At 41.3% G+C, this 72,089-nt stretch overlaps 1 protein-coding gene and 2 pseudogenes across 1 annotated transcript; 2 read left to right on the plus strand and 1 right to left on the minus strand.

Annotated features, from left to right (window-relative positions):
• Positions 1-30,286: 30,286 nt before the first annotated feature.
• On the plus strand, positions 30,287-34,127 carry LOC136510713 (uncharacterized). The gene is made up of 10 exons (XM_066505071.1): positions 30,287-30,436; positions 30,525-30,587; positions 30,663-30,716; positions 31,782-32,426; positions 32,557-32,730; positions 32,766-33,230; positions 33,307-33,381; positions 33,471-33,516; positions 33,815-34,044; positions 34,110-34,127. Exons 1-10 carry the CDS (start codon positions 30,287-30,289, stop codon positions 34,125-34,127), a joined length of 1,920 nt encoding a protein of 639 aa, XP_066361168.1.
• Positions 34,128-34,286: 159 nt separating this feature from the next.
• On the plus strand, positions 34,287-36,157 carry LOC136512670 (uncharacterized; annotated as a pseudogene).
• Positions 36,158-36,442: 285 nt separating this feature from the next.
• LOC136510714 (protein FAR1-RELATED SEQUENCE 5-like) lies at positions 36,443-38,290 on the minus strand (annotated as a pseudogene).
• Between the last annotated feature and the right edge of the window lie 33,799 nt (positions 38,291-72,089).

Raw genomic sequence — 72,089 nt, forward strand, 5'->3', positions numbered from 1 at the left:
TTTCAAGAAAACCCTGATTTTCAGCATTTAAATCCTACCCTAAAAACTCATTTCAAAATTTAAGCATATTTTGGGGTTGAGCCTAAAAGCAAAAGTGTAGAGCTTGACAAGTTATACAAAGTTTGTTTTTGGTGTTTTCAAAGTTGTTATGAAAAAATTAAAGTAATTTGAAAAGGCGTAATTCGTTAAATGTCCCCTATTTGAATTCAAAAGTTCATTTCAAAATGTAGACCGAATTTGGGTGTGGTTATGAAGGCAAAGTTGTAGAACTTTGAATTTTGAGCAACTTTTATTTTTGGAGATTTTTGAGTTGTTATACAAATTTGGGAGTAATTTGGAAATTTAAATGGATGGCAATTATGTAAATATGGTGAACAGTGTCACGACCACCACCCCACCGCCGACGACCTTCTGCTTGGTTCCAGACGTGCCTGTGGCTGCCCTTGGCTTCGCGCTGGCGTGGAGAAGGCCACCGCGTGTCGCCTCCTTGCTCTCTCAGTCGCTCTATAAAGCTCAGACGCCGTCGCCGACTTTCCTTTCGTTGCTCTGCTTTTCTCGTCGCCCTTGCTCAACTCTGGCGAGCCCTCACCGTCGAACCAGTGCTTGTGCCATCGCAGAAAAGCACCCAATAGCTTTGCCTACTCCTTGCGTGCCTAGACAACCAACTGTGGTTGCTTGATTCCACCGAGACCCGCCGCTAGCAACCCTTCTTCCTCGTGGTCGGTAACTTCTCCGTCGTGGCTGCGCCGTCGTGGCCAGCGCCCTCTGGTGAGCCGTTGCCCTTGCTTTATGTACTTATAGCTCCGTCTCGATGCCATGGTGCTTACTCCCTTGTTGCTTGGTTGTTTTGCCCACTGCAGTCACCGGAACACCACCACCGACGAGCTTTGCTTCGCCGTGATCACCATGGACGTCGACCCACGTCACCGTTGCTTCTTCGGTCTCGCTCTTTGCTTCAACACGTTCGGGGTGAGCTACTGATGCTTCCTAGACCCTTTGTTTGACTGCTACCGGTCTCCTATTGCCGGTGTAGCACCGCCATGCTGTCGCATCCGCCATGGCCGGCGTCAGCCTTGAATCATGTTGTAATCGCTTAAGCTAGTGCCTTCAATCGATACGCCTAGTCATGGTGATTGTGTTGGTGTCTTCGCTGTCGCTGTTGGTCTCACCGTCGACGAGGAAGCATCGGTCAGCGCCGTCACCGTCGTGGTCAAAGCTAGAGGTTGAAGATGATAAGTAGGACCCGATGTCAGTGACTCAGCAATTTGAAAATGATTTTTCTTTTTTTAGAATTGAATGAATAGTGTCTATTTTTGTTATTTTTGTGTAGCTTTATTTAAAGCTCCAAAAATTATGAAAATTTTTGTGTGACCTCTCTGTGATGAATATTATTTAGGAAAAATATGAAATATTGATTTACAGTAATTTTTAAATGTGATAAAATTTTCTCAATTAATTAATAAATGGGTTTCCATGATTTTTCTAGGCTTAATTAATTATCCAAAAATTATGAAAATTGTTTTGCCACTTAGTTATCATGTGATGAACATTTACAAAAATTTTGAGCTCAATTATAATAAGTTGATTTATTTCATAATTTTGAATTAAATAATTAATTCATAAAAGCAAATAGTAACCTTTAATGATTTAGGTTTTGTTTGAAATTTTGGATTGAGTGATGACCTTGGGTCCTTAGTTTATAATGATCCTTGGCAATTGATGTATGTGTTACAAAAAAGATCTAGTTCGTTTGACTTGCAACTGTACCGCGAAGGAAAGTTGTATTCGATTTGTCAATTTTACATCCATCATCAAGCATCATGTTTCATATTCCGCATCATGTTAAACATGGCATTGTTACTACATGTAGTGAATGAAGGTGAGGACGTGGTAGTTAATCAAGTTGTGGAGGAGGTTAATCCGTCTGTTGAGGTCGGATCGGATACTTATGGAACGTCGTAGGAACCTAACTTTTCCATCAACGAAGGCAAGCCCCGGATGCATTTAACCCTACCTTGTGTTTTACAAATTTTATCGCTTTTGCTTTTCTATACTGCATTAAGTGATTAGGAGTCAAGTGAAAACCAAATTGATGCATCACCAACCTTGTTTTTCCATATCTACCTTGATGACCTATTTTATTCGTAAATGTCCAGATATGCTTAGTCATGCTTAGTCGGGTGATTACCTGTCACCTGCGAGTTTTAAATGGATCCTTGGTTACTTATGTGATCATGAAATATGAGCATGTGGAGTAATAAATCTAGACTGGGCGGACTCGGTGTGTGAGAGCCACAAGACATGGAGGTCTTGCGAGCGGCTTCTTTCCGCCTGTGTTGATTAAGGTCCATCCGTTGTTGAATTGCATGAGATGAGACTTTGTAGTACTAACCACATACTCCAGTAAGCCTTAACTTGGCTATTCTAATATGAGAATGGCTACTCGCGCACTGGGAGTGGAGAGATTGTGGGAATAGCATGTACCCACGTGGCAATGGGCTGGATTGGTGGAGTACTGTATTCTCGGGTGGCGCGGACCTGTTCTTGTTTTAGAAAATCCGAGGGTAGGTTGATATATGTAAGTCGGGGACCTGCATATGTCGTGTGGTCTGGAATCCCCAGCTGGGTTTATAATCGGTTCATCATCGTAGTTAATAACTGAAATTTGAGCTGGACTTGAGAAAGAGTTTGATATGAAGTTCATGGTCTCATTACGGATCATGGCAGATTCATATATTGTTCTTATGAAGTTTAAATATTGAAATACTAAAATTTTGTAAAGAGCTTTTATGCAAAAGAACTTTGATTATTGCTAAAGCCAAACCTCGAATCCCTGAGCCTGCATTCCTAAGTCTTCTCAGTTTTTATTTCGGTTAAGTCTTGTTGAGTACTTTTGTACTCAGGGTTCATTGACCCTTATTGCAGGTGAGACTCATGAGTAAGTCTGTTTTGGACCTTACTGCATGACTGTTGTTCCTATCGATGATGGAAGCGTCGGTCAGCGCCGTCACCGTCGTGGTCAAAGCTAGAGGTGGAAGATGACAAGTGGGACCGATGTCAGTGACTCAGCAATTTGAAAATGATTTTTCTTTTTTTAGAATTGAATGAATAGTGTCTATTTTTGTTATTTTTGTGTAGCTTTATTTAAAGCTCCAAAAATTATGAAAATTTTTGTGTGACCTCTCTGTGATGAATATTATTTAGGAAAAATATGAAATATTGATTTACAGTAATTTTTAAATGTGATAAAATTTTCTCAATTAATTAATAAATGGGTTTCCATGATTTTTCTAGGCTTAATTAATTATCCAAAAATTATGAAAATTGTTTTGCCACTTAGTTATCATGTGATGAACATTTACAAAAATTTTGAGCTCAATTATAATAAGTTGATTTATTTCATAATTTTGAATTAAATAATTAATTCATAAAAGCAAATAGTAACCTTTAATGATTTAGGTTTTGTTTGAAATTTTGGATTGAGTGATGACCTTGGGTCCTTAGTTTATAATGATCCTTGGCAATTGATGTATGTGTTACAAAAAAGATCTAGTTCGTTTGACTTGCAACTGTACCGTGAAGGAAAGTTGTATTCGATTTGTCAATTTTACATCCATCATCAAGCATCATGTTTCATATTCGGCATCATGTTAAACATGGCATTGTTACTACGTGTAGTGAATGAAGGTGAGGACGTGGTAGTTAATCAAGTTGTGGAGGAGGTTAATCCGTCTGTTGAGGTCGGATCGGATACTTGTGGAACGTCGCAGGAACCTAACTTTTCCATCAACGAAGGCAAGCCTCGGATGCATTTAACCCTACCTTGTGTTTTACAAATTTTATCGCTTTTGCTTTTCTATACTGCATTAAGTGATTAGGAGTCAAGTGAAAACCAAATTGATGCATCACCAACCTTGTTTTTCCATATCTACCTTGATGACCTATTTTATTCGTAAATGTCCAGATATGCTTAGTCATGCTTAGTCGGGTGATTACCTGTCACCTGCGAGTTTTAAATGGATCCTTGGTTACTTATGTGATCATGAAATATGAGCATGTGGAGTAATAAATCTAGACTGGGCGGACTCGGTGTGTGAGAGCCACAAGACATGGAGGTCTTGCGAGCGGCTTCTTTCCGCCTGTGTTGATTAAGGTCCGTCCGTTGTTGAATTGCATGAGATGAGACTTTGTAGTACTAACCACATACTCCGGTAAGCCTTAACTTGGCTATTCTAATATGAGAATGGCTACTCGTGCACTGGGAGTGGAGAGATTGTGGGAATAGCGTGTACCCACATGGCAATGGGCTGGATTGGTGGAGTACTGTATTCTCGGGTGGCACGGACCTGTTCTTGTTTTAGAAAATCCAAGGGTAGGTTGATATATGTAAGTCGGGGACCTACATATGTCGTGTGGTCTAGAATCCCCAGCTGGGTTTATAATCGGTTCATCATCGTAGTTAATAACTGAAATTTGAGCTGGACTTGAGAAAGAGTTTGATATGAAGTTCATGGTCTCATTACGGATCATGGCAGATTCATATATTGTTCTTATGAAGTTTAAATATTGAAATACTAAAATTTTGTAAAGAGCTTTTACGCAAAAGAACTTTGATTATTGCTAAAGCCAAACCTTGAATCCCTGAGCCTGCATTCCTAAGTCTTCTCAGTTTTTATTTCGGTTAAGTCTTGTTGAGTACTTTTGTACTCAGGGTTTATTAACCCTTATTGCAGGTGAGACTCATGAGCAAGTCTGTTTTGGACCTTACTGCATGACTGTTGTTCCTATCGATGAAGATAAGTGAATGTGTGATCCTTGGGCAGGATGCTTATTTTGTGTGTTATGTTTATGTTAATTATGCAACTCTACTACTACTATGGTTTGTAATAATTACTGAACTTAGTTTGTAAGGTTTGAAACAACTGGTTTGTAAACTAAGTTATTGTAAGACTTCCGCTATTTTACTCTGATGTATATATTTGAATAAATGTTGTAATACTGCAATGACTCTGTAATGTGATCCTACTCGGAAATCGTGGATGATTCGGGGTTCCCCGAGGACACTCGACAGACTTCTTAAGTTACCAAGAACATATGCATAGTCGTCAAAGGTCACTGGACAGTGACAAGTGCATATGGGTCCTATAACTTAGGAGGTTCTGCCATAAGCCCTTCCTTGGTTTTCTCTACTTATCTTGTTAGAAGATTTGTATGTCGAACCAGATGCAATAGGACTTTCTTCTGAAGTCATCCAAAGGATAACCTTTGAAGAACAGGTCACTGATATAAACATTAATAGACTGTAAGAGGTGGTAGACAAGTGACTCTACTTGACTATCCCTGTAATGATGTCGGTCATCTAGTGAGCAACTTAAGTCATCCCCGTTGGATCAGAAGGCTACACAATATTTAAAGTTGGACAAGTTATCAGTCGGATGATAAATGGACCAGGATATTATTTCCTATAATATGTTACCTGGAGCTTATGAGCTTTCTATCTCAGCCTTGACCTTATGTGCAAGATGATCAGCTAACCTCTTCGGTGTGCCCCTTTTCTGCTGACCTTGATATTGATTGTCTGAATACGCATCAACTACAATTGTTTCTGTGAAGTAAGAAGTTTTGGAGCTTTCAAATGTTTAGGGACAACTAATTAGTTACTAATATGAAAGTTAAGTTATAGCTAGGTAATAACTCTTTAGTAGCTCCGAAGGCTTTGTCTCACAGAACAATGTTAAGCGAAGAAACAACAAAGCCAGTCAACAATGCAAGCGCTGCTTTCTACTTCAAACCCTGTGCTATCAAGTCAATTCCATCTTGGACAATCACACAGATAGTACAATATGCTGTATCAGCTAAGTAAAGAGATAGAGAAAACACGTCCCTAGTTTATGCAGCGTCATTATGTATATTTTGCTATCAAAGGATGTGATTAGGACTCTATTAGATGAAGAACAGAAAGGTAGTTAGAAACCATCCCGTATCTTTGTTGGACTACCCCTTCATGCGGAGTATGCATTGTGCCCTGCAAAAATAGCCCACAAGTCCAATTCTTGTGCATCGTCAAGTTGGTGTCCAAATCAACTGTTGAAGTTGTTCCCTGACAAGCATGTGAGGAAAACACTAACCTCCATCCTCAGCAAGAAAGCTACTGCTGTCATAAAAAGAGTTTGAGAGTGTAGAACACACTCCACAACGTGTGAAGCAAAAGAAAAGAAGAGCAGGAAATCAATCGAGATTTCATGGCACTAAACCAGTTATCTTCAATCCGGTGATTAGTGCCCCAACACGGTTGAATTCACACCAAACTTGGTGATCTCATTCCTTGCTTAGGGTACCCCAATGTCTTCAGTTGGTTTGAGGATTGATTGAGTAAAGAACAAGATTTGAAAGATGTTTTGTCAGATCGGTCACAAAATTTCAGAACAAAGCAGTTTTTGTAGATGATTTGTTTGGATAGTCAAATGGTGTCCATTTGAGTTGAATTTTGGTCAGTAGTTAGAGGACTCATGGGTCTATAAGACTACCAAAATTTGTGCACAATGGAGCCATAGTTGGTGAGATATGAACTGAAAACCAAGGTGTACAGAATCTGTGATTTCTCTATTGACGGCTATCATCCCTCACATTAGAAACATTGTGTTTGTAATTGATGCCAAGATTTGCAACATGGTCAATGTTTTGACGTTAGATAATACTTTAGATGCCCTAGAGAAGACTCCTTGCACCCCTTTGAGCCTTGCTTGTGCCCTCTGATATCAACAATGTTTGAGTAGTCAAGGTATTCTACAAGTCCAATTGTGCCATTGCGAGTCGAAAACAATTTGAAAAGTGTCAAACAACATGTTTTAGTTTATGATTTTGAGTTGTTGATCGACAGTTAGAAAGAAGCTTCAATGTCAAAAGTTGTCCAACCAGGCTAATTTTGCTACAGTGCAAGTCAACCCAACTTATTGTGCAACAACACCATGAAGGAAAATTGTACTCAATCTTGGTGTTGTAATGTTTCTCTAGTTAGTGAATACTTGCAACCTTTGTTCTCCTCCAGACCTCATCATCATCCTTCTTTAGCAATGATTTCCATGGCAGACTTGTCCTTTGGTACCTACCATGCGTTTGTACCCAAGAGGTTGCATCAGATTCAACCCCGATAACTGTTGCCGCTTGGATGCGAGGATTCCCTCAAATAGTGATCATCAAAATCGCTGAGTCAACAGAGTCAGCTATCGCATTCACCGCTCCCTCAACGAACTTAGATAATACAATGTTATCATTTGAGAAAGAGAACTGCACACATGGAACATTATGTAGTTTTCCATCGGTTGGCATCTGAGGGATTGAACAATTACTATCGGCATAAACATCATCTATTGGTTACTTGGTTTCTCATAGCCTCATAGGATCTTTACCCCATCTATGATCTCATCCCTTATGGAAAGGTTGTACACAAGCTACTTTGGAAGAGGACTGCTTTTTGAACTTTGTGAACGAACATGGAACCATTGTAATGAGTAGCTTTCAGAAGCTTGCAGTCTAGTGCAAAGTTCACATGGTCCATGCTATATTAACTAGGGAATTATATATTATAGGTAGTTAGTTTATGCTCCGTATTACTCTCCATATCCCAAGAATGAAGTATTGTGCTATCTTGGATTCCTCCCAAAGTAGCAATGCTTCATGGAAGTCAATGAAAGAAATTCTTCAGACAAAACTTACTATGAAAAGCAAGTATCAGAAAGTGTCTTAACCAAATTAGCCTCTCTGATGCTCTGAAGTTAAGTAGCCTAATGTTATCACTACTGTTGGAAAATGGATGACATGCTTCTCTTCCCTTAAAAGTCTTTTGCACCGAATCTCGAGGTGAGATTCCCATAAGGGGGGAGGGTTGTAACACCTTGGGTGTTAGTCATGAGTTAAGCAGTGAAATTGGACTTAAGTAGGATATGTCAAGCAATGATTATGATCTCTAGTTCATAATTTTGATGTGATGATGAAGGTGTTGAGGTCCAATCTATGAAATTGAGTCCCAATTTGAACTTGGACAGCACACCTTTGCTTACATGTGGACCCTGGTTAAGGTTAGGCATGAGTAATGTTAAACATGCTTGTTTCATGTACATTACATCAACATGCATCCATCTTGACCAGTGGACAATTTCATGAAGATTGGAGCTAAAAAGTCACATGAAATGATAAGTTACATTTTTGCTGAAATTACTTCATTTAGCAAATGAAAACATGGGATGTCGACCAAACCTTTCAACCTTGCTAAAACAACTCTAATTCAACTCATGAACAAAAGTCATGAAGGTTTCGTGTGGAGCCAATGTCAAGAAAATGCTTCTAAGTGTGGGAATGGCTAAAATTGTCTTTTTCATGGTATGGTTTTGACCAGTATTGACCAACTATTTGGAATGTTTTCATGGAGTTGGACCCTAAATAAAAGTTTGAGTTTTAGTGGAGTAGAACAAACTTTATTTTTGGACCAAGCCCTGATTCAACACCTAAGTGGCTCCAACAGTTGGCTTCAAGTCTGAATGCAGTGTTGTTTTGGCCTCAGAAATATTTCTAAGTCCCTGATCAACAACGGCGAGTTCACATGTTGTGACATTTTTATCTTCCAAATTCATATGCTAACTCAAATGGATTCCTTAATAGGAGTTGCGTACACTTTTTGCTGGAAACAATGAAGCAAGCCTCATCAAGTTTGGAGTTCATTTGGATCTTCGAAGTTAGTTTCAAATTCAGCAAAGACTATCTTATTCCAGGAGTTAACTGAATCTCAGTTTTCAGTTTTATATACCCTACTTTGGAGGCTTGTATCATCCTATCCATGCTGATCCAGTCCATGACCCTTTAAGCAAAGTTTCATATCAAGAGGTGTACAAAAAACTTTATTTAAGGGTCAAGAGCTAGTTTGGTCCCTAACTTAGTCAAACTGAGGCCTCAAAACTGAACCCAGAGCTGTTTTGGATCACAAAATTTTGGATCTCAAAATGAACCTAGTGTTGATGATTGATAGTTCGCGTTCTTGAATTTTTCTTAAGTAGCTCAAGTTGAGACAAATACAAAAGTTGGACAATATGTTTTGAAGAAGATCATGCAAAAAGATGGCACTAGTTTGACTTGGTTTTGACCATCAATTCAGATTTTTGCTCATCGTTGTCAACGTGCTAACATTATCATGTTGGGCGCTTTTGCCCACTAATTTGTTGCTCTAAAGGCCTTGCACCCTAAATACAAGTTGAAGAGCATCTAGAGGAGAGCTACTTTGCTTCAAGGTGCTGGATCAAAATCTGCATGGAATATGCCAAAAATGGCATCCCAACTCTGGCACTCCATTGCCCACCACCTGCTCGCCAAAATGCCAATGTGTCGCCCATGCACCGGCCATGCCCCTTCCATGGCCGACACATGTGCCTAAATCCTTGCCACACCTCTACATCCTCCTAGAGTGGGCACCGAGCCCTAGCTCACTCATCCTCACTCCCTCTACCCTCCCTTCTCTCCCCTCGTGCTCTGCCTCTCTCTCCCTCCCTCGAGCGCTCACCATCGCCATGGTAGAGCCAAAGATCGAACTACCGCTACTGCTACAGGTGCTACTCCCTCTCCTTCTCCACTGCAGTGCCTAGCCACACCACGCTCGCACCACCGTAACCCTAGCCGCACCGACCCTCTCCTTTCCCTTCCCTGTAGCGCCATCACCGGTGTTGTCCTACGGCTGCATCGCTGCTGCTTTTGTGGTTGGGCCACCCTAGGTAGCCGCTGGCCAGGCTAGCCCCTTCCTTGGCTGCCCATGAGCCAGGCCACCACCCTCTAGCTACCACCGCCCACAACCGACCGCTCTCGGCTAGCGTCGCCCCCGAGCCCGATCGCCCCCTCCGTCTCTGTTCGAGTTGAAGAAGAAGAACGTCACGCCCAAATAAAAGCAAGTGCAGGGGGTTAAGTGAAGAAGCTATGACTCAGTTGAATAGTGCCTAGAAGGACATGTTCGTTAGGATTTATTATCGTGGAAGATCAGGGTTCTCGGTGCAAGTTTGTTTTTCTTTTGTGGCTAAAATTTTGGAAAATCATAATAAATCATAGAGAAATTGTAAAATAGCAAATGAGGTCTTTTTGGAATCCTTGTGAGTAGATCTATGCAGTAGACTCATAATATAATATGTGTTAGTAGAAAGTTTTTGCTGTTTTAATTGATCTTGGTTAATTAGGGTTTTCTAGGTATAAATTCATATCTAAAGTTGTAGTGCTCTAATTGCTGTGAAAAGTTTATGGTAGGCTACTAATGCTATGTGTGTGCTGTGGTAAAAATTTCACGGTAATTGGACGTAGTATGACTAATTTAATGATTTAACTTGTTTATTGCTTGATAAATGGTTTTAAATAAGTTATAATTTTTATGAAGATGCAAAAATAGAAAAGGTAGTTCCATTACCTTGGTATGATGTTATTGTGTCATGTTGATACATAATATGGCCATGTGTTTTGTAGAAAATAGTGTGTTTTAGATTTATCTTGCTCTCACATGTTTTCTTGCATTAGCAATTTGTCTTTTTTATAATAATTAATCTATAAAACCTGAGCATATGAAATTTGTGCAGTAGCCATGTTTCGATAACATCTACCACTCATAAAAGTCTTTTTTATATAGCAAAACAAGTGAAACATCAAATTATTACATTCTGAAATGGCTGCATGTGCATTTTCTGTTGTGATGATAACTTCGTAGATCAAAGGATGTTTTCTGTAAATGTGGTGAATACAAAATTTGTAGATAACTTCCTTATATTGCCTGTACTAAAATTTCATGAGCCTAAGGGTAGGCCGGGCCTGAACGTCTTAGCAGCTAGTTGTCCCTGATTGTGCGGTGCTGGTCGAACCCGCGAAATGTGAATCTGAGTTGTACCAAAGGAGACATAAGGTACCATGGCTGGTAGACCTGGGTTTGTATTAGGAATAAATTCCCAGCTGGTTGAAATCAATTCGAATCACCTTCTCTCCCAAATAGTGAGAAACTTGGCTAGTCCTAACATCATAGTAACTGAATTATGGAATGATGGTTATGATCAACATGGAATTATTACACCGGATATGGTTACTATTGCTATGCTACTAAATGATATACCACATGTTTGGCACATGTTAGTTGCTAATATAGAGATGAATAGCTATAATTAACTTGATGACCGAATTAAAAAAATATAGTTGAATTAGTGGCTTTTTATGCAAAATGTTGTCAAGCTAGCTCCACTTATAAAGCCTTGCATGATTCTTGGTGTCATTTTATTTTTGGTTTATGATGGGTAAGTCTAGCTAAGTACATTCAAGTACTCAGGGTGAGGAAGATGGTGGCTAACCACCGGTGGGTTCGGTGACTCTATATTTATTTCTCATCTATATGCTTTTATCAGAGGATGTCACTTATGCTAGCAATGTATTTAGAACTTATATTAATATAATCATTGAAAGCTACGTTGTTTTCCTTAACAGGTTTTAGAATCCAAACTTGTACTATTATTTGTGAACCCATTTGGAATATTATTTTTGCTGCAACTCTATGTATGTGATGTTTATTTGCTTAATCACACAATCTTGGTTGTGAAGTTGATTTACCGACATCCTTCGTGACACACGACGGACTACCGAGTTTATATAAGTGAGAGTATGCGCTGTCAACGTGTTTAACAGGACATCCGTACTTGATCTTGTATAAATTGGGCGGTTCTGTTATAGCAGCTATTAGAGCAAGATTAAGCATAATACTATCATGTACATAGTTTTAAAAGCCAAGTTTTGGTTTTAAAAAGCCTATTTTGACTAAAACTTTAGCTATGGGCAAATTTGTCAAAACTAATTTGCAAAACTATGCTAGCGACAACCTCCAATAAAGCCCAATTAAGGACCTTTAGGTGGCAATAAGTAAACTGATACTAACTATGTGGGATTTACTTTCTTACAATTTTTATTTCGTCGTCCATACGACATGCTATTGTATGGATGCCATTCGTTTGAATGGTAATGTATGAATCAATATACCTCTACGCCCAGGTAAGATGGTGAGTGGCATGACCGCAAGATGTGAGCGTGCGGACAAAGGGGAGAGGTAGTTTTGATACTTAAGTATATATATCTCATATATATACGGAAGTATTTAATTGTGGGTTAGCTTTGGTACGGCTATATATGCACCTTCTATATGTATGTATAGACGTATTTACTTTGAGGTAGCTTTGATACGGAAGTATACATATATGGGTATATATATAGAAGTATTTAGCTTGCAACCTAGAGCCCAGACTTTCATTTCTGCATATATACTTGTGGGGTTGGGCTAAAATAAAATCCTTCTACAGCTACGCTAACCACGAATGTGTAGATTGAATGTAGTTGACGACTCGCTATATATCGAGAGACTACGTGTTATGCCACCGACATAGAATGTGATTGCCACCTTAGGCTGGTAATTTCGTGAGGACAAATATGACGAGCATACATCATGATTGTTGCTTGTGCATAAACATGCTTCTCTCACCCTTGTTCTATTATTGGATAACTTGTGGTAACCATATGGTCATGTTCTGCATGACCGAAAACTAATTTGCTAAATGTAAGTAAAATTCATTTTTAAGAGATATAGACCTACTTAGAAAAAGGAAATGAAAGATAACAATACCTTGCCACCATGTTTTGCATGTTATGTGTAGTTGTGTTACAGTAGGTGACTGCTTGTTATGTGCGAGCTTTGTGCTTAGTATTAGTTGCTTAAGCTAATTTGATTGAGTTTCTCAAATGCTTGCTTAAGACCATGATGTATGTGTGGATGCTTTGTTACCTTGGTAGTATCATAATCGTTACCTCTTTTGTCCATGGTGAGCATACGGGTGTTGAAGAGCCTTAACCAGGAAGAGCACTCAGGTAACGTTAATCTCATGGTTGTCTCCAAGTAGATTTTCCAAGCTTAGTTCCCTTGAATGCTTGCATGTGTCATGCTTGTCTCACTCCTGTGTGGGAGGACCCTACTAAAAAATCCTTGTCACACCTCATTGCTCCTTCTCCTACAGATGGTCTGGTGCAACGTTAATCTCTATCTACCCTGGCTTTGGAACCTTTACCTATTAGATTATGTCATTGCTCTATCAACTCAATCCCTAGTCAGTGTATTGGCTCTGTCCCTTGAATCTCATTTGTTTTGTCTCCAACCCTTTCAAGTCTCTGGATGTTTATCAGTCTTGATCTCATGTTACTGCTCAGCAAGACCAAATCTCATGTTAATCTTTATTTGGTAGATCCCTTGGTGGATGCAAGGCATGCATGAAAATGAAGCTAGAGTCTCATGCTCAGTTGTCTTCGTTAGCTAATCTATGTTTCTCTTGTGCCATGTCTTTACCTTGGACCACCCCTTGTTGACTCCTAACCTTAAGACTACCTTTGCTTGCTATCTTTCTTTCACATGGTGCTTGCTCCTATGCAACCCAATCTATGCCACTTGAAATTTCTCATTGGTGTATGTTCAGTAATGGTGTTACAATTAGCATTCTACAGTGCCGTGATGAAATCAGGAGCCTCCTCTAGGCACGCACAAAAGGTTGTGCTGCTCAGCACGTGCTGGTATCGAGGTTCCTAGTCATGATCCATTGTAGAACTACACTGATATGTTATTTTCACATGGGCTCTTCTTTGGTCATCTCTCCTTATCTTGTTAGAAGATTTGTATGTCAAACCAGATGCAATAGGACTTCCTTCTGAAGTCATCCAAAGGATAACCTTTGAAGAACTAGTCACTAACATAAACATTAATAGTCTGCAAGAGGTGGTAGACAAGTGACTCTACTTGACTATCCCTGTAATGATGTTGGTCATCTAGTGAGCAACTTAAGTCATCCCCGTTGGTTCATAAGGCTACACAATATTTAAAGTTGGACAAGTTATCAGTCGGATGATAAATGGACCAGGATATTATTTCCTATAATAGGTTACCTGGTGCTTATGAGCTTTCTATCTCAGCCTTGACCTTATGTGCAAGATGATTAGCCAACCTTTTTGATGTGACCCTTTTCTGCTAACCTTGATATTGACTATCCAAATACGCATCAACTACAATTGTTGCTGTGAACTAGGAAGTTTTGGAGCTTTTAAATGTTGAGAGACAACTAATTAGTAACTAATAGGAAAGTTAAGTTACAGCTAGGTAATAACTCTTTAGTAGCTCCGAAGGCTATGTCTCATAGAACAATGTTAAGCGAAGAAACAACAAAGCTGGTCAGCAATGCAAGCGCTGCTTTCTTCTTCCAACCCTATGCTATCAAGTCAATTCCATCTTGGACAATCACACAGATAGTACAATATGTTGTATCAGCTAAGTAAAGAGATAGAGAAAACATGTCCCTAGTTCGGTTAGCATCATTATGTATATTTTTCTACCAAAGGATGTGATTAGGACTCTATTAGATGAAGCACAGAAAGGTAGTTAGAAACCATCCATTATGTTTGTAGGACTACCCCTTCATGCGGAGTATGCATTGTGCCCTGCAAAAATAGCCCACAAGTCCAATGCTTGTGCATCGTCAAGTTGGTGTCTAACTCAACTGTTGAAGTTGTTCCCTAAGAAGCATGTGAGTAAAACCCTAGCCTCCATCCTCAGCAAGAAAGCTACCGCTGTCATAAAAAGAGTTAGAGAGCGTAGAACACACTCCACAACGTGTGAAGTAAAGGAAAAGAAGAGCAGGAAATCTCTCCAGATTTCATGGCACTAAACCGGTTATCTTCAAGCCAGTGATTAGTATCCCCAACATGGTTGAATTCACACCAAACTTGGTGATCTCATTCCTCGCTTAGGGTACCCCAATGTATTAAGATGGTTTGAGGATTGATTGAGTAAAGCATAAGATTTGAAAGATGTTTTGTCAGATCAGTCACAAAATTTCAGAACAAAGCAATTTTGGTAGATGATTTGTTTGGATAGTCAAATGGTGTCCGTTTGAGCTGAATTTTGGTTAGTAGTTAGAGGACTTATGGGTCTATATGACTACCAAAATTTATGAACAATGGAGCCATAGTTGGTTAGATATGAACTGAAAACCAAGGTGTACAGAATCTGTGATTTCTCTATTGACGGCTATCATCCCTCACATTAGAAATGTTATGTTTGTAATTGATGCCAAGATTTGCAACATAGTCAATGTTTTGCCATTAGATAATACTTTAGATGCCCTAGAGAAGACTCTCACCCCTTTGTGCCTTGCTTGTGCCCTCACATATCAACAATGTTTGAGTGGTCAAGGTATTCTACAAGTCCAATTGTGCCATTGTGAGTCGAAAACAATTTGAAAAGTGTCAAACAACATGTTTTAGTTTATGATTTTGAGTTGTTGATCAACAGTTAGAAAGAAGCCTCAAAGTCAAAAGTTGTCCAACCAGGCTAATTTTGCTACAGTGCAAGTCAACCCAACTTACTGTGCAACAACACCATGAAGGAGAATTATACTCAATCTTGGTGTTGTACTGTTTCTCCAGTTAGTGAATACTTGCAACCTTTGTTCTCCTCCAGACCTCATCATCATCCTTCTTTAGCAATGATTTCCATGGCAGACTTGTCCTTTGGTACCTACCATGTGTTTTTACCCAAGAGGTTGCATTAGATTCAACCCAGATAACTGTTGCCGCTTGGATGCGAGGATTCCCTCAAATAGTGATCATCAAAATCGCTGAGTCAACAGAGTTAGCTATCACATTCATCGCTCCCTCAACGGACTTAGATAATACAATGTTATCATTTGAGAAAGAGAATTGCACAAATGGAACATTATGTAGTTTTCCATCGGTTGGCATCTGAGGGAAAATTTCATGAAGATTGGAGCTAAAAAGTCACATGAAATGATAAGTTACATTTTTGCTGAAATTACTTCATTTAGCAAATGAAAACATGGGATGTCGACCAAACCTTGCAACCTTGCTGAAACAACTCTAATTTAACTCATGAACAAAAGTCATGAAGGTTCCGTGTGGAGCCAATGTCAAGAAAATGCTTCTAAGTGTGGGAATGGCTAAAATTGTCTTTTTCATGGTATGGTTTTGCCCTGTATTGACCAACTGTTTGGAATATTTTCATGGAGTTGGAGCTTAAATAAAAGTTGGAGTTTGAGTGGAGTAGAACAAACTTTATTTTTGGACTAAGCCCGGATTCAACTCCTACATGGCTCCAACAGTGGCTTCAAGTCTGAATGCAGTGCTGTTTTGGCCTCTCAAAAATATTTCTAAGTCCCTGATCGACAACAGCGAGTTCACATGTCGTGACATCGCTTGATGACTGGTACAAGAAGTGGTTCTACATCCGCGAAGAGCCGAACACGATCACACTGTGCGACGTGGGGTTCATTCCGGAGAAGAGGACCAGCTGGTCGGAGAAGCCCGAGCACCTGGAACATATCCCAGAACTACTTGGGATGATCCCGTGGAAGAAACTGGATGGTCTAAGCGTGGTCAGGAACTTCATCAGCCGAAGGATCCAGCCCTGCTAGAGGAGGGTACACCCCAGCTACGAGTACCAAGGTAGCGCAGACCCAATGAGGACAAGGCAAGAGGCACTTAACAAGATCGAAGTCAGAGCCAGAATTGGAGAGCTATTTAACTTAGCTGATCCAAATTATGTTAGATTGAGCGACATCGAGCACGCTTTCAAGCTCGCCCGACCTCCCCCAAAGGTAAATCATCCTGCCCTGTACCCGTAGTTTTATGTTGTAATAGAAACTTACTGTGTTATCTCCCTTGTGTTTCCCAGATTAATGGTCGGGATAGAGCAACAGTGTTCGTGTCTCCACCCCCTGGTGTAGATTGGCCGCAAGTTGCCGGCCCAACCGCCCAGACTAGCACCGGGATCAAAGACATCGACTGGGCTGTGCTCGGAGATGGGGAGGAGGCAGCGGCCAAAGCTACTGGTAAGCGGCCAGCGGCCAGCAAGCGTCGTCAGGTGATCTTTACACTGTCAGACGATGAAACAGAGGATGCAGACATCTTTCGACTCGTCCCTCAAAAGAGGAGGCAACTGGAGTCAACGGAGCAAGGTGGCTCCTCCGTGCTAGTGGGACCCGCATCGCATACCACTATAGTGTCGAGGACAAGCGCTGGAGGGGTTGAGCACCAAGCCCCAGCGTCGGTGCTGGTCGTAGAGGAAGACCAGGTGTCACCCGCAGAGCACGTGGAGCAAGCACGGCCGAAGAGACGTGCCTTTGCCACATCATTTCGCGCTTCCAACATGTAAGTATTTATAACCTTGATGTAAGCTTACAATTTATATTGATTACTATTGCCTTCTGAACTTATCTCGGATATATTAGGTCGGCGTCCACCGAAAATCTGGACTAACTAGCCGGGAGCGGCGTGGCTCCACCAGCAATATTAGAGAAGACTGCCCAGCAGTCGGCCATGGAGGAAACCATAGCAGAAAGTCCGCCGGAGCCTCAGCAGACAAGCGACCAGACAACAGTCCCCAAGCAGGTGGTTGAGAGGAGAGCCGAGCCAAGTACAAGTGCTCTGAGCACCAACCCTGTGAAGGGCGACACCTCAGCACCAGGGGTAACGGGTCAGACCGAGGAGCGGCAGCCGAAGTCGAGAGCACAGAGCACGCTTGTCGATGCTGCAGCCCGTGGGAAGGCCATAGTTATTGTAGAAGCTGCCAACTCCGGACCAGCACCGGTACCTGAAGAAGAGGCCAAAGAGGACAAAGTAGAAGAGGTCCTGGGCCGTCCACAGGATAGGCGACAACATGTATATGTGTCGCGCTGGTGGAATGACCAATGGGTTGTTCATGAGGAAATCCCAGAGGTCGAAGAGACCATGAAAGTTGAACAGGCGGCGAAACAACTGGTGACGGAAGTCCATGTATGCTTTGCTTGACCACCTGACCTTGCCATCTAGTCATACTGTCTTACTTAGCTTTTTGCATGCAGGACTTAATGAAGACCACAAGGTACCGCAAGAAATGCTTCGACTAGATTGAGGGGATTATAGCAAGCAATAAAGAACTGGCGGCCGAAGTGGAACGCTTGCGCCACCAACTTGAAGCCGCCAACCATGAGAGGACGGAGCAAGAGGCGTAGAACCAGAACCTGGTCGTCCAGCTCAGTAACAAAGAGCAGGAAAAAACAAGTAAGTAGTTACTTTATCACAACGATTGCATGACAAGTGTTGTTGCGTTGTTGGTAGTAACAGCCGTAGTGCAGGCTTAGAAGCCGAAGTAGTCCATCTTCGAGAGGAGAATAGTCGTGCGGTCGTAGAGTGTGATCTCCTGAAGGAGGACAACAAGAAACTAGCACACGACCAGTCGCAACTCCGGGACCACATGACCATGATGAAAGAGGAACTGAAAAGTAAGTGTTTTAGACCCCTTTGCTCACTTTTGTTTCCCACCTTATCTTGTCGTGGTATGACGTTTTAATGTCTTGTGCGGTTTGCAGTTTTAAAAGTCAATGCCAAGAAGCATCTGGAAGCCGTGATGAAAGATCGTGATGGCTGGAAGGCGCGATGCCAAGAGATCACCGAGGATCGGAACACATGGAAAAACCAGTGCCAGGATGTGGCAACGGGCATTTTGCCGGTCCTCAACCTTATCGACCCAGCGCTTACGGAGGACGTGCCAAGGACGCCATAGCTCGGACTGGTCGATAGATGCCGAAAGGCATGGGCATGGTTCCAAGAGTTCGTGAAGGAGGCGGGTGAGTACATAGGCGCACATGTGCTAAGCATGGTACGTGCTCACTACCCCTTGATCGATCTCAAGCACCTAGAGGCTGGATACCCGAAGGAGGTAGATCCAGACAAGGCTGAGGAGCTTTGAATGACCTAGCTGGACTTGTCGGCAAAAATAATTGGCGACCTTAACCTATGTGGAGGTGGGACAGCACCTATACAGGGTACGCCATCAACATGTTAGCTGGAAACGCCATCAGTTTTGAGCCAACCAGCGAAGCCTGCGGTCTCGACCAGCCAGGCATCGGCGGGGCCATCTTCTTCAGCTCGACCAGTGCAAGAGTCCACAGGACTCGAGCATGATGCCAGGCCCAGCGAGCAGCAGGTGCCGCGTGACCCGACCAGCCAATAGTATAGGTTATAGCTGTAGAAGAAGATGTAGTTGTGTTATTGTAAACTTAGACCTTTTCAGGAAAGCTTGTAATAACGTAACTGTATATCAGCATAAGCTTGTTTATTTTGTTGAAAACGTATTTAAGCTTGAATCTTGTGTTGGTGTAACTAAGTGAGAACATGTTAGCGTTCTGTTTAGTTGTATCAGTTTAGTCGACACGTCATCCTGACAGGTTTGTGTGGCCCTGGTTTGTCCTGTGGTCGGAGTGTGAGGTGCGTAGCCTGTGCACATGTAGACGCAGACAAGTCAAACCAGAGGGAACCTGCCGATCAACCATAGCGTAGAGAGCAGATCCCATGCACGCATTGGGAGGAACCAGAGATAGAGCCTGCTCCAAAAACCCGAGAAGGAATGGTGGTCGGTTTTAACTGGTTGAGTTAGGATAGCAATAAACTTCAAGGTGACAAATTAGAGTGGTCGGATAAATCATAATAGCTTTATTGAATTAAATCGAAAGTACAAGAGGAGTACATATCTTAGTAGTTAAGCATAGAAACGCCTAAGCTTGTCGATGTGCCATGAATTGGGTACATCCGTACTGTCCAGGTGAGCTAACCTATAAGACGTTGGTCGTGTGACTTCCTTGATCATGAAGGGCCCTTCCCATGGAGTTGCGAGTTTGTGGACACCAGCCTGATTCATCTTCCACTTCAGGACCAGGTCCCCAACCACGAAGAACCGCTCCTTAACATTCTTGTTGTAGTACCTGTGCAAAACGACAAGGTATTTGGCTGTACGTACGCAAGAATCGAGCTGCTTCTCTTTTGCACTATTCACTTCTAGTTCCCGCGCTTCATTGGCCTTGTCTTTGTCGAAGTTCTCTACCCGTGCTGATCTGAAGGCTATATCTGCTAGGAGCACTGCCTCAGCGCCGTAAACCATAAAGTATGGTGATACGCCGGTATTGCGACTGGGCTAGGTTCTGAGGGCCCCAGACCACGGCTGGTAACTCTTTGAGCCATCTTCTGGGAGCCTTGTCATTTTCTCTGTACATCCTCTTTCTTAAGTGCGTCCAAGATCATACCATTTGCCCGCTCGACCTGTCCATTAGCTCTAGGGTGCGCCACCGAGACGTATTTTACTACTATGCTCCTTTCATCGTAGAAGTCCCAAAAAGTGTTCCCGGTGAATTGAGTACCCAGATCAGTGATGATGTTGTTGGGTATGCTGAAGCGGTGGATGACCTGGTCGATGAACGTGATAGCCTTTTCTGAAGATGCCTGTACCAGAGGCATGTACTCTATCCACTTAGAAAATTTATCGATCAGCACGAAGACACATGTAAATTTCTCGGGAGCCGGTTTGAAGGGCCCGATCATATCCAGTCCCCAGCATGCGAAGGGCCAAGAGGCTAGTATTGTCTGGATCTCATGTGCTGGGACGTGGATTCTCTTGGCAAAGAACTGACAACCCTCACAATGGCGGACTAGCTTCTTTGCATCGGCTACAGCTGATGGCCAATAGAACCCTGCTCGGAAAGCCTTACCAACCAGCGTTCTCGAGGCCGCATGGTTGCCGTAGGAGCTAGAGTGGATTTGGTCTAGGAGATGTTTTCCATCCTCCTGGGTTATACACTTCATCAAGATTTCCTCCTTTGCGTTCTTGCGCCATAATTTGCCATCGACGAGCAGGTATTGCTTACTGTGATGCATCAGGCGTTCGTTTTCTGTCCGATCAGTGTAAGCGCTGCCATCCGTTAGGTACTTGATGAAACGTACTCTCCAGTCAAGCTCATTGGTGGTCGGAGGTGGCTCGGTGGTGCTTGACGCCGGAACCGTAGCCACCAATAGCTGGTCTGGAAGCTTGTCGACCGTGGGGTCTTCCTCTTCGATGGAAGGCGTGAGCAGGTCTTGAATGAATACACCATGTGGGACTTTGGCTCGGGATGATCTTAACTTTGACAGCGCATCTACTGCTTGATTTTTGTCTCGGACCATGTGTGCGTACTCGATGCCGTAGAACTTGCCTTCTAGCTTTCTGATTGATTTACAGTATGCATCCATCTTTTCACTGGTCGTGTCCCAGTCCTTGTTGAGTTGGTTGATGACTAGAGCCGAGTCTCCGTAAACATAGAGACGTTTGACACTGAGCTCGACCGCAATGCGCAAACCATGTAGGCATGCTTCGTACTCGGCAGCATTATTCGATGCTGGGAAATAAATCCTAAGGACGTACCAGAGCTGCTCCTTGGATGGTGACACGAAAAGGACTCCTGCTCCTGCACCATCGATGTTGAGAGAGCCATCGAAGTACATCTTCCAATACTCATCGGGCCCCTGAGAAGCAGGTGTACTTAAGTTTGTCCACTCGACGATGAAATCGACGAGCGCCTGAGACTTGATTGTAGTACGGCTTGCAAATTCCAAAGAGAAAGGGCATAGCTCCATTGCCCATTTGACAATGCGCCCGTTTGCATCCTTGTTACGAATAATGTCTCCCAGAGGGTACTCGGTCATGACCACCACACGATATCCGTCGAAGTAATGTTTCAACTTTCGGGATGTTATCAGTATGGCATAGATCAGTTTCTAAATCTATGGGTACCTGGTCTTGGATTCATTGAGTACCTCACTGATGAAATAGATTGGTCGTTGTACCTTGTAGGCGTGGCCAGGCTCATCGCGCTCGACCACCATGGCAGTGGAGACCACCCGATTAGTTGCCGCAATGTAAAGGAGGAGAGTTTCATCTTCTCTGGGAGCAGTGAGGGCCAGAGGTGATGTAAGGTATTGTTTCAGCTATGCGAAGGCAGCATCTGCTTCCTCCGACCACTCAAACTTCTCGGATGCTTTGAGCAGCTTGAGAAACGGTAGTCCTTTTTCTCCTAATCTTGATATGAAACAACTAAGAGCAGCCATGCATCCGGTAAGCTTCTGGACATCCTTCACCTTTTTGGGCGGCTTCATGTCTAAGACAGCTTTGACTTTCTCTAGGTTAGGTCATATGCCATCGTGACTGACGACGTTGCCAAGCAGTATACCAGAAGGAACACCAAAGATGCACTTCTTTGGGTTTAACTTCCATTGGAATGTATTAAGGGCTGCAAAGGTGCATGCTAGGTCGTCAACAAGGGTATGTGCTTCCTTGGTCTTGACAACTACATCATCAACATAAGCCTCAATGAGGTCATCTTTTATCTCATCTTTGAGGCAGGCCTGTATGGCGCGTTGATAGGTAGCCCCGGCGTTCTTGAGCCCGAACGACATGGTCATGTAGCAGTAGGCGCCGAAAGGCGTGATGAAAGACGTCTTGATCTGGTCGTCCTTTTTTAGAGCGATCTGGTGATAACCAGAGTAGCAATCGAGAAAGGAAAGCAGCTCGCAACCAGTGGTTGAATCTACGACCTCATCTATGCGAGGTAAGCCAAAGGGGTCCTTAGGGCAGTGTTTGTTGAGATCAGTGTAATCAACGCACATTCTCCATTCATTATTCTTTTTGCGTACAAGAACTGGGTTGGCTAACCACTCCGGATGATACACTTCTTTGATAAATCCGGTTGCCAAAAGCTATGTAACTTCTACCCTAATTGCCTCCTTCTTGTCGCGAGCGAACCGTCGTAGCTTCTGCTTGATAGGTTTGGCCTTGCCGTTGACATTCAAGGAGTGCTCGATCAAGTTCTGAGGTACACTGGGCATGTCAGCAGGTTTCCATGCGAACACATCCACGTTGCTCCTCAAGAACCTAACGAGCGCGTCTTCCTATTTGGGATCCAGGTTGGCCCCGATAAGGGCCATTTTGCTAGGATCACCGTCGACCAGCTAGATCACCTTGTGCTCCTTGGACTTGATGTTCTTGCATGGAGCCTCGAGCTCTAGGATCTCTAGGTGGTCGGCTGAGGTCTTCTTAGCGTCGAGCATGGTCTCAGCCATGTGAATAGAGAGGTCGTGAGCCTCTGCTATTTTGAAGCTGTCGTCCTCGCAGGTATAAGCTGTGTATACGTTGCCCTTGAGAGTTAGAACTTCATTCTCGGCAAGCATCTTGAGCACCAAATACCTGTAATGAGGTATGGTCATGAACTTGGTGAGCGATGGTCGACCATGGATAGCATGGTAGGTGCCATCGAAGTCAGCGACCACGAAGTTAACGTAGTCAGTGCGGAAGTGGTCCGGGGTCCCAAACTGCACAGGTAGCGTGATCTGCCCAAGAGGTGTAGAGCTCTGTCCGGGGAGAACACCCCAGAACTGTGCCTCGTATGGCTTGAGATCCGCCTGGGTTATCTTCAGGGTTGGCAGACTGTTCTTGAATAGTATATCGATGGAGCTACCACCGTCAATCAGCACTCTGTCGAACTAAACCTTGTTGATACAAGGATCGAGGACCAGGGGAAAATGTCCTGGTTTAGATATTATGGCCCATTGGTCCTTTTTGCTGAAGGAGATCTCGCGGTGAGACCAAGGAGGGAGCCATGGATCGGTGATGAGGTTGTCGGTGTTGGCCACGTTCAAGCAAGCATGGGCGAGCAGCTTGCATTCTCGTTTGGTCTCGATGGACACTTTGCCTCCAATGATGGTGTGCACACGATCGGTTGGCTTGACGTACTTGTGATGGGGATCTACGTCTTCATCATCGTTGTCCTCGTTGCACGGTTCCCCTGCGTCGTATGGCTTGTCGAATGTATCCAGAGCCTGTTGATGCATGTAGATAGACTTGAGAACGCGACAATTCTCCATGGTATGGTTTGACTTGGGATGGAGCTGGCAGGGGCCTTTCAATGCTTGGGCATAGTCTTCTTCATAGTTACGACGTCCGCCACCTTTTTTAATGGTGTTGACCTCGTCGTCATCTTCCCAAGCACGCTTGCCCCTGTAATCGTCACGGCGGTTACGCCGCTGATTACGTTGGTCGCGGTGGTCACGGGAGTCATTGCGCTGGTTGCGGCGGTCAAAATTGTCATTCCAACCACGGTTGCCGCGGTAGTTGTCACGGTGTGGCGGGTGGTCGGAGCGTGGAACTCTTGCTGCTTCTTCGATAATTACCTTTTTAGCGTCGTCGGCGTCCGCATATTTCTTAGCAGTGGCCAGGAGCGCTGTGACTGATTCAGGTCTCTTGCGGAGGAGCTTGTCCCTTAGGGCGTCGTGGAAGCGGAGGCCAGTGATGAAAACCTCGATTGCCTCGTTGTCAGAGATTGATGGGACCTTGATGCACATCTCTAGGAAACGCCGGATGTACTCGCGCAGTGGCTCATCTTTCCGATCTCAAATCCGCTGCAGATCATATTTGTTGTCGGGTTGCTCGCAAGTAGCAATGAAGTTGTCGATGAAGGCTTGCTTGAGCTCTTGCCAAGAATCAAAGTAGTTCACCGGCAAGCTAACCAGCCATTGGTGACCTACATGGCCAACAGCGACTGGGAAGTAGTTCGACATGACATGCTCGTCAGCCATGGCTAATCTGCACGCAGTTTCATAGAGCATGACCCATAATTCGGGGTTCTCCTTGTCGTCATACTTCTGAAGTTTTTCGAGCTTGAAGTTTTTGGGCCATATGACTTGGCGAAGGTGCGGAGTAAACTGCTTCAAACCCAGAGGGCCGTGGGCAGTATCATATTCCATATGACGATAGCTTTCGTAGGATGCGCGATCGTGGGCTCTTTGGTTGATGCGATCGCGCAGATCGCGTCCTCCGAGGTAATGGCGAAGATCGTTATTGCCATCATGGCAATCTCGGTTGCCATCCTGATTAACCCTACGACCGTGGTTATCGCGGCGATTATCACGGTTGTCTCGGCGGTTGTCATCCCGAACGTCGCGGTGGTTGTCCTCCTGACGGCGGTTGTCGTCCCGACCACCATCATGGCCACCGTTTCTGCCTTGATGGTTGTCTGATAGGTAGTTGTTGTGCGAGCCACGTTGGTTGGGTGGCTGTGAGCGACTTGAGTACTGGCAGCTGTGGCTTGATTCAACTGAGACGGATGGAGCTCGGGCTTGATTTACAATCTCTGCGGTCTGGGCCATAGCAGCCGTTAGGTAAGCTTGTATATCATCATGAACTGCCTGTGTTTCTGGGGTGTTGGGTAGTCGTTGCATTGTCACCATAGCAACAGCTACGTTGGCGCTTGGAGTCCTGAAGACCTGCTTGTCCCCCACCCTGTCAAAAGCATTGTTAAGGTCGCATGGCTAGACCCTTATGCGTCGGGCCTCCTCTTCTGCCTCGGCTTCAATTTGTCGGCGATTAAACCGGTCAATATTGCGTGCTTCGCGTACTAGCCTTTCTTGTTTTGTTTCGCCGACCGCCGGCGGTTCGTCATTACTAACGACATTGATCAAGTCTCCTCACCTTGGTGGGAAGGAAGGGAATTGCGAGAACCCCAGGGCGTGGTCTGGGGTATCCAGATCATTTTCAACGCCTTCATCGTCATGATGCTGGAGCTCGGTGTGGACGGAGGCATTAGATGCGATGCCGGACGAGGAGCTTGAGCCACCCTCTTGAACTGTGTGGACCGATCCTTCTTGATAATCCTCAATTCGGACCATGTTGACGAAGTTGTGCAGGTCGTAGGGCTGGACCTGGTGGTTTTCCATCGAGGTTTCATACTTGGAGAGCTAGAGACCCGTCACAGGGGCTGGCCGGCGACGGATGGAGCGCCCTTCAGGAGAAGATGTGACCATGAGATCCGTACTGAGTCGTGCAGGATGACTAGCCTGAGCTGGTCAGGTAGATCTGTTGTGGGTCGTAGTTACCTACTCATTAGGTTGACTTTGAATCGAACTTACCAGAGCCAGGGTTTCGGCAAGTTTGGTGCCGACCCGATCAATGGAGTCGAACAAGTTGGTGTTGTCGATCTGCCTCCTTTTGTAGCGAGAAAGCAGACGACGGGTTGTCGGCATGGCTGAAGACGACGCTGGCGTGGTCGGAGCCAGATCCACCACGGTCGGAGCCAGATCCACCGTGGTCGGAGCCAGATCCACCGTGGTCGAAGCCAAATCCTCCGTGGTCGGAGACGTAGCCGATGCAGGTGAAGCAGTGGTCGGTGTAGGTTGAGCCCGCACCACCTCCGGGGTCATGGCGATGAAGTCGTCGAAGCCGGTGGTCTAGGTGATCTGGCCGATGGTGAACGTGAGGCCGTTCGGCATAGCCATGGAATCGGGGATGATGACCATCTTGTTCGCCTAGAGAGCAGTACGCATATCCCCTACCTGGCGCACCACTATCGACGAAATATGGTCGGCAGTCTACCTAAGCGTATGCCCAAGGTAGTAGATTATCGGCAGACAGATGCGCAAGCAACAAACAAGATGATTACGCAAGACAGACACAAGGTTTTATCCAGGTTCGGCCACCGTAAAGGCGTAATACCTATGTCCTGCGTCTGATTGTATTGTTGTATGTCAATAAGAGATGTTTTTAGAGGGGTCCCTTGCCCGCCTTATATAGTCCGGGGGGCAGGGTTACAGATCTGGAAACTAATCCTAGCTAGTTACAATTGCTATAGGTGGCCGGATAAGGATTCCTATTCTAACCGACTAGGATCTTGCTTGATCTCCAAATCTGTCTTGATTCCTTGCGCGGGATTCCGAACAAGTTGGTTAGGCCGCGCGTCGTCTTCTAGTGGACCGGACCCCCTGATCCGGGCCGGCCCAAGCCTAGCCGTAAGGGTATAGGGGTTAATACCCCCACAGTGCCGGACTAGTACATGAACATGGATTTCCTGGCCATCGAGGCCGACGCGACACGGTGTGCGGCATCCTCAAGAGCAACTACTCCATCGCATGCTGGGGGAAGAGCGACCGCTTCGGCACTGGTGGTAGTCTGGTCTACAACAGCACCATGCCCAGTGCCTGCGCGTGCAAGAAGAGCTGCCAGTGCGACATCATCTTCGGCTACGGCGTGCTCTGCAGCACCGGCGACGCAGAGGGCGGCAAGGAGCTCGACGTCTGCTAGGCCTGCACGATGCCGCTGAACGCTTCTGGGATCTTCATTGCCAACGACAGGGTGAGTACAAGACTAGCTGTCGTATGAAGCCATAGCCCAAGCAGGCCTTGTCACGATGTTCAGCAACAGCAAGCCTATGGGCATGTCCTTGCTCTACCACTACGCCTGCCCAGGTTGATGCAATGTACAGGTTATTCCCCACGTCCTCCCATGGTTCCTGCTTGTTATTGAGTGAGACGAAGGCACGGACGGTGCCAACAAACGACGTTAACAGCGAAAGTAACAGAGTGCTAGATTGCGAAACGGATGCTCACTTTCAATGGTACTTTACGGTGCGATAAACTTTCGATGGTATTTTTTGGATCTCCCGTTCTTTGGGTGCTATGAAACCAATTTTCCCAAATAATAACTCCCCAATTTACTCAAGTAAACATAACACATTCATATGCATAGCTACAATATAGTTGAGATGTCCAAAAAAACTTTTAGATTACTAGGAATTGGCAACTTTAACTTCCTAACAGTAGCAATTCATTTCAAATCATGCAATTCATTCTACTCATACCGGCCCAAATTCAGCAGCTGTTGTAAATTCAGCAATCAATATGCAAAGACAGGTTCTACTATAAATCTAAAACCGTTGACCTTCTCCTATGAATCTAACAAACAATGCAAAGTTGAAACTGAATTGAGCTGCTGTACTGCTACTCGCCACAATTCAACATCTCTGAAAAGAAAATCAATGTTCCATTTGCCCTCCCTGCAGGTTCACTGGAATACTACTACACTAGTGATGTTCTTAGATATAAGTATTTGACTTCTACGGTCATGACATGAACTACTAGATCTCTTAAAAACAAACACTAGTTCATCCACCTTAGCTGCAGCCCCCATCGACCTTTTCCATGTGCAGTCTGGAGTGACCTTCCCTTTCTCGAGCAGCTCTAGGGTTCCAGACGATTTCCCTTCCCAGCCAAACCTAGAGCAGAGAAGAGCAGGCTGTGATCTATGGGAACACAGGAAGGGGAAGAAATCAAATTAGACCTCAGATCTAGAACATAAATGGAAATAAGGGAGGAAGCAAACATCTTGTCACCAGCTTGCCGTAGATTCGCCACCCGCATGGAGTGGAGGAATTCGTTGCGGGTTCCTCAAACTGTCTTCACGGGCTCCTGCAGCTGTGGATATGTGGTCACAGGATCTCCTCCAGCGGCAGATATCGGGTGGGAGAGGAGGGAAGAGAGGACGGCGGCGCGATGGAGACAGATGGGCGGCGCGACGGAGGCGCGGTTGCGGCGCTAGGGCAGGCAGCACGAGGCAGGCGGGCCGGGGAGGTAGGTGTGGGCGTGCTGCGGGATTGCGGTGTTCGGGAAGGAGAGGCGGCGGGTGCGGTGCTGGGAAGAGGGTTGCTCGGCTCTGTGGAGTTCTGTGGTTGGGAGGGCTTTTTTTAGATGCGTCCCTCTTTTTTTTTCCTAGAGTGTGTGGCGCCCGGAGGAGTCCGCACCCAGCAATTCAGCTCGGCCACGCCAAATTTGTTTGAGTCAGCGCGGGAGGTAGAATTTTGGGCTTTTTATTTCGCGCTCACACTCAGCCCGGCCGGCGGGAGAATTTGGTGGACTAAGTTTCTTTTTAAGTTTTCGCTATGTACTAAAAATACCATCGAAGAAATATTTACACCGACAGAAAATAAATCAATTTGTATGTGTGTACTGTTTACATTGACAAGGAAATTATTTTTTGTATTTTGGAGACTCGGACAGAAAAAAAAAATATCGTAATGTGGTCTGAAAATTCAAAAAATAGATATGGAGCATAACATGGTTGTACAAGATTGCTATAAAAAAAATTAAATTCTTTTACGAGAAAGCCATATCTCAACCGGTTGAAATTTGGATTGTGATCAACTGAAATCTGGGCCATTGATCTGACTTGTGTCTACAGATCTGAATCCTCGGATGTCTCTTCGTTTTTGCGTCTCTAGCCTGTGGGTCCTAGCTGTCGACGGTACTGTTTGTATTTTGGGACTCGCGCCCGAGATTGGAGGGTCCGTTCGCCGCTTCTAGTCATTTCATTTCCTCTTCGTCTTCTTCCTAGCGTTTCGTTCTTCGTAGCGGCAGGCGATTTTCTAGGGTTTGGCAAGGTTGGCCCGAGATTGGCCTCAGCGACGGCAGCTTCGCGAGGGGTGCCATGCCCAGCGGCGCATCGACTAGTACGTCTGTCTATCTACCTCCGGTCTGTTTCATCCACCAGCGCGATCTATTTTTTTTAGCAACTGCTTGGTTTGCTTGATCTGGGCGTGTCGAGAGATTCGAGTGAGTGTCTGAGATCTAGGCGTTTGTTTATTGTGGGGATAATCTTCACCATGTTGTATTGGATAGGACTGATGTGTTCACGGTTGTTTTGTTGCTAGATCTGATTGATGCATATATTCTTGTCCTAAGTTTTGAGTCTATTCTCCGTCGCCATGACCGGTGCGTGTTTGGAACTTGTTGTTTTGATCTGTTGCGGTGCTAGTAAAAGTTTGTTGTAATTGTTGCTCCGATGATTTTTGAGGTATGTGGATGTGTTTGTCGCGTTTATTTGGTACTGAATCTCTGATTTGTGGTGATGGTTGCGTTGTTGTTTGGTGGATTGTTGCCGTGGGTTTGGTATATGGGGGATTGGTGATTTGCCTGTCCTTTACCTGTGGCAGTAGCTTGTTGATTTGTTTTTTTAGGCCCGTTTTGTAAGTTTGCTGATATGGGATAACGAAATCTGGTTCATAGTTTTGCTTGGTTGTCGATGGTATGGCAGTCTGTTGTTGATGATTTGATGGTTCCGGTGCTTTTCTGCTGTCTCTAGATGAAATGCTTCATGTAGCCTATTAGATGGTGGTGTTACTTGTGTAGTAGTGTGTGTTTTATGGGATTTGGAATGTGTAATCTCTTTCTACTCGGTGCTTTTGCAAATCAGCTAGTCTGTGCTTTCTATAGATTTAGCCCCTGGTTTTTTATTGGATTTGTCAGTTATTGTTTATTAGATAGTGTGTTAGTTTGTAGTCCTTTATGTTGTTGTTACTTTAAACGCTTCATAAATACAATGTATTTTTTTTTGTTTTTGTAGCTTTTGATTAGTAGCAATGAATTATCGGTTTACTTTTTTTTTGTATTTCTGTTGTCTAATTGATCGATTTGGTTAGGTTCTTTGATATTGAAGTATTGACTGTTTTTTAGGGTAGTAGTTTATTGTTTGCTTCATTATTGATAATTTTTTTGTTCAGTTTTTTTCTTTGTAGTCTTGATGGCTCGGGAAAGGCCTGGTGGTGTAGTTGATTTATCTTCCGCCAGTGATTCAGAAACTGTTGGTTCAGAAGATATCCAGTGTTCTCAGCTGCCTTTTGTGGATTATGATTCCTATGAATCACTTTTAGAAATTCAGCTTGTTGGAGAAGTGAGTTTTTTGTTTGTTATTTTTAATTAATTGTTAAAGGTTTTTTATATGTATCTTTGTTTTTATGTATTTATTTTCGTTATTGCAGGGTGATTCCTCCGGTGATCATTCAAGTTTTGACCGTCTTTTGTATGAGAAGTGTGTAAAAGATGTATGTTCAATTTTTTCGTGTATCTTTACACTTTTATTTGTTTCTATGTTGTAATTTTCATTTTCCTTTTTCCAGTTTAAGAAAATTAAGACTATGAAGAGGAGGCTTCAGATGGCATTGAAGCATAAGGTTATTTGATTAGTTTGTTATAACAGTTTTATAGTTTTATTTCTTTCTGTGTATGTTGTTCAGTTTCAGTTTTTGTTTTTTGAGTGTTAGTGTTTTTGTTCTTATGTTTCCGTAGAAATTGTGCTTCATTGCTATTAAATTGCTTCATTGTTTTGTGTAATATGCAATCATTTTGTATTTTATGTACAGTGAAGGGTTGGAGATGGCGATTCTTGATTTTGAATTTTGATATAAAGTACTTTATGTTTCTTTGCTAAAAATGGTAGTTAATTGAGGATTAGTGGATGTTAAATCTGTTGATCCAAGTGTTAAACCGGATTTGTTTCTTAAGTTATGTGTGTTCAGAGTTGATCTAGTTAGTTTTTGTTCATGGGAGTCTTGAATTGCTAATCTGCTGTGCGTGGTGATTTTTTAAATATGTCTAGGTTGTAGATTTTTATGTCAAATATGTCTATTTTAGTCAAGCACCAAGTTGATTTGTATGAATATGGAGTTTTATAATGTTGTACTAGCTGACCTAATTTTAATTAGGGATTGGAAATTTTGCAATGAATCTAGAGTTTTGTTAATGTTGTAGTAGTTGTCCTACTATTAATCAGGGATTGCAATGTTTTTACTAGTTTCAATTTTAGAAGTTGTTTTGTTCAGTTTTAGTTTTTATATTTTTCATGATTTTTTAGTTTTGATGTTCCTGTTTGTTTATGATATTTTAGTTTTAATGTTCCTATTAGTCTCTATTCTAGAGCACTAGTTCTAGTGATGTGTCCTCTCTGTTCATCCTTAGTAGCAGTTAAGCTGCATAGTGCTTCTCTTTTGTTTGTTTCTTGGTTGTTCAGACAACAGCTAGTTTTTAGCAGCTGCTTTCTGTCTTTCTGTTTAGCAGTGGAGCAACGGTTTTTGTTTTGCAGTAAATCCTTGAGTTGGTTGAAGTAGTAAGTTGTTGGTTTCTTCTCCCTTGCCATGAAGTGCACCTCAATCTGATTTTCTTTTTCTGAACATATGGTTTTTTTATATTTTTTGTGTTCTTTACAATATATGTTTTTTGAAGTATTCTACTTATTTCAGTCTAAGAAGAAGAAAATTGTAAAGAAGACTAAAGATGGCTTCACCAGATTTTCTCCCACAGCTTTCATGAATGTGATATCTGCTCTTTCCCCTAAGAAGAAGGCTGTCATTGAGAGCTATGGTTATGGTTCTTTGTTGTTGGTCAATAAGTGCTTTGTGCCGTTTGCTACGTGGGTTGCACGTTTAGTTGATTCCAAGTCTGGTGATATTATTCATGATGGAAAGGTTATCTCTCTTACCGAGGAGTCAGTTCATTTGGTTCTTGGCCTTCCTTTTGGTACTAGACCATTTCCACCTGATCCAAGTGTTGGTAAGGATGTTGTCTTATCAAAGTTTGAAAATGATAAGATTCCTCTAGTTTGTTTCTTTGCTGATAAGTTGATCAATAAGGACGATCTATCAGATGAAGATATGTTTGTTTGCTTCATGGTAGTTGCTTTCAGCAGTTTTTTGTGCCCAAATACCAACACTGTTCCAAGTCCCAAATATTTAGGTGTTTTTGAAGATATTGATCACATAAAGGAGTTCAATTGGTGTGGTTTTGTGTTGGAATGGCTACTGGATCATATCAAGGCTTTCAACAGAGGAAAGAATGATAAACTGAAACACTATCAAGGTCTTGGAGGTTGCTTATACTATCTTGCGGTAAGTTTAGTTGTTAAGTGTAAATATGTTTGATATGTTATTGTATTTTGAGGTTATTTTTTCTTTGTGTGTTTGATTTGAATATTAGGTGTAGGTTATAATGTATTTGCTTTGTTTGCTTCCTTGTAAGGTTGTTTACTTGGATCACATTGATTTTCGTCAACATCAAGTTGTAGACTTCATTCCTCGAATTTTGGTATGGAAGGAAGATATGATTCAGTTTTATTGTAATCTTGACCTTAGATCTCCTAGTGTTTATGGTTACAGACCATTGCTTGAGTTTGAGAAAACTTGCTATTACAAGGTTTGATCTATTTTCCTTTATGTTTTTTCTTTTAGTGTTCAATGGGGATTAGTTGTTATTTGATTTGTGTTATATATATATATATATATATATATATATATCGTCTGAAGACAGTTTCGTCTGTTGATGATCTTGATGTTGAGTTTTGTGAGAAGATGGAAAGGGTTTCTAGCTATAAACTTCCTTTAAGTCTGGAGCTAAAAATATCTAAGTTGATTGACAAACATTGCTTTAATTGTGGTTTGTCTTTTAACATGGATGTCACTTCTCTTGGGAATGTTTTGAAAGAGTTTCAAGATATGTTTGCAAGGATGTCGCGTCATGTGTGTAGAACTGATGTTAGAACAAAGGATTTGGTCTTGGATATTATGGAAGCTATTGCTCAGACCAATGCTACTGTTGATGATGGTGTTGGTTCAGATGTTCATGCAAGGGCAGTGAATGTAGCTGATGTTATATCTGATGGTGCTCCAAAAGAAGCTAATGTTGTTGCTCCTAAGGTATCCTTTTTCCCCTTTATTTTTTTCTCTTTTTTTGTTATTGATTTTACATTTTATTTTTAATTTTGTCTCTTAGGGTTCTGTCAATACTTGTGTTGGATCTACATCGAAATCAGCACAAAAGAATGTTGTTGTTCCTGGTTCTAAAAATGTATGTAATAACTTTATTTTGTTATTTTTGAAATTAATAATTACTCGTCCTTTTTCTCATTGGTTTCTAATTTAAATTGTGTTGTTCAGGTCATTGATGTTGAGTTGGAGGAGACTATGCCTAAGCTGAAAAAGAGTAAGGGTGTTGTTTTTCTTTCATGTGTTTGCTATATTTATAGTATTTCTTTTGTTCCATGTCTTAGTTGTTTATACAATTAGAAGTGTTAATATAGTTTTCTATGTTACTAGAATATTTTTAGTTATTAATATTGTAGTTGGTATGAGGTTAGCCATATTTTATTTATTTGTTCTACTGTACTATATATATATATATATATGCTAATGCATTCCATTGAAGTTAGTCTAGATTTTATGACTTTTGTTTGTATCCCGTGCATGTTTTTATCTTTTTTGATTCTCTATCCTTTTTGTAGGTACCTGTGCTATTTTAAGTCAGAGATCGAAGTCTATGTCTGGTGCTATCAATGCTACTGTTCATAACCCGTTGGGTGACATAACTAATGCTAGTTCTCGTTCTGGTTCTCATGGCAACTGTTCTGATTTTAACAGAGATGTGATTGTTATTGATAAAGAGAATGTTACAGTTCGTGATTCTGTTTCTCCATCTCCTTGTCGACATCGATCAAGATTTGTTGCTTCGAAGGTATGTGTTTATATTTTTCTATGCTTGATGACCTTTTTTTTATGATGCTCACATTTCATTTTTAGGTGTCGCAAGGTAGTTAGAATGACTCTCTGAACAGTAGAGATGAGGTTAGTTTTCAATTATGTCTTATTTTTTTTTGTTTTGAACATCTTTGTTCTGTCATGCCACTTGTAATAATTTTACATTTTTCATAGTGATTTATCTCTTTTTATTGATTAATTTTGTAGGCTCTTGTGTTTATGCAAACCATTCCTTTCTCTGATGATGGATCTCCTCATATTACTCCCAATCTTCCCAGAAAGGCTTCTGTTTCCCATGTCCTTAATAATTCTGATAAGAGGATGCATGGTTCTGCTATTAAAGGAAATGTTAGTTTTCCTGCATATTTATTCATTGTTTGTTTCTTTTGCATATTTATAGTTGATATATGTTTGTTCATCAATTTAGGATACTTCTCCAGTTATTTGTACTAGTTCTAGGCCTTTTGCTGAAACTATTAGAGTTGAGACTAAGAAATCAGATGCTTTGTACAATTCTAAGTTTGAAAAATCAAGATCAAGGATGAGCACATAGAGTCCTTATTTATCCCTTGGCAAAACTCATGGATTTCCTGCTGATTCTTCAATTGATCCTAAAAGTTCGACGAATCGTTCTGATTTCAAGGTTAGGAATTCTTCAACTAGTGGCAAAATTCCTCTTCATGGTGCTAGATGGAAGGTTTATCCAAGTCGAGTTCTTATTGATGATTTTGTTGTCATGGGAGATAAGTTCAAAGTTTCAAAATCTAAAATTGCAAACTACAAGGCTATATGTGGTTTGGCTAAACCACGTTCTAGCAAAGTAATCTTCTGTGTCTTGGTCTTTTTTGTTTTGTATTGTTGATTTTAGTATCTACATGTGTTTTATTTGTTAGCAAACTGTTTGAATGATGGTTTTTCCTTGTTTAATTTTTTCCCTTATCTGTAGTTTGGATGCTTTGTACTTTGGAGGTGTCCGTTGTACCTATTGGGCGCTTGGTGAATCTATGAAGCCAGGTGGTAAAGTTAATAAATTTGTTGTGGCTGTGTTTTGCTATCATCTTTTCTGTCGACCTGATGGACATCCAAATGTTTCTAAGCACCGTTACTTCTTTTCTAATATCTCAGTATGTATTTTGTTTTATTTTAATTCAGGTTTGTATTGTTTTTTATTCATTCTCCTTATTATATCTTTATATTTAAGGACAGTCTTCTCAACGATCATGATGAAGTTGTTGTGGATGTGATGATGACAGCTTTTGAACGTTCTGCCAGGGCCAGGCCTCTTTTCCAATCAGACATGGTATTTTTTTAACATTTTTTAAGAATTATGAATCATTCTAGTTTTTGTTTTGTTATGAATCATTTTATTTATAATGTGTCTTTGTTTATGCAGTTGTATTTCCCAACTTTCTATGAAGATCATTGGTTTGTATTTGTTGTCGACATCAAGGATAAGAAGTTTGTGTTTCTTGACTCATACTTTTCTGAAGTTCATGCTTACCAGTAGTATGTTAGGGAAAAGATGGTACAATTATTTTTTCTTGATGTATTTTTTTGTTATTAATTGTTTGTTTATTTAATTAGTTTTTGTGCTCTAGATCCTAGAATTTAAATTTTGGTGGGATAAGTTTGCTAAGCGTGATATGAAGTTCAAAGATTATGGTGTTATATACCCAAGTGTGCCCAAGCAGTCTCCAGAGAATGAATATGTTTCTCTACCATATTTGTTCTAGTCTTTCTAGTTTTAGAGTTTGATACGATTCTCTTTTTTGGGTTCATCATTTAATGTTTTTGTTTTAAAATTTCATGTAGTGTTGATTCTAGAATTTATACTATGATGTTCCTTGAGCATTGGACTTCGCCGAGATCATGTCTTTTTTTAGTGTTCAGCAGAGATGACATTGCAAATATAAGGATCAAATTAGCAAATGAGATGATGTTCAATCCTACAAATTCAGGAAACAAGACTCTAGTCATTAGTTATGATATGAGTGAGGTATTGTACAACCTTTATAGGTTTATATTATTTTGACTTGTTTTTTATGTTCATTGTATATTTTTATTTGTTGTAGGACGGTGGCTCTGAGTAGCTGTTGCTTAAGTGTTTTCTTTTTTTCTTTTGCTTTTGTTGGCTGATGTTGTGTTCGTAGCTTGTATAGCTATCCCTGGTGTTTGTGGACATTTGATATGCCTGTCATATATAGGTTAGTACTTAAGGACATGGTTTACAATATGCTTGTGCTATGTTGCACATCATTGAACTAAGGATCTATTACATATGAGAAGTCTATTCAGTATTACATATAGCTCATCTTGTTGCTAACTTCACTTTTCCTTTAATTTCATGGTCTTCACCTACTCCTTGCTTGCTCCTCTTAAGTTGCTTGTCTCTGTGTCATTTTCTTCTTTGTCGATTTCTTCAATCCCTTCGAGTTGGGCTTCACTGGCGATCCTGTGATGAAGAAATATAGTTGTGAATGTAGTTGTGTTAATATTTTTTCAGTCTTGTCATGATATTATGTTTGCAATGAATTTTACTTGCTAATTTATATGATTTTTACCTAAACTTTCATTTGTTGTTGTTTTCTTCTTCTTGCTCTCTTTGATCCTTATTTTCTCCTTTACCTATGCTATATGTGTCTTCATTCTCTTTGGTTTTTCTGGCCTGCCCTTATTTTGTATTCTTTCTTCATCCTGTATCTGGTTCTTTGTATCATAGTCTTCATTTTCTTTTTCCCCTTTTGTTTCTTCTTGTTCATCTAGTCCATTTCTGCTATAAGATAATATGTTGCTTCTTCTCTTTTAGCTGCCTTTGAATTCATAAGAGCAGATTTCCTTGATAGTATATTGAATCTTAGCAATGAACTTGTTTGGACTGTTTTGTCCTCTATTCTTTGCTTGATCATTCATATATCCTTTTTCCTCCATCTATCTATTATGTACTTGTATGGTATTGTGCTAATTTCCTTTTCTATGATGATTTTTAGGATATGAGAGCATAGTATGCTGTCTTTGCTGAATTTGGCGCAGATTCAACTGAATTCTTCTTTGCCATGTGTGAGGTTAGTTAGGATTATATATCTCCTGATCCTTTGTGCCTTGTATACTTGGTTACTTCTTTGCCAGACTTCAAATATCTTTCCTTCTTTCATTTCCTTGTAAGTTAGTGTTGAAGTAGCTGCTAGTTGAACCTAGAATTTCTTGTATATGCTCCTATTGTATAACTCTTATGCGTGCCTCTCAAATGTGTACCCAAAAAGTAGTTCCTTTGGTCTTTTTTGGTTGCTGTAGTGGTCCTCTAGGTTCTCTGCTCTATCTATACTATCAACTATGCATTGGTACTCTGCCACAAAGCTAATAATACTATAGGTTGGACCCACATTTTCCTTGAATCTTGCATTTGTAGCTTCACTTCTTGATGTGCTTTGGATGAAAGGGAAGAAATCATTTTTGTAGTAAACTGGTATGAATCTTTTCCTTGTTTCCCACTTTTTTGTTAACTACTTGTTCTCTAGGTCTCTTTGCTTGATCATCTCACTCCACAAGTACTCAAACTCTTCTTTTGTGACAGAGTTGTTCACTATGTCTTTGAATTCCTCATATAGTCCGTCTTTAGCTGCAAAAACTTTGATGTTCTTTGAGTAGCATTTGGTTTTGATGTGGAAAAGACAATTCATGTGCCTTGTGTTTTTCATCACTTCTTCAATTGTTGTTTTCATAGCTTTGTCTTGGTCTGTTATTATAGTTTCGGGGTGTTTCCCACCCATTAACTCTAGGAATGTCTCAAGCACCCATTTGAATGTTGTTGTTGTCTCATCTTGTAGGAAAGCACATCCAAAGATACATGTCTGTGCATGTCCAGTGATTCCAACAAAAGGTGCAAATGGCAGCTGGTATTTGTTTGTCATATATGTTGTGTCAAAGCTGACACAGTCTCCAAAGTCTGCATAATATTTTAGGGAGGGTCCATCTCTCCAAAATTTATTCTTGACTTTGTTCTCATCATCTAACTCAAATTTGTAGAAGAATGTAGGATCTTCACTCTTCTTCTTTCTCAAGTTGTCTAGCACCTTTGTCATATCTATCTTTGTTATGAAGTTGTTGACATCCTTTTTCTTCACTAGTAATGTTGTGGGTCCTCCTCTGAGGTATGACAATATAGAGATCATTTTTCTTGTAGGAATGTTATTGTCGTTCATAGTCCTTATAAGTGCCTTCTCCATTTCAGTCATAAATTTATGACCACTAAACTGTTGGTTACTCTGGCCTAGGCACAGTTCATGATTGTGATCTAAATTTAGTCTAATGATCTTCCATATGTCATCTTCTTCTTTAACCACCATAACACATTGGCAATATGTTTTGTTTGCTACATTTGTCTGTCTTTTTGGTCCTTTCTTTTTCCAATATCTTTGTCAACTTTGGTCTCCTACTGCTTTGTAGTTTTTTTCTTTGGTGGTTTTCCATATCTATGACACTTTATTGTGAGTTTGGTTATATCATTGTTCCTTTTCTTGCTTGTAGTTCTTGCGACATGTGCTACTACGGTTTGAAACCCAGCGATGAATCCATAGAAGTTGAAAAAGTGGTGAGCTTGATCTTTAGTCTTGAATTGCATTTCTAACTGTGGGGTATACTTGCTATTGATCTCTATGTTGTTCCCTTTTGAAGCTGCTATCTGTTCTCTTATGATGAATTCATCTATCTCTTCTTCAGTTAGTTACTGACTGTCATTGGCTTCTGTACTGTCTACTTCTACTTGTACATGTTTAATATTTGATGATTATATCATTGTCTTTGTCAATTCTAATGTTGTATTTGATAAATCTTCTGCCACAACCTGTGTCACTTCTTGGATCTCTTGAAGTTGCATGTTGTTGAAGATTCTATTTTGCCATCATGGTTCCTCATTCTGAGTTAAGTAGTCTTGATCCTAGTTGTTGATCTCATCATCCTGAATATGTAATTATAAGTGGTCATTGTTTGTTTTTGTTACTCAATGTTGCTATAGTAAATTGATATTTATTCTGAGTTGGTGTGTAAATAGTCTTACCTGATACTCTGAAAGTGAGTAATTGAATTCATTGTTCTCTTTAGGATTGATGTTCATCTTCTCCATTGGCATCTACAAAATAGGTTTATATATGAATCAGACAAGTTCTTTAAGTTTTTATATCTGAGTCTATTTTGTGTTTTTAGTTTAGCTCTTGTCCTTTTTCTGCATTACAAATGTCATAGTCATTTCCTCTATACAAATCTGTTATTGCTTCCTAGGGTTGCATACTTTCCTGCATTAATTTTCATTAAAAAATGCATAGGAGTTATTTTTATTTTAGTACAATTATTGAATTTTTCATCTATATATTTGGCATTTTTTACCTAAAATATATCTGGACCCAGCAGCAATGTTGTATATGACCCTTGCATTTCTTGAGAAAACTAGAACATGAAACCAAATTATTTATATTAATCATGCACTGAATTTACACTTGTAAAGTAGATGTAAGTTAAAGAATTTGGAAATGTAAATTTGCTTACTGAGAATACTTCTTCTTGGGAGTTCGTGATTTGCTCCATTAGAAGTCCTGCTAAGCTTTCCTGTGTAAATTGAAATTGATTTTATTTTTGTTTTTACTATGTTTTTTTTGGTAGTAATATATATTTGCATTTTTTCCTAGGAGAAGTTTTTTTGTTTTACCTTGCTTCTAGTATGTAATTGAGAAAGGTATGTATTGCTTTCAGCGATTCTTGACATTTCATCTTCTGTAATTGTGCTTGATTTTAATGTGCCATCGTCTCTTTGTAAATCAATATGTGATCTGTTATACAACCTGCTGTTAGCTTTTGTAACTTTATTTTCCTATTTCATACCTACAAGTTGTACATCTGTCTGAAGTGGCCTTCCCATTCGTTCCTTTGATGTCTTGAAGTTGATTCTCCAAATGGATTTGTTGCAAGGTAGGTAAATTGTACCTATTAATTAGAGTAGGCAGTGAGTTATTGCAATCTATAGGCTATAATTCTTATTCGACAAAATATGACTATTTATGTAGAATTGGAAGAGAAGTTGTTTACAATCTGTCTGTAATGTACCTGTAGAATCATTAGGTCTAGTAGTTTTGATTGGATGCAGTGTTTACCTCTGTTTTATCTCCATCTTTATGCAGCTGAAGCTGTCTGGATCGATCTGGTGGTTCCATTATTCTTCCTTTGCTTCAATCCTATGCTCAGATCTAAATTTTGGGTGTATCTCTTTGTGGTGTCGACTAGATGGTGTTCACGCATAGGTAAGTTTGATTCTTTCATTTTTTGCCTTTTTATTTTCTGGATTTATGTTTTTCGACCTTCTTGGTGGCCAAGTCTTTCTTTTTTATGTTTTGCCCCTTGTTGTCTTTGTTATATGTCTTTGTTTTGGGCCTTTGATATGCGTGCTCCCTCAGTTGGGCTTTTTTCGTGAGCTGATGCGTAAGGTTTCAAGACATGTGTAGGGTTTTTTCTTTTGGGCTTTTTTACTTCTACAATGCCTGTTTAGGCCCATTCTTTTGTTGGTAGCTGTTTTGGGCTTCCTAGTATTCATTTGGCTTTGTTTTGGTCTTTATTGATTAGTATGTGGCCTGTTAGGTCAATTTTTTGTGAGTAACTAGTTGGTGGTTGTCATTTGCTGCACCGTGTGATTTTTTTATTGGTCTCACCTTCCCCGCGGTTATTACTCTATTTACTCCACCGTGTGACCTTTTCTCTTCTTCCCATTGTATCTGGACAGCCAACTATTTCAATTTCCCTTTTTTATTGTCCTCCCTTTCTTTATAAAGACTAGGTTTTATCTTAGAGTTTGCGTTCTTGTGCTCTCTAGTTGTCTTCTTTTGTTTCGTTCTCCGACCTTGGTTTTGGACGTGCATGTAAGTTTTTCATTTTCTTTCCATATGAACTTTTCTCTTTTCTAATGTAGACAGTTTGCCTTTTGGTTCTTTTTGTTATATGACGGTGATTCTTGTTCATGTGTTATTTTTGTCATGTATTTTTCAAATTCATTTTCCGTTAGATCAGATTATGTTTGTTTACTTTTTGAGTATTTTTTGTATTATTCAGATTCATTATCTGTTTGATGAGATTTAGAAGAAGTTTCTGTCTTAGTTCCTTTTTATTTCTGTGTGTAGTGTTTTGTATTTTTCAGATTTAGTTTTTATTTTGTATTTTTTAGATTCAATTTCTGTTAGATCAGATTCAGAAGTAGTTTCTGTCTCAGTTCCTTTTTATTTCTGTGTGTGTATTTTATGAGTAGTGCTCTGTATTTTTTAGACTCCAAAATGGGCAGTTATAGTTTGAGTATTTTTCATTGAGATTTAGTTTTTCTATTTTCCTTTCAGGTTAAAATGATATTTTAGTCTTTTTGTTCCAGTTTAGTCAATTTTAGTTGCAGCAATCAGGTTGAGTTTCAGGTTTAGTTCGGTTTATTAGTCTTAGTCTAGCCTATTGAGTAAAGGTTCAGTAGTTTTGCAATCATGTTTAGATTCAGTTATCTAATTTAATTCTATTTAGTTTTAGTGACCAATATTAGCTATCAAGTTCTGGTTTTGGTTTTGTTGGATAGAGGTCAGCTCTATAGTCCATTTTTAGTAGTTTAGTTTCAGCTTCTTTTTTTTTATCGAACACGTAGGAGAGCTGCGTATCATTATATTAGTAGAAGAAAAGAAAGTCTTACAGAGACTGAAACCCACAAACACCCACACACACCCACTAGACCATAGAAGCTAAATCACCGAAAAAGAGTTACAAGGACAACCACGAACCCCCCACCCCCTGCAGAAACCTAAGTTGCAGTTCGGGCAGAGATTAGGGAAATCCCCTTACCCCTGCCACACTCCACCAAGCAGCCTCCTCCTTGGCCAGGTACAGGACCGAGTTAACATTTGGGACTGCTCTATTGAAAAGATAGTCATTTCTATGCCGCCAAATGCTCCAGGTAGTTTCAGCTTCTAGTACATGCTTGTGTTGCATGTTGGATAGAAGTTGAGTTTTACACTTTAGTCTTAGTATTACAGATCTTACGGTTCAATTTCACTTGAACCAAAATTACAGCTCAATGTTTCATTGAAAGTCCATCCTTTTGGTTTTCACAGTTGAGTTATCTGTAGGTATTGTTGGTTTAAGCAGAGTATTTGTCAATGTCAGTATTTGTTGGATTAATTGAAGTACAGATTCAGAAGTAGGTTCTGTCTTAGTTCTTTTTTATTTTTGTGTGTGTATTTTATGAGTAGTGCTCTGTATTTTTTAGTTTTAGAAACATGAAGTTATAGTTTGAGTATTTTCTGTTTCATTCCATTTTTTATGTCTTATGTTCTTTTTAGATTCAGCTTTAGGTATCTCATTATTACTTTTAGTTTTTTTTCTGTATATGTACTATATTGGAAACATATGATAGTTAAGTTGCTTTAAGTTTCTTTATGAATTTAGTGTTATTTTAGTTCTTTTTTTAGGCCAGTCTTAGTTAAGTTTAGTGATTTATTTCTTCAGATGGATCCTATGGTGGGAAGGTTCATCATGGAGGAGAGAAATGTTTCTAGTTATGTTTTAGAAATGTTTGCTTTGGATGCACCTATTGCTGGAAGTGTTTCTTCCTAGGCTCGGTTGATGGCTGTTAGGTTGCATGGAAATCTACATGGTAAAGATAACGTTATGATTGTCTTTCGTGCTTTGAAGCACATTTGTCGGCAGCATCTCTTGAAGGAACTTAAAATTTGTCTGGATGAGGCCTATGGCATTGTTTATGTTTTATGTTATGATGATGATTTCACTATTGTGCATCGCGCTTGGAAGATTTCTGTGGATTAAGATGGTGTTTGTTTCAATGAAGTGAAAAGTATTGTTTTAAGGAAGGACTCCCACTCTGATTTTTTCGGTATTGCAGTAATGATCAAGGTATTTTTTTTCTTTGAATCATTAATTTGAGATTTATTCCTCTATATTTTAGATTCTTATATATATATATATATATATATGTGTTTTTTCTTTTTTGTGATGTTTTTTAAGAGGTGCCTATGTGTTGTACTATTTTTTCCCACTTTTTTGTTCTTTATGTTAATAGATCTTTTTATATTTTTAGGTTGTTTCCCCCAAAATTCATTGGTTCCTAATGCTGAAGTCCCATTCACCTTGGACAACGAAGATGTATCATTATTTGTTGTTGATTATTTGGGTTTAGTTCCAGGCCAGCAAAACCGGCTTATTGCTGCCAAAGGTTTGAGCAGTGTTAAACTTGTTGGTCGGGCTGTTAGATAGAACCGAGGTAAAGAATGGCTAGCTATATATAAGTTTGTCTTAGATTCCGAGAATGGCGTTGTCTATGTTCTAGTTAAAGACAAAGAAGATGCAAATATGATGGCTGGCCTTTCTTTCTTGGTTGGTGGTGGCATAATGTATCTTTATCGTGTTCTGAGTATTGGTGTCAGAGCTAAAGCTGAAGATTCGTATCAGAGTTTTCGTGTTGATAAGATTTGGCCTTTTACCTATCAGCCTCCTGTTTATGGATCTTAGAAGTTTTAATTGGGCTGGTGTCTCCTAGATTTTTTAATAAGAATGTGTGTGTCTATGTCAAGGTGACTAGAAGAGGATGATTCAAATTTTATGGCTGGGAGCTAAATCTTTTGGGAGAAGATGATCCATCTCAGTAGGATGGTGCTTTGCAACTTTAGTTTCTAGATCTTTTGTTTTAGTTGGCAAGCTGTGTTTGTAACAATTGAACAATTTATGTTTTTTGAACCTAGTATTTGTATGGTACTTTATTATGTGGGTGCTTGTAATAAATATTACTTCTACGTTTTTTTAAATTTTTTTGTATTTTTGTGTATTTCTTTGGTGATGTTTTCAATTACTGAGATGGAGCTATTTCAAATTTGTGTTGCTGATGTTTTTCTTTGATTACCTTGATTAGCCTATTAGGTAATTTTCTTTCTATAATTTTTTTGTTTCTATGTACAATAGCTTGTTTGAGTGTGACCCAGTTTTTTTGTGCCATGCAGATAGCAATGATGGATGTCCATGTTGAATTTTTTAATGAAAGAGTAAGTTGGTTTTCTCTGAGTGTATGTCTAACTGTGTATTTGTTCTTGCAATTATGGTTAGCTGTTTGTTTTGGTCTTAGTGTATGTGAAATTTTGGCTATACATGGTACTCCCTATTTGTGTTGATCTGTTTACTTGGCTCTGTGTGTGTAAAGGGCACTATTTTGAGGTTCCTTTGGTTCTGTTATAATGCTGTGTTATTGGAATTAAGTGTCTTTCAACTTACTGTGAGTGTCTTTCTCTTTGGCTTTATATATCTCAAAGTTTTAATAGATTTATGCTCTGCATGTGTTTTTCTAGTTCTAACATGTTTATGTAGTTACTAGGCGCAATCATTGACATATGCCTTTTTTACATTGTTTATTCAATGTTTTTATAGTTTCTTTTTTATGTATTTACACTAAACTTTCAAGTGTAATTTGTATGACAAGGTGATGTAAGTTACATATATTTGATTGATTCTTTTTTGTTTTTGTTATTTCTGGTATGCTGAGGTGGAGGTGGATTTTAATGTGGAATTGTTTCTGTTTCCACTTTTGTTTGGATAGTGGCTGAGACAGGCATTTGCTGATTGTCTTTTCTGCTTTGTTGGTGAGTATTCAATTTTTTGATCTATTCATGTAGTTAGTAGGCAGTATGAGTGAGATATAGTTGGATTTATCTTTCACTAGTGCACTTACAATTTCCTTTTTCTGTATTTACACTAAACTATGATGTGTAATTCATTCATTGGTTGACATAAGCTGTATATTTAGCAGTGCAGATTTTAAAGCAGTCGTAAGTTTCCTTGTTCACCTTTCTAATCTTCTGTGTTGTAGATTTGTATGTGTCTTTGTGAAGTATTTGCCATATTTCCTATTTATATTTGGCTTCCATAGATTTTTTTGGAATTTCTGGCATTTGTGAAGTATCTGCCATATTTCTATTTTGAATTTGGCTTCCATAGAAAAAATTTGGAATTTATTTGATTTTTGACTTTTTGTCATGTGTACATGTTCAAGTATGACACCATGCATGGCAAGTGGAAGCTCATTGACATGTTCACACTTTTCAATATCTACCATTCATGTAGTCAATAGACTATCATTTTCATCTTCATTCATTTACATTGGCATTTGATTGGATTTACATTTTCCTATTTCTAAATTTACAGTCAACTGTGTAGTGTAATTTTGGTATGAGATTAGTGTAAATTTGGGAATTTATCAATTTGTGAAGTATATGTCCTATTTATCTTTGCCATTTGGCTGCCATAGAAAAAAATTGTAAACATTTGAATTTTTGAAGTATTTGTATTGTTGGTGACTATTATTTGCTGTTATTCTTGACATTTTTTTCAATGTGTTCTTTTTTCTTATTTGTGAGCTCCTTCTCTTGTTTGTGGCCTATGATGCAACAGATGAGATGTTTGCACCACATTGATTCATTGTTGCAGCTGTTTTTCATGGTTGTTGGCAAATCCTTCTGAAGCAAATTGTATTTTTGAGTGTTTTAGCTGACAGGTAACATTTCAAATGTTTGCTATTTTTTAGGGTTCAAGATTTCCTATTTGCTCCCTTTAGTAGTGGAGAATCTCTGGTTTTATCACAAAGAGGCACTAACTGCTGCTGACTTGAAGGTACAGCTTTTGCTTCATGTTCCTTTATTTTTTTAAAAAATCATTTTTGTTTGTTTATTTGCATGCTGTGGTCAAATTGATTGTTGGCTAACTAGTATTTGGATTGTTTTTTTGTTCAATTGTATTTACAATTTCATATTTGCATATTTACACTAATCTATGCAGTGTAATTTTGGTGTATGGGTGATGTAAATTTTGTTTCTTTTTTAATTTTGCTTCTGTTTATAATTGTCAGATTTTATTTTTAATTTGTAATTGTTAATTTGTTTGTTTTGTATGATTCATCGTTGGATGTAGATCAGAGGGTCTTAAATTCATATGTTTATCTGTGTTTGATCATGTGATTATGGCACCTTGTAGATTCGGTTGATTTGGCCTCATCCATCAACCGAATGATAGGATAGGCCAAATCAACCAAATGATAGGTAGACAGATCCTTCTTTTAACAAGGTGAGACTACACTTTGTTCATGAATGGGACCTAGCTAAAAGGAATTTAAAACACACCATTCTTACAATAGATTTATGCCTTGCAAATTGTTGTTTATGACTTGACAAATATTATCATAATAAGTAATCCGACTAACTTTAAGACATTTTTTGTGACATACATTTAGTTATGTCACTAAGTTTAAGTGCCTCTGGAACAAACGTCATAAGATGACACATTTCTTGTAGTGTTCCACGGCTATGATGGTGTCATCCCTGGTAGGAGGAGATCATCAGCCTATTATCACCGGGATACGGAACGTCGCTGAGGCCGTGGGCGACGCCGGTGTGCGATGCGTGGTGCTATCCTCCACCATTGGCACCATGTACATGGACCCGTGCTGTCACCCCAAGGCATCGCTTGGAGATTACAGTGGCGTGCGCGGGGGCTGGACCACATCCCGGTGGTGGTACCCGATGAGCTACTGTAGCCTAGCATGAACACTAGCACCCTGCACATACTCAAGTACCTCGCTGGGAAGACCCAGTAGTACGTCAATGAATCACATGCCTACGTGGACATCAAGGACGCCACCGAGGCGCCCGGTAATGGTGGGCGGCGGTACCTCTATGCCGAGCGCATTCTGCACCATGGCTAGCTCTGCTGCATCCTCGCTAGACTCTTATCGGAGTACCCTATTCCAACAAGGTATTACAATTCCCGAGTATTGCCATACCTCCGACGTAGTCACACAGCCATGAGCACACGCACCTCCTCGGTGCCAGCAGGACCTCTGACGTCCCTGTCATGCGCACGCTCATGCCGTGTGGCTACGCACCCTGAACGTCCCCGTCAGGTCTGCGCTCACATTGTAACACCTTTGGTGTTTTGACCTAGCACTAAAATTTGACATGTCATCATATGCATTGCAAAGCATTCATAAAGTAGAAAATTTTGAATGCATTCACTAAATAAGCTTTATTTCATAATGTTGTTATTTTATGTGATGTGATTCAAAACCCTAAATAAAGATCATGACCATAAGGGTCAAATTTCATGTGATCATGTGTGGCCATGTGTCATTTGACTCAAATAACCCTAATGGGCCATGTTATTGGTCAAAAATCAAAGTTAAAGTAAAAAGGTAGACAAATCAAATTTGAATTCAAATTCAAATCATAAAGGTCCTTTTTGCCCCTTTTGTCTAATTCAAAATCCATGTGGAATTTGGGGTTGAGGCAAAATGCAAAGTTGAAGATTATTTTATAAGGATCAACTTTGGTATTCAAAGTTTTTCAAGTTTACATATAAAATTTGGAGTAATTTTGAAATGATTTAAATGCTCAAATGCACCCCAAATTCAAATTTCAAAATGGAGGCAGAATTTGAAAATGTTCCTTGAAGCAAAGTTGTAGAGTTTGAAAAGTTGAGCAACTTTCATTTTTGGAGATTTTCAACTTCTTTAGAAAATTTGTGAGTAATTTGAAAAATCGACGCAGTGGCAAATCTGTAAATACTTCAAAAATCGAGTTGGTAACAGGGCGTCACCGCCCCACCGCTGGTGTCCTTTCTCCGGCCTTCTAGGCATGCCTGCAACTGCCCTTGGCTTCACGCTGGCGCGGGGAGCACGTTGCGTGTCGAGTCCGCGCGTTCCTGGCCGAGCTTTAAGACCCAGACGACGTCGTTGGTTTTTCTTTCCTTCCCTCTGTTTTCCCGACGCCGCCGTCTCAACTCCGGTGAGCTTCTCTTGTCTCCTCAGCGCAAGTTAGCCCCAGAAAAGCCATGTTCTAGTTCTGTTTGCTCCTTGCGCATTCGACCGAGCTGTTGCTACCACCTGATTTCGCCGAGAGCTCGCTGTCCACGTTCATCTTCCTCGCGGCCGGTGACCTCAACGGAAACTCCGATTCACCGTGGCCAGCATCATCCGGTGAGCCGTTGCCCTTGCTTGTTGCCTCTATGGCTTCGTCTCGATGCTGTAGTGCTTATTCCACTCTTGCCTGCTCGTTTTGCCCACTGTAGTCGCCAGAACGCTGTCGTCGACGAGGTCTGCTCCGCCGTGATCTCGGTCACCATCGAAACGCGTCACCATAGCTTCTCCGGTCTCGCTTGTTGCTTCAACACGATCGGGGTGAGCCACTGATGCTTCCTGAACTCTCTGTTTCACCGTTATCGGCCTTGTTTCGCTGGCGTAACGTTGCCGTGCCACCGCGTCCGCCATGGCCGGTGTCAGCCTTGTTCCATGTCGTAATCAACCTCCAAAGTACCACTAATCGATGTGCCTAGCTCTGGTGAACATGTTAGTACTTTGGCCGTCGCTGTTGGGCTCACCGTCGGCGAGTTAGCGCCGGTCAACGCCGTCGAAGCCACGGTCAATGCCCGAGGTTGGGGATGACATGTGGGGGCCGGCCATCAGTGAGAGAGAGAGATAATAGTGTATTTTGGTATTTTCTGATTTTGAATAGTGCAGAATTTTTGGAAATTTGTAGGAAAATAATCATAGCTCCAAAAATTCTGAAAATTTGTGTGTAGCTTCTGTACATGTTCTAGTATGGTTCAAAAATTTGAAACTTGAAATTTGAATAAATTTTTAATGTTCAAATATTCAGTCCATTAATTGATAAATGCAATTTCCATGATTTTTGTAGGCCACTATATAATTCCAAAAATTATGAAATTTGTTTTGGTACACTAATTTGTCATGAGGAAGCTTACATAAAATTTTGAGGTCATTTAGAACAAGTTTATTTTTGGGCTTATTTCCAAATTAATTCAAAAATAAACAAAGCAAACCCTAAGTGTTAGATTAGTGTTTGATCTTATTTTGGTCATGTTTTGTGACCAGTAGGGTTTCAAGATCAGTTTGGTCAAGTCACTTGTGTGGTCCTTGATGGTAGAATTGCAAGTTGGTTTTGTTGGCTTGCAACTGTACCGTGAAGGACAGTTGTATTCGAGGTGTTGTTATATTTCATGTACCATGAAAGCATCATGTTTACATTATCATCATGTTGAAGCATATGTTATCATTTCGTGTAGAATCCGAGAGTGAAACGATTCTAGTGGAGCAAGTTGTGGAAGAATCCCCAGTTGTCACGGGATTCGATAATTGTGGTACTGATCCGGAATCCGAGATCGTCAACGAAGGCAAGCCCCGGTTTAAGCATTAAACCATTACCTTGTTTACTTTGAAAAGTTTATCACTTATGTTACTTATTGCATTAAGTTGATTAATTCAAATGTTACCTACTTGATGCATTACCTACCTTGTTAGTTGTTTACCATCCTTGAAGATGTTTTCATTTACAAAGGCGTAGAATGCTTAGTATGCTTTATGATAGGCTTTCAAAATAAAAGTTTTGATACAATCAAAGATGGCATACTGGCCAAAGAAAGAAAGAAGGTTGAATGAACTAGAGACTAGTAGGGTGACTTATCTTGAATTTTGGGTAATGTTGCCGACTATGTCGCTTAAAGGCCACTCATTGTGGATCTTCTGAACGAGACACTTTGTAGTACTAGTCACATACTCCGGTAAGCCTACTTCAGCTAATCCAATGCTAAGACGAATGCCCACGCACTGGGAGTGGCGAGATGGCGGGAGTAGCATGTACCCTCGTGGCTGGAATGTGGCCGGATTTGAGGTGTGCTGTGCTCTCGGGTGGCGTGGAGACGGCTTAGTATAGGAGGATCCGGTAGTGAGGTTGATATATGCAAGATTAAGTTCTACATATGTCGTGTGATAAGGAATCCCTAGCTGGAACTTGAATCAATTCGAATTGCCGGTGCTCCACGGATATGGAGACTCGATTCATTACAGAAGCAATGCAGGACTGGTGAATTACTAAAATATGAGAAAAGAATGGAATGAGAAGGAATGGAATATGGGAAATGTACATTTAGTTAAGATAATGAACTAAAATGACTTAAGGGTAAAACTTGAAAATAGGATAAGAATAGTAACCTTTTGGCAAAGAACTTTGAATCTTGCTACATCCCTACCTTGCCCCAACCCCTGCATCTCTAAAAGTCTTTCACCCCTTTCCGTTGGGTTAGTCTTGTTAAGTACTTGTGTACTCAGGGTTTGTTAACCCTTGTTGCAGGTGAGTCACATGCACAGGCTTGTTTTGGTCCCTGCTGCATGTCTATGTTTGAAATCAATGACGATGAGGAATGATGAATGGCCTTTGGACAAGGCACTAGTTTGTATGATAAATAATGTTAATGTAATATTATCCCGCTACTATGGTTGTATGACACTTATGGTATTGTAAGTTTGAAAACAACTGGTTTGTAAACTATGTTATCATAAGACTTCCGCTATATTTCACTCTGATGTATATATTTGAATAAACTGTTGTAATCTGCAATGTCTATGATTGGGATCCTATTCAAAGAAAGATTCATGGATGATTCAGGTTTCCCGAGGACACCCGACAGACCTGTTGAGTTGTTGGGAACTCGTGTACGCTATCCAAGGTCTGTTAAGACAATGATAGGTGCACATGGGCCCGATTTCTTAGGAGGTTCTGCCACACACGTGTTGTGTGCCCGTGCACCCCTGATGCAGCCGTCAAGCGCATGCCCGTGGCTACATGGCCGCTGCATGGTTGTGCTCATGTGTAACACCCCAGGTGTTTGGCTTCCACATTTGCACTTGCATTTCATGAACATGAGCATTGTTCATCCATTCATAAGTTTATACCACATGAAACATGATTTCGAAACATTGTAACATGTTGTATATTTCATGTGTGTTGTTTCTTTTATGAAATGAATAGTGTGCAACACTTAAGTGCAACATGTGCAACTCACTTTAGTGAAACAAAGCTAGTTACTACCATGCAACAAGATCATGAAACATGTGAAACATGACTATGAAACAAATGTAACATTTCATGTGTTTTTCATTGTTTCAGTACATACAATGCTTGATTCTTATGTGACCAAGGTGTGGTGTGGCTAATAATTCTCTTGAACAACTTAGTGACACCTAGAATGTCATTTGGAACATTGTTCATATTGATCATGTCGCCTAATTATGATTTCAAATAGTGGTTTGACTTGTTTTGACCCCAGAACTCTGTTGTTTGACTGTTTAAAAAGTGTAGCTTAGAGTGTTTGCATGTCCGAGCAACCTAAAGCAAAGTTGTAGAAAATTTTATAAGGAACAAACTTTGTTTAGAAGCCAAGTCATGAAAATGTGCATAACATGCTCAAACAGGTCCCACAAGTCAGTATTGAAGGCTGACTCAAAACTTGGAAAAATTTCTAAGTCTTAGTTGCAATGTCAGTTTGATTGAGCTGACTTTGGCTTGATATAACTCGTGATCCTTTGAGTTTTAGCTGGTGATTTCTGAAGCATTGTTGTAGCCCTATCATAGCTTTACAACTTTCATGTATATGGTTTTCATTGATTCGTCATGGTTTAAGAGATCAAGCACCATCAAGTGTCGCTATCAGGCATCGAAGGAACTCTGAATGGCGAGCTACAGTGCCTGACCATTTTCAAAAAACCACCACAGCGTGGCGCCAACCGTTGCCGGACGCCTGACCACGCAGCCATGCACCGCGGCTATCCTGGCGTCATAGGCCACGACTTGAACCTCCCACGCGCCTACCCGACCGGCTCACAGTCCAGTTTTTCACTTCCTTTGCCTCCACAGCGAGCAACAACAGAGCAGCGCCGGCTCTGCCATTGCCAAGCAAGCCGCGCCGTCGCTTAGCTCACTCGCCGCCGCAAAAACGTGACTGCTAGCTCCACCACAACACCGCCGTGTCCTCCTCTACCTCGTCGACTGTCTAGCTGAGCAATCCATGTCTTAGGTGAGGGCCATTGGCCATTTTTCTGCCGTCGTATCCATGGCCGCGCCTCGCTGGAGCGGAGCTCACCGCAGCCAACTACCACCGAGGCCTTCTCGTCCTCCTCTCTTTGCTTGAATAGCACCATAGTGACCTCATGGAGCTCATACCAAGCTCGAATGAGGCAGCCAACGCTCACCGTCGTCGGCGCTCCGCACCAGAGCTCTGCCGTGCCGCCTTCACCGGTGACGTGCCACCACCGTTGAACCATAGGCTTTGCCAGTAGCACCAATCGATTCACCTCCTCACATAGAGCACGTAGGTGTCCTCGGTGTCACCGGAGTCCTCGCCGTCGGTGGGCTAGACCACCGCCGTGTCGTCGCGTGCCATCTCCCCTATTCTGTGTCGCTGACCAGCGGGCCCGGCTGACACGCGGGTCCCACGCGTCAGTGACACTTCAGTTGTAGGATAGTTCAAATTTACAGATTTGTATGCTGTTTTGTGAATTTTGTATCTCCTTGTTGGTAGATCCAAATGGTGTGATTCAAATTTTGGTAGACTCACAGGGAAGTCTAGTATTTAAGAAAAATATGACATGAGCACATGATGTAGAAATGTTGGATGAATTAAATAGGAACTTGAAATGTGTTTTTAAATGCATGCAAATTTGTTTAAATTATACCTTGAGTTTCTGTGATCCAAAAATTATGAAATTTTGTGGGTAAGCTATTCTTGCTTAGTAGAAGCTCTGGTAAAAATTTGAGAGTCATTGCTTGTATGGTTTTTGAGTTATAGATTTTCCTTTTATCATTGATTGATACTTGTGTAAATTTTTGTAAATTATCTAGGAATCCTATGACCATGAAACTTTGTGGATAGTATCCTAGTACCTTAAGGATGCTATGAAAAATATGAAATCTGTTGCTTGACACTTTTCACTAAGGTTTCCTAATTATGTCATTTTAAGCCATTATGTCTTATCATTTTTGTGTAGGCTGTTATACTTGCTCAAATGGTGTGAAATTTTTATGGTAGTCTACTTAGAGCATGTAGTATCTACTGTAATTTTTGTAGGTTTAATGGGATAGTTTTCATATATGTTTACCATTTCCTCTAATTAATTAAATAAATTAAGAAAGGTATTAAAATAAATGTTTTGGTGAGGAACACCCTACTTTCTGGTGTTCTTGTACTATGCGTAATAAGTGAGTAGAGTTAGCTTTGTCCAATTATGTGTTTACATCATAAGTTAATAATTATTTTGTTGGCATTATGTCCCTCTGGACAGATCTAGGGACTTTATAAAGTTTCCCATGATATTTTGGTTTGCTGTGAACGTGATGAATACAAAAGTTGTAGATCATTTATGTATCTACCTCTTGTCAAAATTTGATGGCATTTGGCCCAGTAGTTTAGTAGCTACAGCTGTTTAAAGTTAGGTTCCAGTTTTGCCTACTCTTTGTCTTGTGAAGACAGGTTTCTGTTGATTGAGGAATTCGACCTAGTAAAGGTTGGAATCATGCTTTGAGGTCTGAAAATGAATCATAGACAATTTCATAAGCTTTCCAAATTGTCTTGTTGCATGTCATTTGGATTTATAAATCTCCAGTTATGGCTAGTTTACTGTACCTCTATATAGTCTCCATTTTTGCTGGAATACGAATGCTTGAGTGTATGCTTCGTTGCCACGCCCTCGTTGATTGTTTCAGGGCTAGCCTAACTTGAGAACATGCTTAGGTGCAGGTGCTAGGTTATTAACTGAAGATGAGCAATTATACATTAGGTTGTATAAACTTGGTAAGTAAAGTGATTTGAATAGAGCTTAAGTGGAATATGCAGACTACAGCGAACATGTGCATTCCCCGAGCATCCCTGACTTCTTTCATGTGCATTCATGATATTTATCTTGCGCATTCATGCAATAGGTGTGCCAGAGGGAGTGACGTTGCTGGAGTTCGAGGGAGCCAACCAGGAGGAGGAGCTCGAGGTGTAGGAAGCCGACGAAGCAGCCGCCGCGGAGGAGTTGCCCGAGTGCCTTGACCACCAGCCTTCCTCTTTCCTGAAAGGCAAGCCCCAGAGCATATTAAGCCTCCCATGTTTTTACAAATACATTGAGTACCTTTTATTCGTTGATGATGCATTAAGTATAGGAACTAGTTGGAACCAATTGTTGCATTATATATCCATCCTTGTCCAGATATCACACTAGAATCCTATTTTAGTTTAGGAACAGGTTAAATGCTTAGCCATGCTTAGTGCGGTAGAAGTCAGGTGATTTCCTGTCACCTGTGAGCTTTAGGATGAGGTGGATCACGGTTGGCTATATTTGCTATCGTGGAAAAGAACCATGTTAATAATGAATTAAGACCGGGCAGAGTCTTGTGTAGGTTGAACATAGTGACTCTGTCTGTGTCGTTTAAGGACTGATACGCTGTATGTCCTCATGTCATGTTGAACGCAGCCTAACACTTAGCTGGCCAAATAAGTCATTCTGACCGTGAAGCTGAGTAGCTCAACTCAGGCCGGGATCCGTGGGGGTTGGATGCATTTTGGAGGTAGTAAGGATGTGCGGAGAACCATTGGCATAAGTCCAAGGGGAGTCTGGTGCTTAAAATCCTGCACTTCCTGGCAGAGTGGTTCTCTGAGAATGCAGGGTGGCCTGGACCTGTGTCTTTTCTTTTATTTTTCTCCTGAGTTGTACCAAAGGTGACTTGTTTACGACCCTAACGGGGGAAGCAGGGTTTGTGTTAGGAATAACCCTCCAGCTGGATAGGAATTGATTCGAATCGTTGTCTCTCCCGGATAGTGAGAACTTGACTGAGCAGCGGCAACGTAGATTCAATTAATTTAATGATATGGTTAAATAGATGATGATGATAAGGTTGCCATAATGTATACCTAATATGGTTATTAATGTTTGCACCCTAATAAAATGATTGCTTAGTACAGGTGCTAATATAGATGACAGGCTAATGGCTAAAAGTCGCTGCTAGTTCAGGTTAAGAGCTGATCATTATTACTTATGCTTTTCTACAAAAAGAAAGTGTCAGCCAGATCCACTAAATTAAGCTATGCATAATCCTTGGTGTCATTTGTTTTGGTTTTCGACGGGTAAGTCTAGCTGAGTACATTCTCGTACTCAGGGTTTATTCCCTCTTGTTGCAGATGACCTCCTATATCAGGGATTCTGTAAGTATTGTCTTCACTCGGCGGGTGACAAAGACTAGATCATGGGCATGATCTCTGTTTCCCTTATCTGAATGCTTTTGTGGGTTGTGATCAGCGAACCAGTATTTGTATTTGTATTTGAACTCGGGTGTGTAAGTTAAACTATTTGCTTCCGCGTACTTTACAAGACTTGTTTTCTAATAACAATGACTCTGTGATGATGTAATCTATTTGCAAACGTCTACAAAATGTTGTAACATATGATATGTTATGTTGAATTACTATAATCTTGGTTGTATGCAAGTTGGTTTGAAATCCTTCGAGATTTCAGTTGACTACCGGGTTTATATGGGCTCAAGTTCGAGAATTTGATCGTTTCGGCGATTGTTTTTGTACTTGTGCTCTTATAAATTGGTCGGTTCTGTGACAGCTGGCATCAGAGCTAGATTCAACATTAAACATGTCTTACGGTTATTTAAAAACAAAAGCTTTTGTTGTGAAAATAGTTTTCCAACTTATAGTTATATATAAGTGTTCAAAAATCAAAATTTTATGGTGTACTGGTGATCACATCCCTTGTAGCCCACTTAAGGACTTCTAGGTGGCTTATATATAATTACTAACTTAGGGGAAATTGATTGTTTCTATTTTGTCGTCCATGCAGCGTGATATTGCATGGGTGCCATTCGTTTGAATGGTAATGTATGGATCAATTGCCTCTATGCTAAGGTAAGTGTGAGTTGTGAGGGCATGACCATCCAACCATCGGTCTAGGGAGAGCTAGTTGTGGTTATTGGAGTATTTACATGTTGCATACATGTATATATATGAAGGTACTTAATTGTGGGTACATCTGTTGGGTAGTTTGGATACCAAAGTATATATATCTGGGGATGTATATATGGAGAGTGTCTTAGTTACTACTTGTGTTAATTAACATTATATCTTGTTGGGTTGGGCTGCAATGAAGTTTTCTGTAGGTACGCTAACAATGCACCGTGTAGATTGACTAGTTACTGCTAATTGAGAGAACGTATGTATGCCACCGTATATTCCTCTAAAGCTTAAATTTTCTTAGGTTTGTGAGGACATACGGAACGAGCATGCATCATATTCACTCATGTCATTCAGATTGCATTACTCCCTCCCTTATAATTGCTTATCCCAAGTATAAAGTGCAATCTCTCAGCAAAATAATCCTCTCACGTGAATTGCATCCCTTTTTGATACAGATGGCCACGCCCGTGTTTCCTACTGGTAGCAGCACCTTTTTGGACCAGTTCGGTACTGTTGCACCCAATTTTGCAAAGCAAAACCAAGTACTCATATATGTGCGCCCAGGATGTCCAAACACACACATATATCACAAATTGCAATAGTATCAAAGTAAAGTACTTATTACATCGCATAACTCATCACAAAGTTAATACAAAGTTTGCTCGAAGGCAATATTATTACAATCACAGCGGAATAACTAGCCCAACTGCCACAGTGACTCCAACTGGTGAACGTCTCCCTAGTAGTCCTAGACATCCTTCGGAAACTCTTCATATCCATTATCTGTTACCCATCTAGGATTTTCATTGGATGTAAAGCAAGTGTAAGCTCACCATGCTTAGCAAGTATAACAAAGGGATCTATGAGGCTAAAAAAGGCTTGACACTGTTTGACTGCGTTTGCAATTTTAGTTGATCAAATTTTAGCATCTTGAAACACCACTTTAATGAACAGTCCCAATTCCCAAGTGGTATTAAAGTATCATCAAGTTTTATCTCATATCCCAACCATCCATCATCCATAGTAACCACTAATCTTGAAGGATCTAGACCGCTCATATTCGTGAGCACGGCTGTTATAACAGGTTAATTATTTCTGCAGAAATTGTACATCTTTAGCCACCGAGCCATGATTCCCAATGTCGGGGTTCACGAGACCCACTACACCTCTTCCCAGGAAGTGTGGTAGAGTTTCACTATGAAACCCTTAGCTAGTTGCACTAACAAATCGTAGCTACAAAGGAATGGCATGCGTGGGCATCGTAGCACGGTGCACACCCTAACAGAAAAAGGAAAGATACCCTCTTACCCCTTACTAGAGCTACAGATGAGCTAGTACAATCTAGTTAATAGGTTAAAGTCAAAGCCATGTGACACTTAGGGTTGTACGGTCCCTCCTGGGTTGCCGCTTCAGGATTAAGTCCTTATGGAGAGGCACTAGAGTACTCAACCCCGTACTCCAGCCCCCTATCTATTGCTAAAAGCTTCACTTTATCACATTGCATATAGTCTTTAATCAAGTTTAACAATTACTTCATGTTAAGCGCTGCAGCATCTATCCAAAATGCCTACCCAATAAACCCAGGTATCAAGGATATGTGGTACAAGGAATCATCTAGGTAAAGTCCTTAAAGGCAATTCAAATTAAACACATGCATGAATGTAAGTGGTAGTAGTTCATAGGTAACAAGGGGCCTTTGGTACACTTGCCTTCCTCAAAGTTGTCCTGGGAGTACTGCTGATCCTGCTGGAGGTCCTCAGTCACCTCAAATGGCTCACCCTCTAATCGTGATCCAATCATCAATCAAGCATCATTCCAATCATTACATGCATACAAGATAGACTTCCATTAGAACAGTACACCAAATAGTGAAAACATAAGTTGAAAAGCTTACAAAACTATTCTACGCATTGCTACGAACACGTGAGGGAAAGAATCACTCAAATCGGACTTAAAACGTGAAAGTTATGCACGAAATAAGATGTAATGGCAATTCTGTAAATAAACCAAACCTATTTTTGAATTAAAACAATTAAAAATGTAAATTATCACGGTTATAGGACTGCGGGCATTAAATCTGGAATATACAGGGGCCTAACCGAATAAAAACAGGACTAAAAATAACTATTTTGAATTAAATTGGACTGCGGGTTGATTCTGATGAAACAGAGGGGCTTTTCTGGAAAATGAGCGCAGCTGTCAGTGGTTTGACCGCGGCTGTTGACTGGGCGGCCACATGGCGGCTGCTGATAGGCGTGGTGCACCATGCTGGCGTGGGCACGCTGACATGGGCGCTGACGCGGCCACGGTGGACTGAGTCCACGGTTCGCTGTGGACCGAACCGGTACCAGCTAATCTGGACCGTCCACACGAATCCAATGACGCAGGGAGAGAGCAGGGCAGCGGCTCGCTGGGGAAGAGGGGTATGCCAGCGGCGCCATGGCTAGCGCGAACTGGAGTCGCCGGTACGGCTTTCCAGAGCGCCAAAACATGAACGGAGGGTGCGGGCATGGTTAGGAGCTTACCGTGAGTCTGTTGGAGATGATCTCGGCGTTCGGGGCGGGTTCCAGAGGTGCGGTCGATGGTGGTGGGGCTCTAGAGAGAGAAATGCACGCGGGTGAGTTCAAATCCGGGGTTTTCGTGACCAAGATGACACGACACGGGTACCTACGGACGCGGGTGGTCACGGCGGAGCTCCAAGCGGCGTCGGCGTCGAGCTTTGAGGCACGGGCGAGGGGTACCACGGCGGCGGTGGCTCACGGCTATGAGCAGGGGATGGAGATCGAGGCGGGGCTCTGCTTGGGGTTATATAGGCCATTCGGTGGGGGAAATAGGGAAGGGGGAACGGGCGGGTTGATTGCCTGCCATAAACGGGCATCGGCGGTGGCTTTCCGCGCATGGCCACGCCATCGACGGCCGAAGAAAGGAAAGAGACGGGGAAAAGAAAGGAAGCTCGGGGAAGAAGAAAGGAAAGAAAAGAGAAGACACTGATGGGTGGGGACAGGGTGCAGTGAGAGAGAGAGCGGACGGTGCGGTGATGAAAGCCGAGCCAGCGGTGCTGTGGGCTGGTGCACCGAGCTGGGCCGCCGAGCTGTGCGGTGCGCACGCGGGAGGAAAAGCAAAGTAGGCCGGGCAGCAGGCTAGGCCACGTGGGGTGTGGGCCAGAGCGCTGATGCAGGGCAGGCCGCCGAGATAGGCCACCGGTTGATGCCAGCGCAAGGAAAAAAATAGGAAAGGCTGGGCTGATTCGGTTGGGCTGAAAAAGGAGAAGATGAATTCTTTTTCAAAATCAAACTTTTTCCAATTCTATTACCTCTATTTTAAATTTTAAACCAAATTCGAATGGGATTTGAATTCAGTTTCAAATCTTCTAACCCTACACTCAATCAAAACCATATGCTCCGGCATGAATGCAACAAACAAGTTTCTAAACTTATAGTTTATTTTATTTACCCAATATTTAATATTTAGCCTATGTTAAAAAAATACCTAGAAAATGTATTAAAAGGGCAAGAATTCAATTGCTAATTTGTAGTAGAATTTTGGGTGTTACAGGTACTCCCACCTTGCTCTGGAGGGTGCTCAGTTCAGTTGGGTACCCAGAGGCACCTAGCTACACATGGAGGCAGGCGGTACCATTGGGAGATGTACCATGGTACGTCATGACCTTTATAGTGCCGCAAAACCCCATAAGACCATTGTGGCATGGGTGGAGCATTGAGACTGATGGGCAGAGCCCATGGGAAGCCGCTCAGGTTGCTGCCCTTGATGTGCTGATGGATATAGCATAGAGCTTCGGGGATGAGTTAGTGGGTGGACCTGCTTCATCCATTCCCTGAGTGTCTCCTACTGAGGCTGAGTGGACTCAGGACGTTGGCCAAGCCTTGGTTCGAGGCCATGGAGAACATGTGTAGAGCGACAATGCTAGAATGAGTGCTATGATGGCAGTCTTGAAGCTTTGTCGAGTCAGGCAAAACACCCTTTCTAGTGCACTAGATGAAGCTGGCAAGGCAATGGCAGCCCAGCACAAGTTCAGGTTGCGTGCCCACAAGTATTGCCATAGGGCAGATGCATGTGGGAGAGCTTAGCAAGAAGTTGAGGAGATTCGAGGTATTGCAAATTATCGTCTGCAACAGTGGGGTCAAACCGCACGCGAGAGAGACGAGCTTCATAACCAGCTGACGAACCTCACTATTGAGAGAGATGAGGCTGCACAAGAGTTGGATCATGTGACCCGTCATAGAGATGCAGCTTTAGAGTTAGCAGAAGAAAGACGTCGGGGTTAGATGTTGGCTAACCACAACGCCTTTCAAAGGGAGCAAGCACTACAAGAACAGCTTGAAGAGCTTCAGGTTGAGCACCATAAACTGCACAACCGTCTATTTCCTATTCCTCGCCCCATACCAAGGTATCCAAATGTGGGTGGACCTCAAGTGATTGAGGCCGATGATGAAGAAGAGCACGTGTAGATGGATGACAATGCAGCTGAGCCTGCAGATGATGAAGAAGAGGAGGACCTACAAGAAGTCCAAGGTGTCTCTGATGTGGACAGCGATCACTTCGTTGAGTAGTAGTTAGCAAGTCTCACTAGTTTAAATTTTTGCAGTCATTGATGTAATGGACTTAAGTGCAATGACTGATGTTGGATGTACCTTTTTAATTCGAACTTGGCATGTAATGTACTCTAATTCGCTCCCTTCGGGATGCGTACCTTGATGGTTAAGTTTAAAACTTATCATGTTGGAATGCACTGCGTATGGCGCTAGTAAGCTAATTGATGATGTGGCGATTGGGGAATGAATTATTGCCTCTGTTTATTGTATGAAGTTTTCATTCTCATCAGTAAATTCAGTTTGGCATAATTACATTGTTCCTCTCCAATGTGCTAACATCATCAATAATTACTAGTTGCACATTGTTGCAGATGCGTCGTACTCGTTCCACTGGTGTAGGTGATGATGATGATCTTCCACCGCCACCACCACCCACACCAACGGAATTGATGGCAATTCTTGTGGAAGGACAGTGCACTATGGCTGAGGCTCTCCGTACGATTGCGAATCATGATGGCCGTGGTCCACGCCAAGGACCGGAACCAAATCAATACACTGACTTCAAGGATTTCCTTGACACGAAACCCCTGATCTTCAAGGAGGCTGAGGAGCCCCTACAAGCTGACGAGTGGTTGAATACTCTTGAGCAGAAGTTCCATCTGCTCGGCTTGACTGAGGTTCTGAAGACTGAGTATGCATCTCACCAACTGCATGGGCCAGCTGGCATTTGGTGGAGTCATCATCGGTCCACTATGCCCGCTAATGCCCAAATCACTTGGGATCAGTTCAAGTCTGCTTTCAGGGGAAATTGTATTCCTCCGGGTCTCATGGCAATCAAGCATACAGAGTTCATGAAGCTGACCTAGGGGAACAAGAGCTTGAATGAATACTTACAGGCTTTCAACAACCTTGCCAGGTATGCTACAGAGTTTGTGGACACTGATGCCAAAAAGATTGCTAGTTTCAAGCGGGGACTTAGCCCCAAATTGATGAAGACCATGGGAAATTGCAAGTGTGCTCATTTTAATGAGTTTGTGAGTGATGCCTTATCATAAGAGAACAACAATGCTATGTATGCTGCTTCAAAAAGTCATAAGAGGGCCTATGAGGCGGGTGCCTCACAATCCAAGGCTCCAGTCACACAGAAGGCTCCATTCCATCCTCCAGCATCAGCCGCTAAGTTTCACCCACCGCTGAAGAAGAATCCCGACAAGACTGGGTTTTGCAAGGCGTTTATAGTTGCTCTTCCCAAGGGCACTACCAGTCAAGGTAGCTCCAATGTGCCGCCAAGTAACATGCCATAGTGGAACTACAACAAGACCGGTCACTGGGCAAGGAAGTGTCCTTACCCCAAGAAGAATAACTACCAAGGTGGCCGTCAGGGGCAGGTGAACCACACAAATATTACTGATATTCCTTCGAGAGAGGTAGTAACTGCTGGTAAGTTTCTAGTTGATCAACACCCCACAGTTGTACTATTTGATTTGGGTGCTTCACATTCCTTTATTAGTCCAGCATTTGCATCCAAGTTTATTCAAAAAACATACACTATGGAGGGTGAGGGTTATTGTATTAGGGCTGCTAGTGGTACTATCCCAACCAAGCTGGTAGTTGGGGACGTACAATTTGAGACAGAGGGGCGAAGTTATCAGGTTGATCTAGTAGTTTTACCGGGGATAGGTATCGATGTGATATTGGGAATGAACTGGATGAGCAGTCATGGAGTGCTTATTGATACATCAACTAGAGTAGTCATGCTTAGAGATCCTGGTAATCATGAGGGTTTCCTAGTACAGCTACCCAGGGACATCAATCTTTCTTGCACGACTAATGCGGTGCAAGCCAAGTCTTTGGCAGATATCCCTATCGTGTGTGACTTTCTGGATGTTTTTCTTGATGATTTGCCTGGATTGCCCCCGGATCGAGAAGTGGAGTTCAAGATAGAGTTGCTTCCTAGTACAGCACCCATCTCTAGAAGGCCGTATAGAATGCCTCCCAATGAACTAGCCGAACTTAAGACCCAGTTGAATGAACTTTTGAAGAAAGGCCTTATCCGTCCTAGTTCATCTCCGTGGGGGTGCCTAGCTATCTTTGTAAAGAAGGATCAATCCCTACGCATGTGTGTAGATTATAGACCCTTGAATGCAGTTACAATCAAGAATAAGTACCCTCTGCCACGTATAGATATCTTATTTGATCAGTTGTCTAAAGCAAAAGTCTTTTCCAAGATTGATTTGAGATCTGGTTATCATCAAATCAAGATTTGGCCTAAGGATGTCCCAAAGACTACATTCTCTACAAGATATGGTCTGTATGAGTACCTTGTTATGTTTTTTGGATTGACCAATGCCCCCGCACATTTTATGTATCTGATGAATTCGGTGTTTATGCCTGAGTTGGACAAATTTGTGGTAGTATTTATAGATGATATCTTGGTCTATTCTGAGAATGAAGAAGATCACGTTGAACATTTGTGAGTTGTTCTCACTAGATTGCGGGAACACCAGCTATATGCAAAGTTCAGCAAATGTGAATTCTGGCTTCGTGAGGTACCTTTTCTTGGACACGTGTTGTCCGATGGTGGAATTATGGTTGATCCCACCAAGGTGCAAGAAGTGTTGAACTGGAAGGCTCCAATCTTGGTGCACGAGGTTTGGAGTTTTCTAGGGTTGGCTGGCTATTATCGTCGCTTCATTCCAAATTTCTCTAAAATAGCCAAGCCTATGACTCGGTTGCTGCAAAAAGACATGAAGTTTGTCTAGACTCCCGAGTGTGATGCGGCTTTCCATACCCTATGAACTCTTCTAACTTTGGCTCTGGTTTTGGCACAACCGAATATCGAAAAACCTTTTGATGTGTTCTGCGATGCATCAGGTATTGGGTTAGGAGGTGTTCTTATGCAAGAGGGTAGAGTCATTGCTTATACCTCTCGCCAACTTCGGAAACATGAAGTGAATTATCCAACGCATGACTTGGAACTCGCTGCTGTTGTTCATGTTTTGAAGGCCTAGAGACATCATTTGCTTGGCAATGCATGCAACATCTACACTGATTATAAAAGTCTCAAGTACATCTTCACTCAACCAGAGTTGAATATGCATCAGAGAAGATGGCTCGAGTTGATCAAGGATTATAACCTCCAAGTGCACTATCACCCTGGCAAGGCAAACATTGTAGCGGATGCCTTAAGCAGGAAATCTCATGGTCACTCATTGATGGAAAGTGATGTCCATTTATCAAAACTCCTTCATCCTATAGTCCTATACAACATCACTGTCAGTTGTACTCTACAGAGTCGAATTATCGAGCTACAGAAGACAGATCTAGGTGTGTTCCACATCAAGCGCAAGATGAAAGAGCAAGAAACCAAACATTTTTGAGTAGATGAGGATGGCGTGTTATGGTTCAAGGATAGGTTGGTGGTTCCGAAGGATAGAGAACTTAGAAATCAAATCATATCTGAAGCCCATTCCTCTAAATTATCTATTCATCCTGGTAGTAGCAAAATGTATCATGATTTGAAGCCTTGCTTTTGGTGGACAAAAATGAAGAAAGAGATAGCCGCTTATGTGGCTAGGTGTGACACCTGTTGTCGGGTCAAGGCTGTGCACATGAAAGCTGGATTACTTCAGCCACTCTCTATTCTAGGTTGGAAGTGAGAGGAGATAAGTATGGATTTTATTGTTGGACTCCCTACTACTCAGAGGAATTTTAACTCCATTTGGGTGATTATAGACCGACTGACCAAGTCTGCACACTTCATTCCTGTCCACATAGATTTCTGTCCAACCAACTATGTGGAGTTGTATTTTAATTAGATAGTCCGACTTCATGGGATCCCTCGTACTATTGTCTCGGATAGAGGACCACAGTTCACTGCTCGCTTTTGGGAGCACTTACACGGATTATTAGGAACTAAGTTAGTAAGAAGTTCTGCCTATCATCCGCAAACCAATGGGCAAACTAAACGAGTGAATCAAATCTTAGAAGATATGTTGAGAGCATGTGTCATCTCGGCTAAGGGTTCATGGGAAAAATGGTTGCCCCTAGCTGAATTCTCGTACAATAATAGTTATCAAGAGAGTATCAAGATGGCACCGTTTGAAGCTTTGTATGGCCAAAAGTGTAGAACCCCGTTGAATTGGATAGAAGCCGGTGAAAGGAGATACTATGGAATTGATTTTGTTCAAGAAGCTGAAGAACAAGTCCATACTATCCAAACCCACATGGCCGCAGCTCAAGCTAGGCAGAAAAGTTATGCTGATCGACGTAGAAAACCTATTGAGTTCAAAGTTGGAGACTTCATTTATTTGAAAGTCTCACCCATGAAGAGTGTCCAACGCTTTGGTGTGAAGCGAAAGCTTGCGCCGAGATATGTTGGTCCGTTTGAAATCATTGGACAAAGTGGTAAGGTGGCGTACAAGATTCAATTACCTCCTGAGATGAGTGCTACCTTCAATGTCTTTCATGTATCCCAATTGAAGAAATGTCTTCGCGTCCTTGAAGAGAGAGTTCCATTGGGGGATATCGAATTAAAATTAGATTTGACCTTTGAAGAAAAGTCGGTTCAAGTGATTGACACTCGTGAGCGAGTGACTCGGAGTCGGGTGGTCAAGTTTTACAAAGTCATGTGGAGTAATCAGGGTAGTGAACGCGATGCAACGTGGGAAAGAGAAGATTATTTGAGGGACGGTTATAAGGAATTCTATCAACAATGGTACGCTTTTCAAATCTCGGGACGAGATTTTTATAAGGGGAGAGGGCTGTAACACCCCAGGTGTTTAGCTTCCACATTTGCACTTGCATTTCATGAACATGAGCATTGTTCATCCATTCATAAGTTTATACCACATGAAACATGATTTCGAAACATTGCAACATGTTGTATATTTCATGTGTGTTGTTTCTTTTATGAAATGAATAGTGTGCAACACTTAAGTGCAACATGTGCAACTCACTTTAGTGAAACAAAGCTAGTTAGTACCATGCAACAAGATCATGAAACATGTGAAACATGACTATGAAACAAATGTAACATTTCATGTGTTTTTCATTGTTTCAGTACATACAATGCTTGATTCTTATGTGACCAAGGTGTGGTGTGGCTAATAATTCTCTTGAACAACTTAGTGACACCTAGAATGTCATTTGGAACATTGTTCATATTGATCATGTCGCCTAATTATGATTTCAAATAGTGGTTTGACTTGTTTTAACCCCGAAACTCTATTGTTTGACTATTTAAAAAGTGTAGCTTAGAGTGTTTGCATGTCCGAGCAACCTAAAGCAAAGTTGTAGAAAATTTTATAAGGAACAAACTTTGTTTAGAAGCCAAGTCATGAAAATGTGCACAACATGCTCAAAAAGGTCCCACAAGTCAGTATTGAAGGCTGATTCAAAACTTGGAAAATTTTCTAAGTCTTAGTTGCAATGTCAGTTTGATCGAGCTGACTTTGGCTTGATATAACTCATGATCCTTTGAGTTTTAGCTAGTGATTTCTAAAGCATTGTTGTAGCCCTATCATAGCTTTACAACTTTCATGTATATGGTTTTCACTTATTTGTCACGGTTTAAGAGATCAAGCACCATCAAGTGTCGCTGTCAGGTGTCGAAGGAATCTGAATGGCGAGCTACAGTGCCTGACTGTTTTCAGAAAACCACCACCGCGTGGCACCACCCGTCGCTGACCACCTGACCATGCAGCCACACGCCATGGCTATCCTGGTGTCACAGGCCACGACTTGAACCTCCCACACGCCTACCCGACCGGCTCACAGTCCAGTTTTTCACTTCCTTCGCCTCCACCGCGAGCAGCAACAGAGCAGTGCTAGCTCCACCATTGCCGAGCAAGCCGCGCCATCGCTTAGCTCGCTCGCCGCCGCAAAAACACGACCGCCAGCTCCACCACAGCTCCACTGTGTCCTCCTCTACCTCGTCGACCGTCTAGCTGAGTAATCCGTGTCTTAGGTGAGGGCCATTGGCCATTTTTCCACCACCGTATACATGGCCATGCCTCACCGGAGCGGAGCTCGCCGTGGCCAACTACCACCGAGGCCTTCTCGTCCTCCTCTCTCTGCTTGAATAGCACCGTAGTGACCTCGTGGAGCTCATACCGAGCTCAGATGAGGCAGCCAAGGCTTGCCGTCGTCGGCACCCCGCACTGGAGCTCTGCCATGTCGCCTTCACCAGCGATGTGCCACCTCCGTTGAACCATAGGCTTTGCCAGTAGCACCAATCGATTCACCTCCTCACGTAGAGCACGTAGGTGTCCTCGGTGTCGCCGGAGTCCTCGCCGTCGGTGAGCTAGACCCCCGCCGCGCCATCGCGTGCCGTCTCCCCTGTTCTGTGTCGCTGACCAGCGGGCCCAGCTGACACGCGGGTCCCACGTGTCAGTGACAATTCAGTTGTAGGATAGTTCAAATTTACATATTTCTATGTTGTTTTGTGAATTTTGTATCTCCTTGTTGGTAGATCCAAATGGTGTGATTCAAATTTTGGTAGACTCATAGGGAAGTCTAATATTTAAGAAAAATATGATATGAGCACATGATGTACAAATTTTGGATGAATTAAATAGGAACTTGAAATGTGTTTGTAAATGCATGCAAATTTGTTTAAATTATATCTTGAGTTTCTGTGATCCAAAAATTATGAAATTTTGTGGGTAAGCTACTCTTGCTTAGTAGAAGCTCTGGTAAAAATTTGAGAGTCATTGCATGTATGGTTTTTGAGTTATAGATTTTCCTTTTATCATTGATTGATACTTGTGTAAATTTTTGTAAATTATCTAGGAATTCTATGACCATGAAACTTTGTGGGTAGTATCCTAGTACCTTAAGGATGCTATGAAAAATATTAAATATATTGCTTGACACTTTTCACTATGGTTTCCTAATTATGTCATTTTAAGCCATTATGTCTTATCATTTTTGTGTAGGCCGTTATACTTGCTCAAATGGTGTGAAATTTTTATGGTAGTGTACTTAGATCATGTCGTATCTACTATATTTTTTGTAGGTTGAATGGGGTAGTTTTCATATATGTTTACCATTTCCTCTAATTAATTAAATAAATTAAGAAAGGTATTAAAAGAAATGTTTTGGTGAGGAACACCCTACTTTTTTGGTGTTCTTGTGCTATGTGTAATAAGTGAGTAGAGTTAGCTTTGTCCAATTATGTGTTTACATCATAAGTTAATAATTATTTTGTTGGCATTATGTCCCTCTGGACAGATCTGGGGACTTTATAAAGTTTCCCATGATATTTTGGTTTGCTGTGAATGTGATGAATACAAAAGTTGTAGACCATTTATGTATCTAGCTCCTGTCAAAATTTGATGGCATTTGGCCCAGTAGTTTAGGAACTACAGCTGTTTAAAGTTAGGTTCCAGTTTTGCCTACTCTCTGTCTTATGAAGACAGGTTTCTGTTGATTGAGGAATTCGACCCGGTAAAGGTTGGAATCATGCTTTGAGGTCTGAAAATGAATCGTAGACAATTTCATAAGCTTTCCAAATTGTCTTGTTGCATGTCATTTGGATTTATAAATCTCCAGTTATGGCCAGTTTACTGTAGCTCTATATAGTCTCCATTTTTGCTGGAATACAAATGCTTGAGTGTATGCTTCGTTGCCACGCCCTCGTTGATTGTTTCAGGGCTAGCCTAACTTGAGAACATGCTTAGGTGTAGGTGCTAGGTCATTAACTGAAGATGAGCAATTATACATTAGGTTGTATAAACTTGGTAAGTAAAGTGATTTGAATAGAGCTTAAGTAGAATATGCAGACTACAACGAACATGTGCATTCCTCGAGCATCCCTGACTTCGTTCATGTGTATTCATGATATTTATCTTGCGCATTCATACAATAGGTGTGCCGGAAGGAGTGACATTGCTGGAGTTTGAGGGAGCCAACCGGGAGGAGGAGCCCGAGGTGCAGGAAGCCGACGAAGCAGCCGCCGCGGAGGAGTTGCCCAAGTGCCCTGACCACCAGCCTTCCTCTTTCCTGAAAGGCAAGCCCCGGAGCATATTAAGCCTCCTATGTTTTTATAAATACATTGAGTACCCTTTATTCGTTGATGATGCATTAAGTATAGGAATTGGTTGGAACCAATTGTTGCATTATATATCCATCCTTGTCCAGATATCACACTAGAATCCTATTTTAGTTCAAGAACAGGTTAAATGCTTTGCCATGCTTAGTGTGGTAGAAGTCAGGTGATTTCCTGTCACCTATGAGCTTTAGGATGAGGTGGATCACGGTTGGCTATATTTGCTATCGTGGAAAAGAACCATGTTAATAATGAATTAAGATCGGGTGGAGTCTTGTGTAGGTTGAACATAGTGACTCCGTCTGTGTCGTTTAAGGACTGATACGCTGTATGTCCTCATGTCATGTTGAACGCAGCCTAACACTTAGCTGGCTGGATAAGTCATTCCGACCGCGAAGCCGAGTAGCTCAACTCAGGCCAGGATCCATGGGGGTTGGATGCATTTTGGAGGTAGTAAGGATGTGCAGAGAACCATTGGCATAAGTCCAAGGGGAGTCAGTTGCTTAAAATCCTGCACTTCCTGGCAGAGTGGTTCTCTGAGAATGCAGGGCGGCCTGGACCCGCGTCTTTTCTTTTATTTTTCTCCTGAGTTGTACCAAAGGTGACTTGTTTGTGACCCTGACGGGGGAAGTAGAGTTTGTGTTAGGAATAACCCTCCAGCTGGATAGGAATCGATTCGAATCGTCGTCTCTCCCGGATAGTGAGAACTTGACTGAGCAGCGGCAACGTAGATTCAATTAATTTAACGATATGGTTAAATGGATGATGATGATAAGGTTGCCACAATGTATACCTGATATGGTTATTAATGTTTGCACCCTAACAAAATGATTGCTTAGTACATGTGCTAATATAGATGATAGGTTAATGGCTAAAAGTCGCTGCTAGTTCAGGTTAAGAGTTGATCATTATTACTTATGCTTTTCTGCAAAAAGAAAGTGTCAGCCAGATCCACTAAATTAAGCTATGCATAATCCTTGGTGTCATTTGTTTTGGTTTTCGATGGGTAAGTCTAGCTGAGTACATTCTCATACTCAGGGTTTATTCCCTCTTGTTGCAGATGACCTCCTATATCAGGGATTCTGTAAGTATTGTCTCCACCCAGTGGGTGATGAAGACTAGATCATGGGCATGATCTCTGTTTCCCTTATCTAAATGCTTTTGCGGGTTGTGATCAGCGAACCAGTATTTGTATTTAAACTCGGGTGTGTAAGTTAAACTATTTGCTTCCGCGTACTTTACAAGACTTGTTTTGTAATAACGATGACTCTGTGATGATGTAATCTATATGCAAATGTCTGCGAAATATTGTAATGTACGATATGTTATGTTGAACTACTGTGATCTTGGTTGTATGCAAGTTGGTTTGAAATCCTTTGAGATTTTAGTTGACTACCGGGTTTATATGGGCTCAAGTTCAGGAATTTGATCGTTTCGGTGATTGTTTTTGTACTTGTGCTCTTATAAATTGGTCGGTTCTATGACATCATGCATCGCCCACAACGAAGAATCCAAGTCCCTGCTCGTTGAAGAAGGTATGCGTGTGCACACGGAGGTCCAGCACGGCACGGTAGTTGGAGTCATCGAGGCAAGAGGAGCAGCCAATGCGTAGCAAGGCCCCACAGCTAGGGAGATGAGTAGTGGGTGGACTCATTGAGTGGGCCATGCTATAGGAGTAGGAAGAAGGCAGGGGCAGAGGGACATTTCCCACATCTCAATGACTCGGATCCACGCTGGCGTGACGAGCTAGCGTGCCACACAAGCAAAAGTGGTAAATTCGTAGCTATTTTCTCTTGTTGCTGGTTAAAATATAGTGGCAACCATTAAGATGCTATCTCAGGAGGTGCCAATCATTATAATGGTAAAAAGTTAATAATCCCATGAGTAACTATAGGTCCCACAGGTACACATCGGATGGAGAAGGGTCCCATAGGTACACGTCACATGGAGAAAGGATCGAGCGGAGACTTTTATGATGAATTACAAGCGTCATGGATGAGTAATTGTAGGTCCCACAGGTACACATTGGATGGAGAAATTATAGTGTGGAGATCTATTCAAAGCCGTTCATTACAGATCAAATATTGTTTGTTACATGTGTAATTAGTTTAATGACGAAGCCCTATTCGTCATAGGTTTAAATGAGATCATCATAGATGAGTCGCGCGAGTGATCTGTGACAAAACCCTACGCTCTTCTATGATGTTTTTTTGTGACGAAGTCTGATTTTTGTCATAGAAAGGAAGGGTTACAGGATTGTCACCATTGATCTATGACGAAACAGAAATATTCGTCATAAAAAATGATCTTCTATGATGATTTTGGATTTGTCATTAGCATGATCATCATAGAAGTGGATATTTCTAGTAGTGTAGGAACAAGCTTATAGAACTAAACATGTTGAGTTAATCAAGTTGGATCAAGTAAGTTGTAACTCAAACATGTTTATTTCTTGTTTATGCGCCTATCAGAATCCAGAAAAACTCTTTTAAATAATGACCATTTACCTTAGGATGTTACCTTTGTCATTGGAGCGTGATGACATCATGTGACAAAGGGTAGATGATTTGTGATGGTCCTTCCCTTTTGCTTGAAGTTTTCCTTGTTTGGCTAGCCTTGTAGTTTGAACTATTCATGAGCTTCTTGTTTCCTAGTTTGCACCCTTTCTTTATCAACCTTTTGTCATGCCATCTTTTTACTCTTTGATCTTTGACACTTTGTTAGACCTTCTGCCCCACTCATGGTTTCATGCAGTTCTTCCATCCATGATGAATGAGCTATGTCTTCTTTGCGCATGTTATTGGAGTTCGTCGCTGTCATAGAATTGACCAATTTATAAGAGCACAAGTACAATGGCAGCCCGCAAGCGGTCGCACTGTCATACTTGAACCCATATAAACCCGGTAGTCTATCGAGTACCATGACGGGTCTCGATAAACGATCAACAAACAACCAAGATCGTACAAGATTCAACATACATGTCACAGATTACATAAAGTTCGCAGATACATTTCTATCATCAGAGTATGAAACAAAGTTATTACAAACCAAGTTTGATAGATAACAGCGGAAGAAAAATAAGTTTGAAAGTAGCATTTGCCAACATAGTTTAATACTGTGCCAACATACGATCACAGTCCACAAAAGCATATAGAGGGATTAGTAAAGAAGCCTGCCCAAGGCTTACTCCTCATCCACAGCGGGATAGAAGCAACTCTTGTAATATCCAAGATATATTGTGCCATCTGCAACAATGGGAATAAAACCCTAAGTACGAGAAGGTACTCAGCTAGACTTACCCATCATGAACCAGAAATAAATTGACTCCAAGGATTATGCAAGGCTATATAATTGGAGGTAGCTTGACAACATTTGCGTAAAAAGCGATTAACTTAGTTATACAATTATAATTTTGTTATCAAGTTATTTATAACTATCCATCTCTAAATTAGCAACTATCCTGTGCCAAACATGTGGTATATCATTTTAAGAGCATACAATAATAACCATAGTAGTTATAGTAATTCCATATTTACCCGAACCATCATATTTCATAATACAATTACTACG

The sequence above is a fragment of the Miscanthus floridulus genome, chromosome 16, assembly GCF_019320115.1.
Source record: "Miscanthus floridulus cultivar M001 chromosome 16, ASM1932011v1, whole genome shotgun sequence".
NCBI lineage: Eukaryota > Viridiplantae > Streptophyta > Magnoliopsida > Poales > Poaceae > Miscanthus > Miscanthus floridulus.

What these genes read in the sequence shown, in the direction of transcription:
- LOC136510713 (XM_066505071.1), top strand. Translation starts at nt 30,287, where the DNA reads ATGGCTCGGGAAAGGCCTGGTGGTGTAGTTGATTTATCTTCCGCCAGT. An exon ending in ATGAGAAGTGTGTAAAAGAT is followed by an intron (nt 30,588 to 30,662) that starts GTATGTTCAATT and finishes TCCTTTTTCCAG; the next exon opens with TTTAAGAAAATTAAGACTAT. An exon ending in AGATGGCATTGAAGCATAAG is followed by an intron (nt 30,717 to 31,781) that starts GTTATTTGATTA and finishes TACTTATTTCAG; the next exon opens with TCTAAGAAGAAGAAAATTGT.